Source organism: Carassius auratus, chromosome 11, assembly GCF_003368295.1.
Source record: "Carassius auratus strain Wakin chromosome 11, ASM336829v1, whole genome shotgun sequence".
Taxonomy (NCBI): domain Eukaryota; kingdom Metazoa; phylum Chordata; class Actinopteri; order Cypriniformes; family Cyprinidae; genus Carassius; species Carassius auratus.
This window is the reverse complement of record NC_039253.1, coordinates 1,898,324-1,970,412: the sequence shown is the minus strand read 5'-3', so window position 1 is coordinate 1,970,412 and position 72,089 is coordinate 1,898,324. Positions and strand designations below refer to the sequence as shown.

Here is a 72,089-nt window from a genome sequence, read left to right as displayed (position 1 = left end):
AAAATATAACAAACACGTCTAAAAAACAAACATCTGAAAATACCTTTGCCGTAATGTTAGTTACTGTTACATTTGTGTGCATTGCATAGACAATTGTGTTGTACTTCAAATGTATTATTACAAATTGTAGCTGTATTTTAAATCTGAAATGTAAATCTATATAATCCTAATGGAACAAATCTAGAGTCTACAGTCATATTATCTCTATTAGTTTTATTAAAATTGAGTCCACAAACGAAGGCCAGCGTTTATGAATGAAAAATAACCAAATCTTTTAAAGGTGGGAAGTCAAAATGAAGCAATAGCAGTCTGGTCAAAGACATAATTTAAACCTGGAAATAAACTGAAGTTGGATGAAACTAAACGCTGTTGTTTAAAACGAGTGAGAAAAGTAATTAAAACATGTAGGCTACCTTGATATTACAGTAGAGTTCTGTTTCTCTACAGACATTTAAACACTAGCACATATGCCGGTTTGCAAAACATTTGAATAAATTTGGGTATCGCAAATCATTTGAATCAGTTCAGGAGTTCGGAGCGGAATCGCGAATCATTTGAATCAGTTCGGGAGTTCGGAGCGGGATCGCGAATCATTTGAATAAGTTTGGGGATCGCAAATCATTTGAATCAGTTCGGGAGTTCGGAGCGGGATCGCGAATCATTTGAATAAGTTTGGGGATCGCAAATCATTTGAATCAGTTCGGGAGTTCGGAGCGGGATCGCGAATCATTTGAATTAATTCGGGAGTTCGTAGCGGGTGCGCGAATCATTTGAGTCAGATCGGGAGTTCAAAGCGGGTTCGCGAATCATTTGAGTCAGTTTGGGGATCGCGAATCATTTGAATTAGTTCGGGAGTTCGTAGCGGTTTCGTGAATCATTTGAGTCATTCCGGGAGTTCAAAGCGGGTTCGCGAATCATTTGAGTCAGTTTGGGGTTCGCGAATCATAGTTGTATAGAGATCGCTAATGTGTCGTCATCATGACGTATTCCTAGTGGTGAACGCAAAGCATTTTGGGAATCCTCGGCACAAACATTAGGCGCCATACTTCTTTGCATGGAAGGAAGAACGCAGTGTTCAAGATGTCGTTTACTGCTGTGTTATAAACTGCAATAGTCGTTCTCACGATAGAAGTGGCATAAAGCTTAAGAACGGAATCTTTTTATCGTTTTCCAGCGTGGAAAAATAATACTACGTTACAAGCCATGTTTCAGAGGTGACAAAAAGGCGACGAATGGCATGGATAGCAGCGGTAAGGAGGCCAAGATTACCTTCGATAACACTCCACCACACATGATGGTGTGTTCAAAGCATTTCCACAAAGGTAAGTTACAATTACTCTCTGTAAATTGTTAACCAGCATGAAATGGCTAGAAAATGAGCTTAAGTTACCAATGTACTAAAGCGTAACGTTAATCAGTTTTAAATGTTGTACATCTAGGCTACATTGCAATTTATTTGGTGACTGTGTTTGCAGTCAAACCTGCCTATGAAATGTTGGAGTGTGATCCTGCTTTGATTACAGGAATAAATTATTTTAAAATATATTAAAATAGAAAAGTAATTTTAAATTCTCATAATATTTCACAATATTAATGTTTTTATTATTTTTTTTTATCAAATAAATGCAGCCTTGGTGAGCAGAAGTTGCTTCTTTTAAAAACATTTTAAAATCTTACTGACCCCAAACTTTTGAACGGTAGTGTATGTTGCCCCCTGTGTATAGCTAATCTGGATTCCTTAGAGATAGAGGTTGTGATATGACACAATTTCTTTATATTGTTACTGTCAGACACTACATCTGAGATGGAAGGTCCAGTGAATCCACCTCCATCGCCGGACACTGTCCACACCGGTCATGAGACTGAGCTGAAGACTGTTCTGGATAAAATTGTGGTTGTGTGCTGTGCTTTGACCAATATGTGTCCAAGTATTGGTGTGAAGGCGTCATGTTAGAATTATACACCATGCTAACATATAATATGTAAATGTTTTTTAGTTTTCCAAAAGATTTTGTAATATCTCTTCTCACATGTAATGCCATGTCTGTAAATAAAATACACACAGATTGAATGAAATTCTGCCTCCTTTAGCTGTATTAAGGAAGAATTGTGCAAAATCATTCTTCTTTGGTTGCAAACACAATTACATAACTTAAATAGTAGTAACAACCAACTTAATTTCAGTTTCTTTACATATTTAACATGTAAATACATTAAGATGAATACATTTACATTTATAAAGAGTCCATAGAAATGATGAGAAACTGAAAATGTATGAGGTAGGTTGTGGGTGATAAGTCACAGACACATGACTCTTCTCTGGCTGGTCCCACACAGTCTAAATGAACGGTAGTGTATGTTGACATAGGACCGTTCTGATTATCGCAAGCAAACATGTCATCAAGCTCTTCAGACTGTCTGCAAAAGCAACACAACACAGCCTTTTCACATGCTCTTCTTTTGGGCTGGAGGGTGTTATCTTGACCAGTCGGTCTGATCCGAAAGGATCGAGTCCTTTGATTCTCTTTATTTTCTCATCATATCTCATCTTTGCATTAGGATTTCGTTTTAGGCGGTATGGTCCGACAATGTTTTCTTTAGCTTGCTGCATTTTGTAGGATTATATTCTGTTTTTCACGCAAATTTTTCATTATTTTCATGCCAGAACACTAGCCTGCTATGCCAGACCATGTTAACTGGCCAAACATACCCATAATTCTTTGCGTTCTGATGATGTTGCCGCCCAGTTGGCCCAAGCGTGTTTAGGTGTGATATGTGAACTCGTATTTTTGGTTTTAATGATGTGCCTTTTAACAGTATCAAGTATATTCAAAAACTAAACGAATCGTGCCTAATGTAAAACTTACATGATGAAGTCATACTAGTGCGCGTGTACATTTTGAGTGCGTTCTTTCACTGCATTATTCGGAGTATTCATATGCATTTATGAATGCATGTGAATGATCACAAAATTCAAGATATGGGGGTTAGAAAATGTGTATATATATAATTTTATGTACTTAATATCACATGAAGAGTGCCATTTCAGTTTTTCTCCAAAAATCTGGGTTCGTTCTTGTCATTATAGAACCTTTTTAGCATAAAAGGTTCTTTGGAGTTGAGTAAAGAACCTTATGGGTCTATATAGAACCCTTTTTTTTCTAAGAGTGTAGTATTTAAAAAAATAAAAGATCCAGAATCCGGGATCATTAAATATACAGTGATTCCTTGATGATTTACAGTTTGTTTGTCCATATATATATACACACACACACGCAATGCATGAACATCATTTAATTCAGATTTTAAATGCAATTTTATTGACATTTGTCTTAAAACTTTGCCTCTTTTTTTTTTTCAAAACTTTTCACACAAATCCTTCCAACAATTGCACACACAAAATGCAAAATGTCTCACATCGCTTGCAAAATGAAGCACCACATTCAAAATATAACAAACACGTCTCAAAAGAAAACATTTGAAAATACCTTTGCCATAATGTTAATTACTGTTACATTTGTGTGCATTGCATAGACAATTGTGTTGTGTTTTGCAAAAAAAAAAAATCTTTTATGAAATTATGAAAACTGAGTGGAAGGCTGATAAATAAGTGCATGGTTTTGCAGATTTGGTGTGTAATTCTGTTTGAGTGACAGCTTTCAGAATCTGTAATCTGTAAGTAAAGATTTAATGTGTAAGCATTTGATATAAACTGTAACATCCCAGGATGAAACTAAACGCTGTTGTTTAAAACGAGTGAGAAAAATAATTAAAACATATATTTTGATATTACAGTAGAGTTCTGTTTCTCTACAGACATTTAAACACTGGCACATATGCGGATTTGCGAATCATTTGAGTCAGTTCGGGAGTTCGGAGCGGGATCGCGAATCATTTGAATAAGTTTGGGGATCGCGAATCATTTGAATCAGTTCGGGAGTTCGTAGTGGGTTCGCGAATCATTTGAGTCAGTTCGGGAGTTCAGAGCGGGCTCGTGAATCATTTGAGTCAGTTTGGGGTTCGCGAATCATTTGAATCAGCTCGGAAGTTCGTTGCCGGTACGCGATTCATTCGAGTCATTTCGGGAGTTCAAAGCGGGTTCGCGAATCATTTGAGTCAGTTTGGGGTTCGCGAATCATAGCTGTACATGGATAGGCATTTTTAACTAATTTAGTAGCTAGTTCTAATTACGTTTTCCAAGCGTGTTTAGGTGTGATATGTGAACTCATATTTTGGGTTTTAATGATGTGCCTTTTAACAGTATCAAGTATATTCAAAAACTAAACAAATCGTGCCTAAAAAGTGCGCATCTAGGCTAATGTAAAGTTACATGATGAAGTCATACTAGTGCGCGTGCATTTTGAGTGCTTTCTTTCACTGCATTATTCTGTGTATTCAAATGCATTTATGAATGAATGTGAATGATCACAAAATATATATATATACACAATGCATGAACATGCAGATTTTAAATGCAATTTTATTGAAAAGAAAACCTTTGAAAATACCTTTGCCAAAATGTTAATTACTGTTACATTTGTGTGCATTTCATAGACAATTATGTTGTGTTTTGCACACTCTTAGAAGAAAAGGTTCTATATATTTCGGAGTTTATTTCGGCGGATCATTTGAATCAATTCGAGAGTTCGGAGTTGGTTCACGAATCGTTTGAGTCAGTTCTTTCACAGCATTATTATTATATATGAATGCATGTGAATGATCACAAAATTCAAGATATGGGGGTTAGAAAATGTATATATTTATATAATTTTATGTAGTTAATCAATATCACACAAAGAGTGCCATTTCAGTTTTTCTCCAAAAATCACAATGATTAAAATCTGATGATATTAAGTTACTACAAACAATAATTTAATTGGCGGTGTTATTTGATTTACATTTACATTTATACATTTAGCAGCCGCTTTTATCCAAATAGAGCAAGCTAGTGTTAGAGATATTTACACAAATACACACACACACAATTGTATAATAAATGAAAAGAAAATAGAATACAAAAAGATTAGAAAGGTAGTTAGATGTTCTTTTTTAAAGAATAGAAATAGAATAGTGAGTGTTAAAGTTAGAGGGTCAAATAAAGATTGGAAGAGATGTGTTTTAAACCGATTCTTGAAGGTGGCTAAGGACTCAGCTGCTCGGATTGAGTTGGGCAGGTCATTCCACCAGAAGGGAACATTTAATTTAAAAGTCCGTAAAAGTGACTTTGTGCTTCTTTGGGATGGCACAATCAAGCGACGTTCACTTGCAGAACGCAAGCTTCTAGAGGGCACATAATTCTGAAATAATGAATTTAGGTATATAGGTGCAGAGCCAGTGGTAGTTTTGTAGGCAAACATCAATGCCTTGAATTTTATGCGAACAGCTATTGGAAGCCAGTGCAAATTGATAAACAGAGGTGTGTCGTGTATTCTTTTTGGCTCATTAAAAATGAATCTTGCTGTTGCGTTCTGAATTAATTGTAAAGGTTTGATTGGCTGAAAGAATTGGCTGGAAGACCTGCCAAGAGGGCATTCTGTCCAGCCTGGACAGAACAAGAGCTTGATTTGGATGGGAACTTCAGATTATGAATCATTTGAGTCAGTTCGGGAGTTCAGAGCGGGTTTGCAAATCATTTGAGTCATTTTGGGAGTTCGGAGTATGCTCCGAACTGAATCTTGTGAATCATTTGAACCAGTTTGGGAGTTCGGAGCAGGATCGCGAATCATTTGAGTCAGTTCGGGAGTTCGGAGCGGGTTCGCGAATCATTTGAGTCAGTTTGGGAGTTCAATACGGGATCACAAATCATTTGAGTCAGTTCCGGAGTTCGGAGCGGGTTCGCGAATCATTTGAGTCAGATTGGGGATCGCAAATCATTTGAATCAGTTCGGGAGTTCGGAGAGGGATCGCGAATCATTTGAATCAGTTCGAGAGTTCGGAGCGGGTTCGCGAATCATTTGAATCAGTTCGAGAGATCGGAGCGGGTTCGCGAATCATTTGAGTCAATTAAGGCATGGCGAATCATTTGAATCAGTTCGGGAGTTCGTAGCGGGTTTGCGGGTTAATCAGCTATTGTTATTATTTTTATCTAATTTATTTATTTATTTGTTTGTTTGCTTTAAATGAAAAGTAAACATTAAGTTTATTTTTATAAAAAAAAAAATTACCTGAATCAAATTAGGAAGCTCAGAAGTAAAGCTATTTTTATTTTACTTTATTTTATTTTTAAACCAAATAAGTAAAAAAGAAAATACAATAAAGTTCAGTGTTTTATTATAAGGCTCAATTAATAAATTTTAAGGCTATTCATCTTTTATTTGTTATATATTTTTAGCTATTGTTTTATTTTAAAAACATGTGGAAATGTTATTTTATTTCAATATTTTTTATGCCTTTAGTTTCAGTTTTAGTTAACTATAATAACCCTCTCCTTAGTGTATTTATCATGTCATTTTAAATGTGCATACGTTGGTGGTACCACACATTTTGATGTTATGGAAAGAGAATATCCATCTATTTTCTGAGAAATTCTGCATTCATAATCAACTGGTCATCATGTTTTATCATGTGAGTTGCACTCTCACTATGTTTTTAGCATGGTACTGTGTGGTTGCAGATGCATGATTTGAGGAATCATTCATGTTGCACTAATGCTGCAGGACGACACACACTTTAATGCTTCAGTCTGAGCAGTATCCGATATTAGTCATGCAAAGATTACAAAACAGACAGCTGTAATTTTGGAGAGTGAGTGTTTTTGTCCCTCTCCAGACAAGAAACATTATGTAATTGTGTTGTTGCTTTGGCCTAAAATGATCTGCTGAGTTGTGCTCAGGACGGCCTGCAGTTTCATTCATTGATCTCTAGAGGGAGAAAATCAGTCCACAGCTTCTTACTGATGGTTTGCATTTGCAAACAATAATCTGAGAATTAACACTAGTATAAAATATAGTAAAATAGCATTTATTAATTTGTTTGTTTGTTTGATTTATTTATTTATTTTTGTAGATTTTTATCAACACTGTGATTTATATCTATTTATGTAATTAATAATATTTATAAGTTTTTATATTTATAAGTATATTTGAAAACATTAATAATAAATAAATATATTAAAAGAAATTATAAATAAAAAATAATATTAAGGCTCAGCAAAGGCTCTTCATCTTTGATTTGTGATGTAATTCAAACAAGACAAAGAATAATCTGAGAATTACTCAATCTGTTATTTATTTTATTTGCATGTATTTATTAAGTTGCTTGATATTTATGGATTTAAAAATATATTTGAAAATATTCTCAAAATATTGTCAAGTAAAACTATATTACAATATAATGTGTGTGTGTGTGTGTGTGTGTGTGTGCTAACCTCAAACATGATCCTTTGACACAAATCACCTTTAAATTATGATTTAAAAGTATTACAGATTTATTTAATTGTACTTTACTGATTCCAGTATTAATGACAAAAATTAGTAGTTGTCAAGTAACACAAGGCAGCAATCACTGTAAATAGCAATTAGATGTTATTTATACTAACTGCAAATATCAGTATTTTCTTTAATATCAGTAAATTGTTATAGAGTGTATTTAGATTATTTAAAAATGTTTAGCAAATTTACCTGCACCTCAGTATTATAAAACAGTATATATTTAAAGAATTGGCCACTGATGATTCAAATATGAGTTTTGAGCAGTGTAGAGTAGTGCTTGTTGTTTTTTCGTATCAGACATGGTTTTATGTTTATGCAGCACAATATGCAATGCAACGCGTAAAAACACAGCAAAAGTCATTATAATCAGTAATTATGTCCCCACTGTGTGCAACAAATGCCTGGGTTTTGTAGTGGGTTTTAATGGTTTTGTCACACATCACAGTATGTTAAATGTCTTAACATTTCCATCACACGCTTGAGGTATTCAGCCAATCACAACGCACTGAATAGCTGGCCAATCAGAGCACACCTCGCTTTTCAGATCGATGAGCTTTGTAAAAATCTACGCGTTTGAGAAAGCGGAGCATATAGGACAAACAATATTGTGTATTATATGGAAAATGTTATTAAACATCATAAACGCATTGCATTACACCGAATACACCAAATAATGTTCCCCTTGAAGTTGTCTAATTTGGCACCGTCTCCCTGCTGCACTAGTAGTAGTAAGGCAGTGTATACTTGTCCTTAAAAGAACAATTTTACATGTATTATTTGAGTCCCCTCCAAAGAATTCTCATGAGATATTTTGTTATTATTACCCTAACCCGACTGTTAGTGGAAATCTACGCCCCTGCACTTGTGTAAATAAGTACCTTAACTTGTTTATCATATTGATTTAAATAAGATTATTTTAGAACTGGGGACAGTATATAATAGATGAGTCATTTATTGCTATTGTGTGAATAATATTTAATCATGTAATCAATAAAAAAGTAACTGTAGTCTGATTATGAGGATTTTAAATGTAATAAATCGAATTGTAAGTCCTTGATTTCTGAATCAGATTTTAAATCCAGATTAAATCTAATCCTGTGTTTAAGTGTGAATGGATCAGTAGGATAAATTAATAGAAGATTTTTTTTTTCTCTTTTTTTTGGGTAGTGTATGAAACTACAGAAGTGGCATACAGTTTAAATAAATAAAAAAATTTATCATTATTATTATTACTATTATTACTAAAATTACTATTATATATTTTTGTAAAATTAATTTTTTTACTATATTCATTTAATATTTAATTCTATATACAAATTATTACTTTTTTTATTAAATGAGGCAATACAAAGACATATATCTTACAATTTTGCTGAGTCTGATTGTTTTTTTTTAATAAATTTATTTTTTAATTATTAAAATTAATTTTATTCTATTACTCCTAAAAGTATTAAAATATAGATTTTTATTATTATTAATAATAATAGTAGTAGAAGAAGTAGTGTTTTAATTTAAATGTAATTTATATTAAATTTTTACATGAATAAATTATACATATTAGCCTATATGCACACACATACATACATATAAAATGATTATAATATTTTAAAATGTTTTTAAAAAATATATAAATATACATAAAAAAAAATTACATCCAAATATGTAAATAAAACAAATTAATTTAAATTAAATAAAACCATGCATTACATTAACCTGATCAAATGTGACTTTGATGTCACTTCCTGTGCGGCCTCTCACAGCTTCTTTAAGTAAATCTTTACCATCACATTTCAGCTTCAGCTGCTTTCCTGTGAGCAATTAATCAGATCCATACGTTCATTTAGTCCGGTTTTGCTCCTTATATCCGTCAGTCATGGAGGTCTTGCATTAACATTTTGACCTTTTTTAGGGGAAATCTGCATGTGGTCCGCTCGGCCTACGCCTGTCAAACTCCATACATGTGAGCATGACTGAACTAGACTTGAACAAGAGATCTGAACCCCTCCCAGACACAAAATAAATCATTCAGATATGAAGCGCTCTCATTTAACTGCACTAGGCCACTCCAGAGTTGGGTTGCATCGTTTGGGTGAACGCAAACCTTCACGGTTTTGTGATTGATAAGAATGGATTGGGTTTTCTCGCAGTGGGTTTTTGTGCTCATTACGGGGTCAGAGGGTTATGGAATTATTGCTGTTTGTTTAACCCCTTCACCCCTGTTACAGGCTCTTCGTTACCCTGATTAGTTCACAAGTCGTCAAGCACAAGAGGATCCGAAGAGATGAACACAAAATTCTGTCTCAGTGGGACATATATGCATTTTCTTTCTTAAATGTACAAATGCATCTTAGAGTATTTAAATTTAGTTTTTTTTTTTTTTGTCCATGCACAATTAGTAGCTATAACATTACAATGATAGAGAACAGTAATTAAATACATTATAAAATATATAACTAATTAGTAAAGCCATTATTTGCTGGTTTTTAGGCTTGTTTTTGGACTATATTTGATCTTTTAACATGTACAGTATATTATTTTTAAATGTCTTTTTTATTTATTATATAAAATGAATGTATTATACACATTATATATACAAGGATAAATTAATATTTAAAGTTTAGATTAAGCCCATTTTCTGCCATTGTGTCTGTTTATTTATAAACTTCACTGATGTAATTATTAGAAATATATTAAATATTTAACAGTGTATGTTATATGAAAACACATATTGTAAAATCTAACTTGGAAGTTAATGTTTATGCAACAGGTGTACTTTATGTGCAAATCTGATGTGTAAAAAAACATCTTTACTTTAAATGACAAAGTAAAGCACTTTTATTGAGGATTTCTGAACATTTTACCAATAAAGAACACCAGGCAAAAAAGAAAAGAAAAAAAGATCATATTAATTAAAATTTTATGACTTTGGAGCATGATTAATTCATTTTTGATGATGCAGAGTTTGATCAGCATTTATATTGGAGCACATGAAAGGTTTTGTCACAGTTTGGTAAATTATCATTTACTGCTTATTTTACTATATTTTATACACATAAAGAATCATAATTTATTGTATTTTTTTTTTTTTTTTGGATTTTCAATAAATTAAAAATAATAAAATAATTAAAAAAAATAATTATATATAATTATATATATTAACCTAAAGGACACTGAAAAGAGGCATTATTAGCTGAGAATTAACCCACGCTGGACTGACCACTGTAAAAAAAAAAAAAAACAATTTTATATATATATATATATATATATATATATATATATATATATATATAAAATTGTTTTTTTTTTTTTGTTTTTTTTTACAGCGGTCAGTCCAGCGTGGGTTAATTACAATTACAATTATTAAATATTGTAATTCTGTTATCTATTTAGTTGCTTCTAATGTAATTGCAATATGTGCATAGAAAATATATATATATATAAAACTTAACATCTAATGTTAAAATAATGTAACTTTCTCCCTTCGAATACTTTAATCAGTTCAAGAATAATTTATGCAATTTTCTATGATTTATTTGCAGAATTAAAAGAGCAGTTTCAGTTTCACGCTGGACTGACCGCTGTAAAAAAAAAAAAAAAAAAAAATGTATATATATATAATTTTTTTTTTTTTTTTTTTTTTTTTTTTTTTTTTCAGCGGTCAGTCCAGCGTGGGTTAATTCTCAGCTAATAATGCCTCTTTTCAGTGTCCTTTAGGTTTGAGGGGTTTCACATGTCGAAAACACACCTCATTCCCATGTGGGACAATCCCAGGACGGATATAGAGAATATATTATTTCACTAACAATGTGCTTTTGTGTGTGTTTGTGTGTTTTAGTCTGATATATTTAACTTTCTGAAGAGTTTGCTGCTCCTGTGAATAAGAAAAATCAAGTACTACACAGTTGGGAAGATGTTCTTCAACCTATTTTTAAGTTCTCACCGCTTTACAGAGGGTAAGTTACACCTTTACACCATCTGATGGAAATATATGTTAGCTAGATTTGGTGCAAAAAAAAAGGTATAATTTCTGCATGTAACACTTCAAGTCTTTATGTATATAGTCATATGTGTATAGTATATAGCCATCTATTCATAGCCATATAATGCATAATAAAGGTATTCATAATATATGTTGTAATGCATCATATCTATTCATAAATGTTCAACTGCCTCATATTTGGTTTGTAATGTGTTTTCATTTTCAAAGGTGTAACGATATATAAATAAGTATTAATTATAGTTATTCATGAGATCATACAGTGCATCTCAAGCAGTGTTGTAATTATTAAATATTGTAATTCTGTTATCTATTTAGTTGCTTCTAATGTAATTGCAATATGTGCATAGAAAAAAAAAATATATATAAAACTTAACATCTAATGTTAAAATAATGTAACCTTCTCCCTTCGAATACTTTAGTCAGTTCAAGAATAATTTATGCAATTTTCTATGATTTATTTGCAGAATTAAAAGAGCAGTTTCATGTTTAATCTTGTGTTGTTCAATAGTTGATATGGTTTTTAGAAAGATATATGTGCAATACTTTATAGAAATAGTAATCCAGTCTTATTACACTGTGCACTGTTAATTAGCTAGTAATGAATTACTTTTTACATTTTAACACTGATTACAAGGCATAATTAATGCATTAAAATACTTTTAGAATGCATTATGTATAAATGCTTTAAATAACTTCCTTTTAATTCAGATTGGCATGGTTAGGTGCTGAATATATTTAATGAACTTCACTTAATTGTAATTGCAATGAATAAAAACTGCGTACAGAATGCATGGTCTACGTGACCTGGAAGGATCTCGTTTATTTCACAAAAGCAGATGAGTTTAGGAGGTTTTCATGACGACCTGTGACCTGCGGTTGGGTAAAGTATCTCGTACACTCATCGAAACAACTGTGCTTAATCAACTGTGAGTGCACAGTGTACTTGATATGTTGAATGTTTAACCTGGAAGGTTAACTATAAGAGAGGAAGTTCTGGTGTGTGGAGGGGTCGAGGAGTTCAGGGGAACGTGAAGAGCAGAAAGTGTTGGAGTTAAACAAGCTGACCTCCAGAAAGACAAGGTCTTGGTTCTTCTCTCCACACGTCATGCTTGAATGCCACACAAAATGGCGCTCTGTAGTTAATGGCGTCTGTTTACGTTGTGGATTGTATGTGTACGTCACGTCATAATGCTCTCTGGAAATAAGTATGAATGCTATGCCTCATTGCTTTGCCAAAAAAGAGAAATCGCTCAATTTTGCAACATGAAAGAAATGCATGCATGCAAGCAAAGGTAAAAAAATCTAATAATTGATTGTTTTCCCCATTAAAAGTTTTAGGATTATTATTATTTTTTTTTTTTGTGCAAAGATATATTTTGCATGTTCTTTGTGTTGATTTGTTGAAAAATTCTGCATGCTTTTTTTTTTAGCTGAAGTGGAAGGGAAAATAATTCTAGTATCTTAATGTATTAAATTCTATTAAAAACACTATACATTATACATAGAAATATATATTATTTTCGAAGCACTGATTTTTATTTTGTTTTATAAGAGAATATTTTAGTGTTCTTTAGTATCATATTTTTAATTAACTATTTTATTTTATTGTCCAAATTACGTTTTCATTGGTAGAGCTTATATGTACAGTATCAGTTATATGATGCTATAATGTTTAAGTGGTTGCAGTCAGATTATTTTAACTACATTTAAATAAACAAATTTAGCTGACTTTCAGCAAAATGTGTTAAAATGGAAATAAGTTAAATAATGTGAATGTTATACCTCATTGCTTTGCCAAAACCAGAGAAATCGTTCAATTTAAATAAATAAATAAAAACTTTTATGTTTTCAAGCAGAGGTAAAAATCTAATCATGCATGATGTTTTCCCCATTAAAACAGAAGATTTGTATTGTGCTGTAGCACCTTTTTTATTTTCTGCAAAAGTATATTTTGCATGTTCCCATCATGACATTTTACATTGGAATAAAAGCCTATATTATTACTAAAGCACCATTTAAAAAAAGAGAATATTGTAGTGTTTTTACTATCATATTTTTCAATAATTAACTAATTTATTTAGTCCAAATGCTGTTTGAATTGGTAGCAATATCTGCTAATATTTAAAATAAAAACGTATACATTGTACATGTGAGCTAAAACCTGTAACTATAACATTTTATCTGTATGTTGTTCCACTAAAAAGAAGTATGTTTGACTTTGTGTGACACACAAACACACACACACACACACACACACACACACTCTCTATTTTTGCCACAACATGCCATTTTATCCTTGATTTGAAACTAATAGTTTTGAGTGATCTGTTACTCTTCAAATATTGCATTACATTTATTCAGTAATGTTCGTCTTTGATGTCAAATACTGTAATTGTAAGATTTTTAATACATTTAATTGCATGCACAGTGAATCTTTTTTCTTTTGTCTATGCAGTGATTGTGGATGTATTCTGTCAGTCATGTTTAGACAGCTCTTGTCTGTTTTGTGAAATCATGTCTTTATATCCATATAAACCCCAGAGTTTCAAACTGCAGTTATTCTGCTGACACATTATCATTAGTTCAGGTCTCTGTGTCACATTTTTGTAGATGTTTGATAATTATGTTCATCTGACAGAGTTTAAGGAATTCAGCAGGTGTGTTGATCCCTAAATTACCCATAATGCCCTTTTTTGTGCTTAGAGGAAAGAGCTTTGCAAATCAAGAGCGTGTTTTGTCTCCAGTGACCTGAAAGTGAGCCCCTTAAGACCCTTTCTTTTGTCAAAAGAGCTCTCAGAAGGAGGTAAAACTAATGAATTAACATCTCACGTCCTTTGGGGGTCAGCTGTTTCATATACTAGCCTCCTTATACTGCAGATCATGTGAAATAAATAAACACACACGTATGAACAGGACATGATTTAATCTGAAAACTAAAAAAAAAAAATGTAATAATTCGATGTTTTGTTTATTTTATGACGTGGTGAAATTGATGTGTTACCGTGTCTTCCTTTGGTCAGCTCTTATTAACTTCATAATGCTTCATGTAAATGTAAAATAAAATAATACATCGATGTTTAATCAGTAATTTAAACAGTAAAACTTAGTAAAAAAAGAAACATCTGGTCGTATCGGCTTCCATAGATCAGAAGATTCATAAAACATTCAACAAATAAAGGACTTAAATATGTAAGTCATTAAAATGACAGAAAACAGTTTTGTAAAAAGCGACCAACGCCTCATTTGGCTCTGAATCAAGTTAAAACTTTACTTTTACTTTTTTTTTTTTTTTTTTTTTGTCACTAATTTACTTATAACATATAAATACGTTTTAGTGGATGGCAATAAATACCTACACGAATCTATTATCTCTTAGTTAAAATAAATTATTTTAATACGCCAAAAAAAAAATATTTGGTTGGTGTTGGTTTTTTTTTTTGGTTTTTTTTGTTTGTTTGTTAATAACAGACTTCTTAGAACAAACTATGGCTTTATTTTTGGTCATGCATTGTGTGATATTCAAGTCACTGTAGTAAATAAATTGCAGGAATTGTGAATGGAGCATGAGTCCCTCCCTCTGAACGTCTGTCCGAGCACATTAATGTCTCTCCTGCTCCTCTGAAGGTGTCTGGAGGTTTTGTGGACTTCATATCGTCTGTGCCTCACTGAGAGTTTCACTCCTGCTCGATCCGGGACACGTGGAGCTGAAGTTTGAGGAACATCTGGACAGTAAGTTCAGCATTACTTATATTGGAAATAAATCAGAAAGACTCGTGAACCTATGTAGCTGAATGTTTGCGTAAAGGCTCAGTCATGTCTTAACTATTAGTATAATTATTATTAATTTTTGCACGTGAAAATGAATAAGTTCGTGAAGTGAATATTGTGGTTTGTCTGGATTGGCTCGATTGCGCGTATTACATTTATGTAGATTATAATTGGTGGATATATATATTATTATTATTATTATTACACATTATGCAATGATAATTTTCATTAGAGCGTCACTGATAAAGGCCTAGTTCATGAACACACACACACATATATATATAGTTCATGCACACACACACGTGTGTTGTGTGTGTGTGTGTATGTGCATGTGCATGAACTACACCTATGTGTGTGTGCATGAACTAGACCTATATAGGCATATATATATATGTGTGTGTGTGTGTGTGTTTAAATGAACTGGGCCTATATATCAGTGACTCAATAATAAAAATTAGTATTGCATAATGTTTTGTACGACGAAAATATTCCAGCAGTATGCTATATTTAACATTTCTAGCATGCATAACTTCAATGCATAGCATGCAGGTAAAGGCACTGAGATTAATTTGTGTGCGTGAAGCTAAGTCTTTGATCACAAAAAAAAAGCGGATGTGTGTTGCATGACGAGAAAGGACGCGTTTGCATTCATACAGAAATATTCCAATACTTTATTTCTTTGTTCTGAACGGAAGTTCAGGCATATATACAAGAGCAAAAAAGACAAACTAGTACAAATCTGCACATTAAAAGACTATGACAACTAAATGTGCAGAACTATAAATCACATGTTGGTTAAAAGGGAAATAACTCGCTCTAGAAATCACATTTCTGATTTGCACAGAGAGTTGAAATAATGGATTCAGGATATCAGTATAGCAAATGAATGTGCAGGGATGTTATTTAATAATAATAATAATTAAAAAAAACATTAATGATCTGTCTTTGGTGCTGAATCACCTCCACGCGTAAAACCTATAAATGAAATACTGTTAAAATACTGTTATGTGTGTAAACAAAACCTCGTGTCGTCACAAAACAGCATTTTACGTGACAGTACGTATATAAACTGATCCCACAGAGTTCATTTAAACCAGTGCTTTAATTCAGTAGCTTAGCTTTACTATAGTAAGTCATTACATGACCTCTCTGAACACAGGGCCACACTAACCGATAGGCAAATTCATAAAACATTGCATAAAGATGTATATGTACCATATTTCAGGTTTACACAGCTAATAATAATAATAATAATAATGTTTCATTGTCAGAACGCACACCTGAGAAGGTCCGAGCGCTCAACCCTGATTTGAGATATTAAGGCGCATTCACAGTTTGAGACATTAAAAAAAGGAATTAGTCATACTAAACGAATAATATATGTGCCAAACATCTAATCATAACGGTATCCCACAGTAACAAGGGATAAAAAAAAACATTTCGAATAAATACAAAACAATCATTCACAAAGAAATACCATAAATAATACTTTTTTAGAAAAAAAGAAAGAAAGAAAGAAAACAAACACGCACGGTTATTGCCTTTGGCATAACATCACACTACTTCTACAAAATAAACTTAAATAGATGAAATAAAAAATCCAGACGCACAGTCCTCACACAAAAGGACAGCTTGCACATTTCGTGGCGAGGTTTTCTAGGAAAGTTCCCAGTGGAGAAGGCGCGCAAAGCTCAGCTTAGGAACGAATTGGGCGCGATGCGTTTGTGTTGAGACAGAAGTCCGCTGGAGAGTGGAGCTGTGAAGGACGGTAAGCTAGTTCTTATGGAATCCGTCAGCAGCGGGGACGGAGAGCTGGAGATGCAGTATCCCGGCGCGCTCGGGAGCGGCTGCTGCGCGCCCGGTACGAAGTATCCATTGTGCCCTGAAAGTAATCCGGCGGCGGACGGCGGAGACACACCGTACCCGTTGATACTCCCGCTAGAGGCTCCCAGAATGGGGCGAGACATGTCCCCGTTCCCGAGCGGCTCCACGCCGTGGAGTAACGACCCGTACGCGTGCCCCTGGTTTAGAAATCCGTGCGTGGAGCCGTTATAATGCGAATGGTGCAGGGGTAAAAACGGAGACAGCTGCCAATAAAGCGGGTTGCTCGGGCGTTCACCAAGCCCGAGACCGAGGGGCGCGAAGCGGAGGCCCCTTTTCATCACCAACTTTCCCCGCGAGGTCGCCGAGCGCCGGCGGAGCTTCCCGGTGGTTCCGCCGATAAACACATCATCACTGGAAGGATCCAGCATCCAGTAGTTCCCTTTCCCAGGATCGTCATAATGCCGCGGGACCTTGACGAAACACTTATTGAGACTCAGATTGTGCCGGATGGAGTTCTGCCAGCCCTGCTTGTGCTCCCGGTAATACGGGAAGTTCTTCATGATGAACTCGTAGATGCCGTTGAGCGTGAGCCGCTTCTCTGGACTCTGTCTGATCGCCATCATGATGAGCGCGTTGTAGCTGAACGGAGGTTTGTCGAACTTCTTTCCCTTTTTAGACGGCTGGTCCTCCGCATCAAGAGTCTGCATCAAATTGCAGGAATTGTGAATGGAGCATGAGTCCCTCCCTCTGAACGTCTGTCCGAGCACATTAATGTCTCTCCTGCTCCTCTGAAGGTGTCTGGAGGTTTTGTGGACTTCATATCGTCTGTGCCTCACTGAGAGTTTCACTCCTGCTCGATCCGGGACACGTGGAGCTGAAGTTTGAGGAACATCTGGACAGTAAGTTCAGCATTACTTATATTGGAAATAAATCAGAAAGACTCGTGAACCTATGTAGCTGAATGTTTGCGTAAAGGCTCAGTCATGTCTTAACTATTAGTATAATTATTATTAATTTTTGCACGTGAAAATGAATAAGTTCGTGAAGTGAATATTGTGGTTTGTCTGGATTGGCTCGATTGCGCGTATTACATTTATGTAGATTATAATTGGTGGATATATATATTATTATTATTATTATTACACATTATGCAATGATAATTTTCATTAGAGCGTCACTGATAAAGGCCTAGTTCATGAACACACACACACATATATATATAGTTCATGCACACACACACGTGTGTTGTGTGTGTGTGTGTATGTGCATGTGCATGAACTACACCTATGTGTGTGTGCATGAACTAGACCTATATAGGCATATATATATATGTGTGTGTGTGTGTGTGTTTAAATGAACTGGGCCTATATATCAGTGACTCAATAATAAAAATTAGTATTGCATAATGTTTTGTACGACGAAAATATTCCAGCAGTATGCTATATTTAACATTTCTAGCATGCATAACTTCAATGCATAGCATGCAGGTAAAGGCACTGAGATTAATTTGTGTGCGTGAAGCTAAGTCTTTGATCACAAAAAAAAAGCGGATGTGTGTTGCATGACGAGAAAGGACGCGTTTGCATTCATACAGAAATATTCCAATACTTTATTTCTTTGTTCTGAACGGAAGTTCAGGCATATATACAAGAGCAAAAAAGACAAACTAGTACAAATCTGCACATTAAAAGACTATGACAACTAAATGTGCAGAACTATAAATCACATGTTGGTTAAAAGGGAAATAACTCGCTCTAGAAATCACATTTCTGATTTGCACAGAGAGTTGAAATAATGGATTCAGGATATCAGTATAGCAAATGAATGTGCAGGGATGTTATTTAATAATAATAATAATTAAAAAAAAACATTAATGATCTGTCTTTGGTGCTGAATCACCTCCACGCGTAAAACCTATAAATGAAATACTGTTAAAATACTGTTATGTGTGTAAACAAAACCTCGTGTCGTCACAAAACAGCATTTTACGTGACAGTACGTATATAAACTGATCCCACAGAGTTCATTTAAACCAGTGCTTTAATTCAGTAGCTTAGCTTTACTATAGTAAGTCATTACATGACCTCTCTGAACACAGGGCCACACTAACCGATAGGCAAATTCATAAAACATTGCATAAAGATGTATATGTACCATATTTCAGGTTTACACAGCTAATAATAATAATAATAATAATGTTTCATTGTCAGAACGCACACCTGAGAAGGTCCGAGCGCTCAACCCTGATTTGAGATATTAAGGCGCATTCACAGTTTGAGACATTAAAAAAAGGAATTAGTCATACTAAACGAATAATATATGTGCCAAACATCTAATCATAACGGTATCCCACAGTAACAAGGGATAAAAAAAAACATTTCGAATAAATACAAAACAATCATTCACAAAGAAATACCATAAATAATACTTTTTTAGAAAAAAAGAAAGAAAGAAAGAAAACAAACACGCACGGTTATTGCCTTTGGCATAACATCACACTACTTCTACAAAATAAACTTAAATAGATGAAATAAAAAATCCAGACGCACAGTCCTCACACAAAAGGACAGCTTGCACATTTCGTGGCGAGGTTTTCTAGGAAAGTTCCCAGTGGAGAAGGCGCGCAAAGCTCAGCTTAGGAACGAATTGGGCGCGATGCGTTTGTGTTGAGACAGAAGTCCGCTGGAGAGTGGAGCTGTGAAGGACGGTAAGCTAGTTCTTATGGAATCCGTCAGCAGCGGGGACGGAGAGCTGGAGATGCAGTATCCCGGCGCGCTCGGGAGCGGCTGCTGCGCGCCCGGTACGAAGTATCCATTGTGCCCTGAAAGTAATCCGGCGGCGGACGGCGGAGACACACCGTACCCGTTGATACTCCCGCTAGAGGCTCCCAGAATGGGGCGAGACATGTCCCCGTTCCCGAGCGGCTCCACGCCGTGGAGTAACGACCCGTACGCGTGCCCCTGGTTTAGAAATCCGTGCGTGGAGCCGTTATAATGCGAATGGTGCAGGGGTAAAAACGGAGACAGCTGCCAATAAAGCGGGTTGCTCGGGCGTTCACCAAGCCCGAGACCGAGGGGCGCGAAGCGGAGGCCCCTTTTCATCACCAACTTTCCCCGCGAGGTCGCCGAGCGCCGGCGGAGCTTCCCGGTGGTTCCGCCGATAAACACATCATCACTGGAAGGATCCAGCATCCAGTAGTTCCCTTTCCCAGGATCGTCATAATGCCGCGGGACCTTGACGAAACACTTATTGAGACTCAGATTGTGCCGGATGGAGTTCTGCCAGCCCTGCTTGTGCTCCCGGTAATACGGGAAGTTCTTCATGATGAACTCGTAGATGCCGTTGAGCGTGAGCCGCTTCTCTGGACTCTGTCTGATCGCCATCATGATGAGCGCGTTGTAGCTGAACGGAGGTTTGTCGAACTTCTTTCCCTTTTTAGACGGCTGGTCCTCCGCGTCTCGCAGCGCGGGGTCCATCTCGGACGCTTCCGGGGGTTTGTCCAAATCCGGTGCCGCCGGGCTGCCGCTGCGCACCGCGCCCTCATCGTCAAACTTTGATGGGAGTAACAGACTCTTGATGCTGAACGATGTCGACTTCTGCACCATGGTCGGCTCACTCTGATCTCCCATACCGGACGAGGGACAAACAAAAGCCGTGGTTGAAAACGCAGGAGGTCAGGCGCGCGACGGCGGGGACGCTGCATGCATGACAGGACTTTCAAGACGGAGGACGCGACGCGACGCGAGAAATTGGTGATTAACCAGCGCTCGGTCTTTCCAACTACCTCATCTCAGGGGAGGGAGGAGGAGCTCTTCTCTTGCTGGAAGCTGAACAGTCTCCGCTCACTGCATCATAATGCGCGGAGAGCCCCGTGCGCGCGCGAGTCTGGAGAGTCTCCTGCGCGTCACCGATCACGCAGCCTGAATAGGAGGGACGAATAACGGTGCACACATTACCTGAAACGCACTGAAATAAAGTTTAAATGATCCAGAACTAAAGCATTCGGGGTGTTGATTCAAAGTGCCACTCTCAACGTTTCTTAATAATACTTTGATGGGATTCGGATTAGTTGTGTTTAATAATAGGACCATAAATCGTGCATAATATCCGGTCTGATACAACACATTGTTGTGTATTACAAACAGTGCGGATATATTGATTAGTAAGAATAATGATGAATAATAACGTTGTGCGTAAAAGGGCACAGGCTGAGCCAAGGGCGCCTCTAGTGTCAGCGCGGGTCACAAATCCACTGAAATATTGACAGAGGAGTGCAGAAGTCATGTTGAAACTTTAAAGGTCTAATTTCTGTCGTTTTTAGTCATTGAAATATACTATAAAGCAATGCGCTGCATTCATTCCTCTCAAACAGCGTGTTTGCGCGGTGGGAAATGACCGGTGACCAGCATAACTGTCTAGTCGCTGTTGTTTATTTGTGTTTTTATCAATCATATGAAATTTTGCATCAGAATAATCTTAGTTATGCGTTTAATCTATAATAGCTTTTTTATTTTTAAATGACGCATTTTGCATTCTGAAAAATAAAATGTTTTCCAATTCACACTTTATTATTTGAGAATAAACGAATATCTTTGTTTAATATCATTAATTTATTTATTAATTATCATGCATGTCTTTGTTAAATAAATGCATGATCTCGGAACCTAGAAACATTGTTTTAGTGCATGTCGTTTTCTTGTTTGAAGGCTGTTCGCATCTTTTGCAGCATTTGCCGACTGTGAAATTATTTGATTTGTTAATGCATAAACTGTGTATTTTAGTGATGTACAGATCAATACAACGCTTTATTTTGTTTTATCAAAGAAACATCGAATATGTATAAAACAAAAGGATGAAATAATGAATCCGTTTTTAAGATATTGTGAAATGGATAAAATATGCAAAGCAATATAATACCATTTTAAATGTATTTTTTTATTTAACAACAGTTCACGTTATAATAATCTATGCTTTTTATGTGCATATACATTATTATTTTCTAAATAATGAATATCATCACTCGTGCGACGACACCATAGTATACAACATAGTTACCATAGTTCTTTTATAATTAATTAAAATATATATTTGTTGAATTAATGAAAACTATTTTGCAGCCGAGACAATAATTCATGTCGCGGTTTTATAGCTATTAAAAGCTACTTACTGCCCTCTTTTAAATGGACTTCTTAATAATCAAGCTTTATCGGGTTATAAACAGCTCACGTGTACTCACGTAAATTCATCTGTTTTTATTTATAATGCATTATTACTGTTATAAAAACTAGGCGATTTTTCAGTAATATTGTTGTATAAAATTATAGTTTATTTAGGCTAGATTTCTTCTGATATTTTCAACATAATTAAAGCATTAGTAAGAGACTAAATGATTTCCGCTGTCGAGCTGTTTACAACCGTTTAAGACTTTATTTTTTTATCTTTTTATTTATCAAAGCCGTGCCTTTCCAATAAACAGAGAAAATGCTATGGAAAATAAATAAATGTTACGAGTAAGAAGTAAGAAAACCCAATAGTAGCTATATACGAGCTTATTTTCATTCTCCAGTCTCGTACAAATTGGTCTGTTTTTCAAGCGCTTATTACACCTCGAATATAAACAAATCCATCTTGTAATATGTTAAATAATTATATGATGAGTTACATGACTTTATATATATATATATATATATATATATATATATATATATATATATATATATATATATATATATATATATATATATATGTGTGTGTGTGTGTGTGTGTGTGTGTGTGTGTGTGTGTGTATATATATGTATGTGTGTGTGTGTGTGTGTGTTATTTTTAACAATCAAGCAGAAGGAACATGTTTTGAAGAAGTATGATTTTTTTTTTTTTTTAAATGCATTCACTTCCAAGTATTGCAATGCAGACGGACTTTACAAAATATTTTAAATATTCATTATCATTTGAGGTCATATAAATAGGCCATTCGTGCCAAAATGAGTAATTTGCAGTGAACGTTAATAGTTTCAGAGAGTTATGACCAACATTGTTTACATACATGAAGAACCCCCAAACACAGACAAGCACACACACACACACACACACTTTTGTTTATGTCCATACAAGCGCTTTGTGACTTGTAGGTGGCCCCTAGGCTTCTTTTGAAACTGTTTGCCAAAAAATTTAATGCCAAACCTACACACACACACACACACACACACACACACACACACACACAAGAGCACATGACGTGCAAGGTTCAGTAAAAGGTCACACTACACTAAAAGCACACGGTGATGATGGGGTTTGTCCAGGAAGGGCCTCTATGGGCCTGTCCTGGATTTGAGTCGTTGCTTACTGTTGTGAACCTGCATCCACCAACAGGAGCTTCACGAGGATGAATGGACAACACGCACTGACATCTCTGAGTTTAAACTGACATGTGCATCGCTTTTTTCTTAACGCTTCTCCTTGTGATCAGCAGACTGAACCTGCTAGGTGAGAAGCAGACAATTAAAAATAAATTAAATTAAATTAAATTAAAAATTAAATCTATGCATTTAGCAGACGCTTTTATCCAAAGCGACTTACAGTACATTCAGGCTATCAATTTTTACTTATCGTGTGTTCCCGTTGATAGAAGAAGCAGTAAACCTTTGTGAATCTTGTTTTGAATCAATTATTCGGAACGCGTATCAACCTAAACGGGTCACTTTTATAAATTAGAGGCTTTACTGCAATAAATGTAGTAATGTAAATGTAATATAAAAAAAAAAATCCAAAAAAAAAAATAGTAACAAAACATAGCCTACATGCTACATTAGTTAGGCTATGTTTTAATAATAAAGATGTGGTTAAAAACTACTGAACATTTCATTTAGCACACAAAGTGGGGCATGTTGTCACAAATAATATATGATGCTATCTGCCACAACATATATAGTCATATTGAGCGCTTTGGAAGATTCGAAAAATTGTGAATCTTTTGTTTCGAACCAGTGACCCGCGTGCGTCAAAATTCCAAAGTCACGTGATTTCAATAAAAGATACTGTTGCAACATAAAAGTTTCAAAACGATTCTAAATTTAAATTGTGCGCACTGAACTCGCATCCGTTTTTATAATGTAGACACTTTAATGGCACATTTGTATAATATAAAAAAAAAAAAAAAAAAGTTGATTGTCTCTTATTGGAGATTAGCTAAACCTTCTGTAAACACAGCTCTAAAGTAATGAAACACATTCAAGTTTAATGGTGTTTTATGATTTGTAGAAGGCATTTTCAATAAAACATTTACGACAGGTTTCTAAAAAGTGTTTTTAGTCATATTTGGGCTGATTTTCCCTTTCATTTACACTGTTTGACCAGCAGGTGTCTGTTTTGAGTGAATAAAAAGTAACTGTTCAAACTTTATTTAATAGTTTTATAACTGTTTAACCAAATTAATCAGAAACACAAAACATTTAATGAATCAGCAAATATCATTATTTACTAGGGTGTAGTGATTTTAGACCTGTTTTAAATGTTTTTTATTGGATTGTTTGACTACTCAAAAGAGAATATAGGAAATCATAATTTCCTGCCAGACAAATTTCACATTCATAGAGAAAAATCTGTCTCTAAACCTTTTTTTACTTAAAGATTATCTAGAAAATTAGGCTATGTGGCAACTATTAAAAATTCTGTTCATTCTAGCAGTGAAAACAGCATCCTTTTCATCATATGTGTCCTCTTAAGGCCAAAAAACAAAACAAAAAAAACTGGTTATTATAGACCATAACCACAGATTAATCATGGTTTTTCTACATGCTACAGGGTTATATTACAACACTGTAAAAAATGAATCATGGGTCTTGTAATTTTCATAAAAAAAATGGTGATAATTAAAAATAATGTGTAGATTTCATTAAAGAAATTGTGATTCAGTGTTGTATAGAAAATAATGAGGCCTTTTTACTAATAAAACCAAGAGATGCGTTTTCCTCATTTTGTTTTAGGATACTTAAGCAGTTTTGGTGCTTGAATTAGGGAACTGATTAAACTAAAATAATTAAGGAAAGAAGGCTGCCTATTTATTTTAAGTGAATTAGCTCAATTTTGCAAATTTATTTTAGAGGTGATTGTTAGTTCCCAGCATGCTTTGCATATGGCTATATATGGAGAGTAAATTTTGAAATTAAATGCTATTTTATGTTTTTGAGTGAAGGGAAGCATCTATTAATGTTTAATGTTCATTAACGTTTGACATTTGTAAGAGTTTCTGTAACATCGAAGTTTCCATTGCACAGTGCAATCGTTACCACTGTGCAGAAGAGTAGAGCTTGTGGTTATGGATACTACTCTTCTAAGGTATTAAACCTTGTTTAATGAGCAGTAGCTTTGCTAGTGCTAGTGCAGGACTTTCCAGTATTTATCAAGTATTTTCCTACTTGAGCTGATTGGCTGTATACAGTCTTGTAAATGTATAAAATAACAAAATACAAACAGACCCCATTTAAAATCACAGACTTTTGAGAATAAACTTAAAATAAATGAGCACATTTCCCTAATTATATTAAATTTATTGTGTCATAGATTAATTAATTTAGGAGATTTCACATGATTTATTCAGGTAGATTCCATTAAAAAAATCAAGCCTGAAAAACTACTCAAAAATATTATGTGTAATATTGTTACCATATTTTTTTTAAGTAAATAGCTCATTAGATTTTTTACAGTGAAGTAAACCATTTGTAGTAAAACGGTGCTTTTAAAACATGGTAACTACTCTTTTACTATAATAAAACAATGGTTAATTTAATTAAGTGATTTGTATTTGTCTATTCTTTTTTTCATTGTTTTGTTTTTCTAACTTTTTTTATTAATCTGAATTCCCGACCTGAATCAAATGATTTGAAATCCTGATCTAAAATGTTTGAAATGTGGATCGTGAATCATTTGATTCAGATCGGATCTCGCGCGCGGATCGTGAATCATCTGATATAGATCGCGTTTTTGATGTAGGTCTGGGAATCCTTTGATCAGTGGCGTAGCCAGGGGAGGGGCCATGGGGGCACTGGCCCCTCCTGAAAACTGATTGGCCCCCCAGTGTGCCCCCACATTTCTACTTGTCTGTCACTCACAAATTCAAATTATAATCTTTCAGTTTAGTAAATAACTCATGATTGAGTCGCGATGCTTCTCAACGAGGACTAAGAATAGCGAGCTGCTGTTTTCCAAAAAAAAAAGCACCTATTTTAAATAGCTGATGTTTTTCGATTAGCGAGTTGTTGCAGTGCAAGAAGTGTTTGGTACTAACGTTAACGTCTTTCGGTGTTAGACAGACCAGGTTCGATGACGATGTTATCTCCTAGAGCAGACCAAGATGCTAATCATTATATTTACTATGCTCCTCTGATGCTGAATTTAAAAGGGGTTTACTGCGTTACGATTTCGGCCGAACGAGCCGATAAAGGCAACAACGCAATTTAAAGCAATGGTTTTAAAAAAACTATAATAGCAATTCTAATAAAGTCATTATTGAATCATGCAGTCGATTAGCGACTTTTTTCACTCAAGTGAGGTGACGAAACAAATCGTGTAATGTTTATCTAACGCTCCACACTTAAGACTTTTTTTTTTTTAAAGTCTATATGGGTGAGACACATGCAGAGGTGGGTAGTAACATTTACTTCGTTACATTTACTTGAGTAATTTTTCGGGGTAACTAATACTTTTCGGAGTATATTTAAAAATGGGTACTTTATACTCTTACTTGAGTAAATTTTTGGGGAAAAATCTGTACTTTTACTTCGTTACTGTGAGCGACGCACCTCTCGTTACTTTATCTTAATGCAATAAATGTTATAAATGCTTCAGTTTATTCCAAACGCGCCGTCTACTTTTCTCTGGGCAATGAGCGATGCCCATTCGCGAATGATTCATTCTTTTGAGTCAATTCTGTTCAAAGGCTTGATCAAACCAATTGGCAAACAAGTGAATTGGTTCATGAATCAGTTTGAAGGAGTCGTTTAGTTCCCTGAAGCAACGCGCTGAGCGTCTGAAGCGGTTCACTCAGAGTTGTAACGTTTATCATCAGCAGCGTTGAAAACGGGGCCATGGAACTGCACTGAATTGAAAGCAAATCTGCAAAGGCTATTATTTGCTTGCGATGGAGATCCTTATTAGATGAACGTGTGTGCTGTCTACTGTTTAACAGGTAATAACTTGGGCTACATTCGATTACAGTACACGATACCACTATGACAGTAGTTTGTTGTACGTGTGTGGCTTATAACAGAGGGGAGTCAAGTTGAATGCAGCTTCCAAAAGACAAAAAATAGCCGATTAAGATTTTATTAATTTTAATACAATCACACCGGTGCGAGTACGTTCAGCAAGTCATATCATCAGCTGCTAAATTCAGATCTGTGATCGCTTGCTGGCGCTGAGCCAGAGATAGACGTGTTTTTACAGCGCTGCGCATTATAACCAATCACACACGATTCTTTTGAATGCAATGGCCAATCAGAGGTGTTCCGATGAGTCATCGCTGAAATGCCGGTGCTTCCTTCACTCGCTCGCTGACTGAATACCTCTTTCTGGCGAATTCTCTCGTCAGAAACAACAAAGTGCAGATGTGTGTACGAATCTATAATTAAGATATTGATTTCACAGTGTTAACAGTTTCAGTGATTTTAATGGGAGTTTCTGAGAGTGATTGCAATCTAGACTGTCAGTGAAAATTATCTTTAATAATGTAAATGTTATTTGCTCTCTTTCTGAACAATGAAAGATTAGTAGCAATATTTATATCACATTATATTAAATGTGAATTTAACATTGAAAGTTAAAGTCAGTCGTATTAAAAATATGTTATGGCATGAAACCTATATCTGTTACTTAAGTAAACAGACAGGGTTTTATAATAAATTGGAGTAAAGGCTGATGAAATATATACATTTACACACGCACACATACATTACATACATTTATCTATATATCTAAATAAAAATAGGCTCCGTATATATGACCTAAAGTAACTAGTAACTAACTACTTGAGTAGATTTTTTTATCCGATACTCTTTTACTCTTACTCAAGTAACTATTCAAGACTAGTACTTTTACTTTTACTTGAGTAAATATTTCTAGAATTACTTTTACTTTTACTTGAGTAAAGTTTTTGGGTACTCTACCCACCTCTGGACACATGCAAAAACATCGGTTTTTTTACTGGTCAATTTTGAGATTTTGGCCTGTTTGTCTTCAGTAACATGTCTTCTTTCAGACTTGTGGTGAAAAAAAAGTCCAAAATACACATATAGGTCTTTATTTTTCTACACCTTTAGTCTATTTGCGTCTGTAGATTCCTAATAAATTCAGTTGGCGTTCTAAATCACCATGGTGCTCCGCGATTGCTGTCTGCCCCTGCAAAGCTCTCTCTCCCTCCCTTCACAGAAGTTATTGACAAAACGTCATTTGATGACACCCAGAAACATTCTCAAAAAAATCATACATAATTATTTAATGCATGATTAAATAGCAAAATAAATAACTAATACTAAAACAACACTGGACTAATTAAGCTATTCTAAACTGTTTTATAGGATCCACATATTTTACATGTTAAATTAAAGCTACCTTTTTGAACAAGTAGCTTTCTAACAAAGTATGGATATATGATATTTTTAAATCAATATGCTCAAGATTAATTAGCCTTGACATAAGTAGATTTTGTTTATTCATCAATGCAAATTTACTGCAACTGCTGCTATGCAAATTGAATGGGATGTGGATAATAAACAAAAACATTATGAAATTATATTAAATTTATATTAGTTATATTAATTAATTAATTGTGTATTTATTTCTATGAATTATTAATGTTATTCTGCATTTATATAAATAAGGCTATTATATATATATATTATATAAGGCTATTATAAATAAATTATATTATTATTATTTGTGAGTTGTACACTATTCATACATTGGATTATTTTATTTATTACAGTTTTTCTTTCACTTTTGTAAAGTGAAAAGTTAATACAAATTGTATTTGATTTTTTTTTTATCTAGAGCAGTGAATAACTGCTATTAAAATATAATAGGGTATCACTGTTTATTACTGATTTTAAAGGTTACTGAACTCTTGAAATGATTTGGATATACAGTTCAAACAACACAAGATTGGCCCCTCTGTATTAATCGTGGCCCCTCTTGTGCCCCCCAGTTGAAAAAATCCTAGAATCGCCCCTGCCTTTGATAAAGATCAGAACTTTAGAAAATGGATCATTATATTCGCAAAATGTTTCCCGGACCGCACTGAAATTCCGATCTGAATCAAAAGCTTCACAAAGCTGCTCTGACGTTCCGCTCTGAATCAAATAAATGATTCGATTGGAGCGATAAATGATTCGATTGGAGCGCTTCGGAAACTGTGAATCCGTTTGCAATTCAATGGTTTAACTGATTTGGACTTTCGAAAAAAGCTCAATGTCACCCATCACTATACATGCTTTTTAAAATCATTACAGGCTATGACAAAATTCGAAAATAAATTTCAGATGTGAGTACACACACTAAATGAATCGGAGCGACTCCGGCGTAAATGACTCACTCACTTGAATCGGTTTGTGTGTTCTTCCGCTTTTTGTTTCTTCCGCCGTGTTTAAACGGCTACATGACAAAGTCAGAACTACTGATGGCTTAGCTCAGCTGGTTTTATAGCATTAACTGAAATAATCAAAAAAGTATTTTGTTTGCAAATAAAATGAGCAGCAGCTCCAAATATATGTTAGATGGAAACACTGTGTATTATTTTGATGTAGTTTGTAGTTTATTTCATTATTTTCACCTAAAATTCATTTGAAGCATCCAGTCATCTCATACCATTGAAGTGAGTGTTCAGTTTATGACCTATGTCAGATGCAGCCGAAATTACAACAACAAGGGGTTACACACACATACATTTATTATCTGTTTGATCAAAATTAATGCTTGGGACAATTTAGTCACCGCTGGATATTGGTGGGGACATCCCTAAATTCTACACCCTTGATATGTAAGAGTCCTTTGAATTACAACATTCAAAACACATGACATTTTCCTCAGTTTGACAGTTTTAGTAAAACACAGACCACAGCAATGGCGGCAATAAACAAATACCTAATGAGGCATATAAATCCTTCTAAACACCAAAATGACAAACAATCATGACAGAATCAACAGATTCTGAGGAAATTTGTAAACAATAACTGCGTAATTTATTTATGCTGCAGTGCATTCTGGGAATTCACAAAGCTTCAACAATCAGCAACATTGTTCAATATGAAGCTCTTTGTTCAAACGAATCTGTGATCATTCTGGGGAATAATGTTGGTCTAATTCACATCTCTTTGAAACTAAAGTACGCTGAATTATTTAATGTAGTTTGCAAGAAGCAAATGATTCTAGCATCTACCCGGCAAGTCTTAAATTGAACAAATCCCTCTTTTAAAACACTTGGGGGGAAAACTGTATCTTTCTTTCTTCTTAAATTTTGCATGAAGTGTTTTCGTTTTTCTCTCAAGCAGAGTATTACTCTATTGTGTTTACACCCTGAACTAAGTCATTTACAGTCATGTAGAACTATCATATAGAAAATGATATCACAAATGCTTTGCTTTGATATTTCGTTATGTAACACAATGACATTTCAGTGTGAGTTAAGTGTCTAAATGCTGTTTTTGGAGCAGCTGTATCTTATGTAAGATCCAAACATTGGTAAATCAGACGGTCCTGATGGAGTTGGATGCTCAGCACCCCTCACAAAAACCTGCGGGGCACTTTAGCAGCGGATTTTATAAAGCCTTTTAAAACACAAAGAGATTTGACCAAAACCATTAGAGAGTCAAAACAAGAAACAGTCACAAACAATGACATTAATCCATTCATATATCGTCAGAATAATCACAATTTATTTATTCACAGAAGTTCAGTTAGATTGAGAATGAGAACTTTTTTTTTTACTGTGTTAATCTGATTAAACCTTCCTTTAAACACATCCAAGGTTGTCTACAGTTGAAAAAAAATAATTCATTCATACAATAAATGTGTGTGTCTATATATATATATATATATATATATATATATATATATATATATATATACAAATCCAAAACAGTTTCTTTAATGGTTTAGGTCAGACTTGAATTACTCTGTTGTTGTTATAATTAGTTTTATTTGAAAACAATATTGTGTATGCACTGATTTAGACAGCTAAGTGTGTGTGTGTGTGTGTGTTTGTGTGTGTTTATGTGCTGTACTGTTGTTAGTCGGAGCTCTAGGATTATGGTTTTTCTCTTTAGAGCGTTACTGGCTCAGAACAAATCAACAAATGTGTGTGTGTGTGTGTGTGTGTACCACTGTGATATTGACAATCCAGAGAGGAGCACACTGTTGTGGAGTCTCTAAACTTGTCTTTTTTGTGCTTGTCTTGGCTGTAGCTTACAGATCAAGATGGTTCTTTATGATTAACAAAAGACCCCCGTCTCATCAAGAACTGTTTGATCTGGCTTTGGATTGCTTTATGCATCTTTGGAGACTGAAACAGTTATTAATGTTCAGTGTTTCTCAGCTAAAGTACAAGGTTCCCCTTTAACACCAGACCATTAAATATCTATGATTTATTTTATTTTTGCATTGTTATTTCAGCATTTTTTTGTTGTTGTTGACATTATAGTACATGACAATGGAGTGAAATAATCAGCTTCACCTATACTCATAATGTAGAAACTGAAAGTCATAGTTTAGAATTTTGTTTGACATTTGTAAAATGTTAAATCAGAGCATTTTTATTTATTCCTTGTTTAAATGAGAAGTAGTGGGAATACAATATACTGTAGCTCTAATATATTATACAATATGCATCCTTATATTTATTGCATAGCTTTTTCTGACATTTATTTTTTGATTCAGTATAAAAACAAACATTCCCATAAATGCTAAAACATTTTTTTTTTAAATTTATTTTAAATAAAATATTCTGATTTAATGCAAAAAATAAATAAATAAAATAAAAAACTCTTAAGGTATCAGTGTTGACCTTTGAGGCTGAAATATGTAAAAAAAAAAAAAAAAAAAAAAAAGAAAATAATAATAATAATAAAAAAATAAAGCAATTGCAATAAGATCACAAATCTTTATATTTATTGCATTTATTTCTGACATTTTACTTGATGTACGTGTTTCAGGAAATGTGTTTCAGATGTGATTCAGTAAATGAAACATTCACTAATGCTAAAAACAGCATCAGTGTTGACCTTTGAGATCTTTAAAAGCACAGAAAGTCTAATCCCATCTTTCTGTGATCATCAGACATGTTAAAACACAGTTAAAAACATTTAACCTGTCGTGTGCCGGGTCTAAGGTCTCTGTCAAATCCAAATGTGATTTGTTATTTTTGAAAGGATTTGCCTTTAAAAGAAACTTAAACCCTTGTATGCAAATTACATCTCTAATAAAATGTTTGTGGATTCACAAATCGAAATGTTTTTGAACACACACTGTAACTCTCTAATCTCTGTTTCAATCATAAACATAGATTACAGTGAAAAACTGTGCCAGGGAATATTCAAATCTCATCAGGACGTGAGAGGAAATATTTTTAAAGCTCATTATGTGTGATTGTAATCTGATTATTTTAAATTTATTTTTAATCATTCTTAGAAAGAAACAAAATAATTGTGTTTTTATATCCAAAACGTATTTGGCACTAACTGTTTATTCATAAGGTTATTATTCATATGCAATATTATAATTGTAAAATACCTTTATTCAAATCTCATTGTAATCTGCGTACTGTAAGCACGGGACATATCCAGTTTAGAAAACTCTTGTTTTCTCCTCCAGAGGGCGCTTGTTCGCTTCTCAGGGATTCTTTTGTCTTTATCTTTTACTTTTCATACTTTTAAGGATTGGACTTGGAGTCTAAGGTGTAAATAGAAACCCAGTCCAAACAATCGTAAAAACTCATCATTCTGTATCCACAGCGACTGTGATTCGTCCAACGCGTTAAGCGTTGAGAAAAGTTACAGTGGTCACGTGACAACAGTCTGGCGCTTTAAGAGCGTTGGGTCTCGTTACATTTGCAAGTCGCGTCGCGTTTATTCATGATTATCTGTCATTTAGACGTCTCCTGGACTTCTCTTTGGGTCCCGACCCTTGTAATATTGTTTGCAATGTCTTCAGATGCCGGTGATAAGTATGTTTCTGTTGATTTTGAGGTGTTCGGGAATGTCCAAGGTGCGTATTTGAAACTCGGTGACAATTCTTCACGTCACGCCTCCAAAAATAGACGCGCATTTATTTATATTACAGCACCAAAAAGCTTTTGCACCATTGTGCATGCATATGTATTAATATAATATGTCAATTATTCTTTATTAAAAAGTGTTTATTGTATACAAATAGTCAAACTGCATAAACAGTGAAAAAAAATAAAACAATAAAACACATTTTCTCTTTTTTTCAGGTGTTTGCTTCAGAATGGTGAGAAATGTGGATGATATAAATTAAGTTTTTTTTTTAACAGAGCTTTTTTTTTTTTTTTTTTGCTGGAACACTAGCAAATGGTAATTATATTATTATATTTGATGGTTTTCCAACCTATCTGCTGTATAAGAAGTGATTTATGCAATTACAAGCAGATACTAGATCTTTTAGATGCAAGTTTAGCCTAAGTAGTTGAAATCAGTGAGACATCTGATGTTTGCACTAGCAGTGTAAAAGCTTGAGTCCTAGAAAATGCATGAACTTGTGTGTCAGATGCATCCATTGAATGCAATGAAAGTTGCTTTTTTAAATGCATGCATGTAAATGTAACCTCCTTAGTTTCACCAGTGTTAAGTCATGCATACATATATCTCTCTGAATCTCATTTTTTCATCTGTTTTACTGCAGTATACAGAGGCAGAAGCGCAGAAACTGGGCGTGACGGGCTGGGTGAAGAACACTAGACAGGGCACTGTGGTGGGACAGGTGCAGGGACATCCTGAAAAAGTTAAAGAAATGTGAGTATGCATCTGTTTTTGAATAGTTTTTGACTGTGCAATAAAGTCACTTTTATTAGGATATCCAAATGTTTGCATGGCGCTCTATTAAGTAAAATGTGTACAGTATTTATTGCATGTAAAACCTGAATTGAATTATATTTTAACATGAATTAATTTTTATTAAAACTAAAACTGTTGACTTTTTTTTTTACAAAAAAACTAAATCTAAATAAACTATATATAATATATAGGCCTACAGATAACTCTGGGAAGTCGTGGCCTAATGGTTAGAGGGTTGGACTCCCAATCGAAGGGTTGTGAGTTCTAGTCTCGGGCCGGACGGAATTGTGGGTGGGGGGAGTGCATGAACAGCTCTCTCTCCACCTTCAATACCACGACTTAGGTGCCCTTGAGCAAGGCATCGAACCCCCAACTGCTCCCCGGGCGCCGCAGCATAAATGGCTGCCCACTGCTCCGGGTGTGTGCTCACAGTGTGTGTGTGTGTGTTCACTGCTCTGTGTGTGTGCATTTCGGATGGGTAAAATGCAGAGCACAAATTCTGAGTATGGGTCACCATACTTGGCTGAATGTCACTTCACTTTCACTTTCACTAGAATCTATAAATAAGTAAATGTAATTTAATAAACATTAAATAAATATATAATAAAATACAAAAAAAGAGAAGTTTTAGATGAAAAACTGAAACGAAAAATTTTACTTCAGCAAAGAGTTGAAGTTCATACCAGTTCAGATCCACTAAATCTGTGACGTGCAGTGTCTCTTGTCACCAGCAGATGGCGCCAGTGCTTCAGTGTTGTGTCATGGAACAGTCTAGAAAGGCTGCAGTGCTCACAGTCACAGTGCCAGTGTGAACATGGAAACTCACTCTTCCCTTTGAGAGCGTTGTGCTGTAGCCTGTAATCATATAAGAGCAGGAGCTCCAGCCGAGCGTGTGTGTGTGTGTGTGTGTGTGTTTGGAGCGGGTAGAGGAGCGATGATGTCAGTCGGGCGGGGCGGGGTGGAGCTCAGGGGCCAGGGAATGTATGACATCACAGTCTCAAATGTGAACCAGACATTCATTTGTGTGAGAGCTTATATACTGTATTTCTGCAGCATTAATACTGTTTGCTGTATGCAGATCTTTAGTATGCATAGCACATACAAATATTTGCATGTAGACTGTGCATAAGAGTATATTATGTTGACACAATATTTAGTTAAGAATAACTAAAAGCTGGAATAAAATATAAATATTACAAAAACTTGGCACCTAACTGAAATAGGTTCAACTGGAAACAAATGAAATCTAAAACTGACATAAAAATAAATAAAAAACAAATAGTAATATAAAAATGAATAATCTGATATTCATATTTTATAGTTTTTACTTAAACTAATTTATTAACATTATTTTATTAATATGATCTCTAATCTTTTTATTTTCATACTTAAAAGATTGCAATTAAATTCAATGAAAAGCACTCAAATAAATGACTGGGAATAAATAAAACTAAAACTGAACTAAAACTCAAAAATAAATTAAAACCAAAAAAAATTAAATAAGATAAAGATAATTGTAAAAATTTAATTTCTAAATTTTTTAATAAAATTTAAATGGAAACTGAAAATGCAAAAATGAAAGCCAGTATTGATAAAACTAATTAATAATAAATATGAATACAAATATGAATGAATTATATTATTTTATAATAAATAATTATTATTTAAAAAAAAAGAATTGTATAAAACACAAATACAAATATTAGATGAATAATTTAAAACATTACATAAAATTCTGTTAACTATTAAGTTTAATAATTACTAACTGGAAGAAATAAAAAAATGTAAATAAAATGAAAATGAAAACTAATATTAGACGAACTAATATTAAAATATATTTAAAATTAATTAAATTTCCAAATATAAAACCTGATATGTACAAATGTGAAACTAATCTTTTGTTTCAGATTTCCATAATTATATAGATTATTAGATCATTATAAGATCGATGTCTTTAAGTCAATATCTAATGACATTCCTAAAACAACTTGCTTTTGTAATGTGCCGTTTATCTAAAAGAATGCTAAATGAGAAAAACACTGGAAAGTACTTGATTTTACTTTAACGCATTTTTAAAGTAACAACAAAATCTCTGCTGTGACGACTAGCCCCGGTCTCCTTTATCAGGTCTGTTTCTCATGTGAAGGTTATTGTCTGTGTCTGCTGTTCCTGTAAGACATTTTTAGCTGTGATTCTCTGGTGAAATCGTGTCCCTATTTACTTACAGCCCAGAATCACACATCGCTGTACATGCCATTGCCTGGATACTGTGACGAAGAAGAGCTTTTCTTCCTCTTCCTCAATCCACGAGATGCGAGTGAACAGAAATGTGTTTGCTCATTAAATATTTAAACAGCAGATGGCAGGCCTCCAGGCTCCGCCCCCTTTACTTGTTTTCCTCTCTTTCTCTCAGTGTGTTTGTTTCGTCCGGCTCTCTTCAGGTGTTTGTTAGTCGTGGGTTTGGTTTGGTGGATCTCTAGGGTTGTGGGTGATGTTGATGAGTCTGTAGATCCCAGAGGATCGTCCCCAGACGGCCTCCACCCTCCACCCGAGCTTGAATTATGATTGGAAATCTAGAAATACAGCCAGAGCGTTTCAGCTCCATCCAGATCTTCATCATCTAATGAGGCATAATGCATTTATTGAGAGCATTTTGCAACAGCATTCTCATAATTACTGTGGATCTTCTGCATCACTGTGATTATTGCTCATATTTAGGGTTCATTTCATTTACTGGGGCCATTTGAGGAAACCCCATAATATAATATAATATAATATAATTTAATATAATTTAATATAATATAATATAACATAATATAACATAATATAATATAATATAATATAATATAATATAATAATTTAACAGTAAATATTTAAGTATTTTTTTTGTAATTTATTAATTACAAATTATTAAAATATTTAAGTATTTTTTTGTTATTTATTAATTACAAATTATTAACCATTTAATCAATAATATTATTAAATATAATAAAATATTATTGAGTGTAAAATATTATTGAGTGTAAAATATTTAAGTATTTTTTAATTATTTATTAATTACAAATTATTAACCATTTAATTAATAATATTATTAAATATAGTAAAATATTATTGAGTGTGTGTAATATTATTATTCTTGTTCATTTGTTTCAATATTTATTGATTATATATAATTGTAATATGTGATCCAGTGATACTTATATATATATTTTTTTTCTTAATGTAATTATTATTCATAATGTAATATGAAATAATTATATATATAAATATATATGTATTTGTTTTTATTTAATTTTATTCTAACACAATGGCAGTCACAGGTTGTTATAATATACTGTAATATTACATAATATAATATAATATTTTTTTTCATTGATATGCTAACACAGTTGAAGTCACATGTTGTTATAATAAAATAAAATATATAATATAATATATGTATATTTTTTTCATTGATATTCTAACACAATGGCAGTCACATTGTTATAATATACTGTATATACTGATTATATTATATTATATTATATTATATATTTTTTGATATTTTAACCCAGTGGCAGTCACAGGTTGTAAATAGTTGCTGGTGTTTTGATATCAAACTATCTTGGTGTTGGTGGTGCTGTATTAGAGCGAGTGAGAGCATCCGGCAGATTGTTCGACCGAGGTTGATGTGAATGGTGATCTGTATGAGAAAGTTCTTTCCAATCACAGCGTGTCAATGTTATCTGACTTCCTCACCGGGACAGATGGAAAACTCCTTTCCTTCACAACACAATGAACACTGTACAAAGACTCAAGTGGTTATATATTGTGAATTCAGCTGTGCGGTATTATTTCAGAGAGAGTGAGAGTGTTTCATTCAGAGCATGAGAATAATGGAAAGTTTATTTTCATCTGTGTTTAAGGCAGTCTGTATCACCTATTAAACAAAGAAGAGGTCATATAAAGTATATTAGTCATTATACATTTATTAGTCACTACCCTGTGACCATCATAAACCAATAAAATAACCAAACAATATTACTGAATATAAATATGCCAATAAAACACTTTTAGAACTTTAATATTATATGAGCTGTTATTTTATATAAACTTTGGTCCTAAATGCAGTTTAAACTCCTGATTTGTGTGATTTTCATAATTCTTTAAAAAAAAATTAAATTCTAATGTTGTAATATTTATAAAAGTAAAAAATGCTTATATTTATACATAAATATATATTCAATTAAATATATTCATTTTTAGCAATTTATGAGTAATGCTTTTTAAAGCCATTTTACTAGCAATTTATGAGTGGAAAGAGTTTCAAAGCCTTTTTTACTAAAACTTTATGAATAAAGTATTTTTTCAAAGCCATTTTTACTGTCAATTTAGGGGTAAAGTATTTTGTCAAAGCCATTTCTAATAGCAATTTATGAGTTAAGTATTTTTTCAAAGCCATTTTTACTAAAACTTTATTAGGAAAGTATTTTTTAAAGCCATTTTTACTAGCAATTTATGAGTTAAATATTTTTCTAAGCCATTTTTACTAAAACTTTGAGTAAAGTATTTTTTCAAAGCCATTTTTACTGTCAATTTATGAGTTAAGTATTTCTTCAAAGCCATTTTTACTAGCAATTTATGAGTTAAGTATTTTTTCAAAGCCATTTTTACTAAAACTTTATTAGGAAAGTATTTTTTAAAGCCATTTTTACTAGCAATTTATGGGTAAAGTATTTTTTCAGAGCCATTTTTACTAAAACTTTATGACTAAAGTATTTTTTTAAAGCCATTTTTACTAATACTTTATGAGTGAAGTATTTTTTCAAAGCCATTTTTACTAGCAATTTATGAGTTAAGTATTTTTTCAAAGCCATTTTTACTAAAACTTTATTAGGAAAGTATTTTTTAAAGCCATTTTTACTAGCAATTTATGAGTTAAATATTTTTCTAAGCCATTTTTACTAAAACTTTGAGTAAAGTATTTTTTTCAAAGCCATTTTTACTGTCAATTTATGAGTTAAGTATTTCTTCAAAGCCATTTTTACTAGCAATTTATGAGTTAAGTATTTTTTCAAAGCCATTTTTACTAAAACTTTATTAGGAAAGTATTTTTTAAAGCCATTTTTACTAGCAATTTATGAGTTAAATATTTTTCTAAGCCATTTTTACTAAAACTTTGAGTAAAGTATTTTTTCAAAGCCATTTTTACTAGCAATTTATGAGAAATGTATTTTTTAAAGCCATTTTTACTAGCAATTTATGGGTAAAGTATTTTTTCAGAGCCATTTTTACTAAAACTTTATTAGTAAAGTATTTTTTTAAAGCCATTTTTACTTATACTTCATGAGTGAAGTATTTTTTCAAAGCCATTTTTACTAGCAATTTATGAGTTAAGTATTTTTTCAAAGCCATTTTTACTAAAACTTTATTAGGAAAGTATTTGTTAAAGCCATTTTTACTAGCAATTTATGAGTTAAATATTTTTCTAAGCCATTTTTACTAAAACTTTATTAGGAAAGTATTTTTTAAAGCCATTTTTACTAGCAATTTATGAGTTAAATATTTTTCTAAGCCATTTTTACTAAAAATTTGAGTAAAGTATTTTTTCAAAGCCATTTTTACTAGCAATTTATGAGAAATGTATTTTTTCAAAGCCATTTTTACTAGCAATTTATGACTAAAACTAATTTCAGAGGCATTTCTCAGTGTAGTTTCTCTACCATATAGTTCTCTCTCTCAACTAATTAAAGTGGGATTTGAGCTTTTAAAACGGTAACGTAATGATTTTTCTTGAGAAGTGTCTTTTCCTCTGTCAGGGTTGGATTTCCTCAGTATTGAGTGAACCGCACCCTGACGAAACTCGAGGCTTTTACGTCCAAAACAAACCTCTTGATTTGGCCATAACGACCGATAACCCCAGAGCAACCAGGACCCGTCTGTAATCCGTCATTCCCAGCTCTCAAAACACAATCTGTGCGGCTCTCTTTATCACGGGCCGTTCCTGCGCTGTTGCTGTAGAGATTGTGGCTGTTCTCTTTGACATGTGCTCCTCCTCTTCCTGGCAGGCCCATTATGAGCTGAATATTGGGCAGCCATGCAGATGGTCTGAGCGCTCTCTCTCTTATCCAATATGAGATCAGCCCCTGCTGTGGCCCACAGGGAGAATAATGCATTTACAGCCTCTGAGGAAAACTTCATGAGAGATCCTGCATGTCTGTCCGGCTTCAGTTAGAGTGTGTGTGTGTGTGTGTGTGTGCGTGCATGCGTGTGTGTGTGTGCCGCGCCCTTGTTTTTGAGAAAGAGAAAGAAAATGGAGGTTGTTTGTCCTTCTGATGGAGTTTCTTTAGCATTTCTTATGCCATTCTTTCCTTTATGGAAGACAGAGAAGTTTTCTTACATTAAAAATGAATGGAGATCCAAAATGTATATAAAAGCATAATAAAAATTAGATTTTTAAATGCTTGCGTTGTTCGTTTCCTGAAATTCTTTAACACCTTTTCACCTCTATATTTGGATGGATGTTTTTAATTGGGTTCTGGTGAAAAAAAAAAATATTATTTAGGTTTAGAAGATGTCATGTTTTTTTTAAACTAATTTATGCGTCCATGTTCTTGTCTTTGTGAACATGGTAATTTTGGTTGGTGAATATTATAAGCACACATGTAAATGGAAGAAATGTAAACCTTCATTTGTGAAAAAGTTTCCATTGCAAAAAATAAAACTAAAAGTATAAAGACAGAAAAATATAAATAGACAATTTTACTGTTTAATACTATCCTGATTTGCATCTTTGTTAAAGTGTGTCAATTACACTTAAATATTGTTTTTTGTCATAATGTTCTAAAAAAAAATTCCATAAAAATTATTCATAATGAAGCTGGTATACTACAACAAACAGTAATATATATATTATTATAAAAGTATTATGGTATTATAAAAAAAATATTTTTATAGGCAACATTTCTCATTTTCATTTAGTCTAAGTTAATGTTACTATATAGATAGATAAATAAGAAAACTGCACTGAAATTAAAATGGAAAAATAAAATGAAAAAATATTGCATTGCAAATGTGCAGAATTTGTGAGAAAAATAAGTGTCTTGGCATTATATTTCATATAGTTGACTGTGTTTTGTCTGTCTGTGTGTGATCTACAGGAAGTACTGGCTCAGTAAGGTGGGCAGTCCCAGCTCTCGGATCCACCGTGCTCAGTTCACCAATGAGAAACTAATCACTAAACTGGAGATTCGTGGATTTGGCACTCGCTACTGAAACCCGGCCAGACCGATCGGCACCGGCAAACAACAAGCACAAATATTTGGTAGATAGTTCACATATACACTTTATAAGACTAAATCTTTACCCCATAGTTATAATTTGTTGTTTCTTAGCAAAGGGTTGTAAATATGAATACTTTGTTTGATGCTATGCAATTTAATCAAAGAAAAAGTATGATTTTATCTGATTCATCAATTCAAACTCACTATGAAAGATTATAAAATATAATATATTGTAGTGGATTTTTATCTTAGATTTTTTTATGTTTTTGAAAGGAGTCTTTTCTGCTCACTGACCAAAATTACAGTAAAAATTTCGAAAAACTACTATTAAAAATGACAGTTCTCTATGTGAATATATAGTAAAATGTAATTTATTGAATTTCCAGCATCATTCCTCCAGTCTTCAGTGTCACATGATCCTTCAGATATCATTATAATATGCTGATTTGCTTCTGAAGAAACATTTCTGATTATAATAAAAAAGAAATCAGTACTTTTATTCATCAAGCACTCATTAGATTCTGACAGAATCCAATCAGACATGACAGTAAAGACATTTATAATGTAACAAAAGATTTCTGTTTCAGATAAATGCTGTTCTTTTGAACTTTTTGTTCATTAAAAGAATCCCGAAAAAATAAAACGGATCACAGGTTGCACGGAAATAATCAGAAATGTTTCTTGAGCGGCAAATCAGCATTTTAGAAATATTTCTGAAGATCATGTGACACTGAAGACTGGAGCAATGATGCTGAAAATACAGCTGCACATCACAGAAATAAATTACACTTTAACAGATATTCACAAAGAAACCGGTTATTTTGAAATGTAAAAATATTTTACAATTTTTACTGTATTTTATATCAACTAAATACAGCCTTGGTGAGCAGAAGAGACTTCTATACATCCAGCCATTGGTCAAAAACAGCTATTGTGAAGTAAAGTTTTATGAAACTAATAAACGTCTATTAAAACACTGAACCAGTTGTTTTATTGCAAATTAATAATTTTTACTGCTCATTCAGTGAGTATGAATATTAAGCGTCCTCTGATTCTACAGCATTATCCTCTTTCAGGAGATATTCACTTTACGTATAATCGACCAATCACGGCCTGCGTTACACTCATCACAGTTCTGTTACCATGGAGAACCTGGCCGTCTCACAGAGCTCTGTTAAGGTGGAATCTGTATCAGACATCAGCACATCTCACTTTTGTGCAACATCAGTATCTGCATCCATTAAAACTGTATTTGGAGTGATTATTTAATAATAGTGTCTTTTAGAGATGCGCTTAAATCTCCCAGATTGTCCGTGTTGACCCAGAGACACACATTCAGGTGTCCCCAAGGGTGTCCTTTTTTTCCCAGCATGCATCACTTCAGCAAATCTGCATGTGCAGTGTTTTTTTAGGCTGGAATCCTCTTAGCTGACAGTTGCAAGATTAGATCAGAGGCTTATCAAGGGTTAGTGTGTCTCTGAATAGACGGACGGCTTTCAGACTGAACTGAGAACAGTCTGCTGTGAGCAAGTCTGTGTCTTTGGTATTTAAAGAGAGCAGGGGAAAATGATCTGGAATCAGTATGAAATCACAATATCTATTAGATAAAGAGCCCGGATCTGGGCCTCTGATGGAATGTGACGGACTCTTTGTTTGGGATCCGTCCTAAATGAGACACACAGACTAACAAGACTTTGGGAACGATATGAAAATCATCTGAAAATGTGCTCAGCTTCAGGTCATCCAAGATGTAGATGAGTTTGTTTCTTCATCAGGTTTGGAGAAATGTAGCATTGCATCAGCGTCTCATCAATGGATGCTCTGCAGTGAATGGGTGCCGTCACAATGAGAGTTTGAAAAAACATCACAATAATCCACAGCCACGCAGCTTTTGTCTTCTCCAGATGTTAACTGATTGACTGGAGTGGCTGTGGATTATTGTGATGTTTTTATCAAACTCTCATTGTGACGGCACCCATTCACTGCAGAGCATCCATTGATGAGACACTGATGCAATGCTACATTTCTACAAATCTGATGAAGAAAAAAACTCATCTGCATCTCTGATGGCCTGAGGGTGAGTAAAGTTTCAGCAAATGTTCATTTTAAGTGACACTAAAAGTATCTGAATGTTGTTGGTTTAGTTATTGAACCATTAGTGGAGCGTTCGATTGTGATGGTCACTCACTGCTCTAATGGACTCAGGGTTTGATCGATTGGATCAGGATTTCCTGATGGTCCTCGTCTGTAAGCGTGTTTATCTGAGGTCTTTATCATGTTTAACTTCACCTGCAAAACTAATATATATATATAAATACACACATTGCAATTTAAGTCCTGGATAAATGTGCCTGTGTTTTTGTTTCTCTTTATCTCTCTATTTAATGAGTGTTTAACTACATTGCATGTCAGATTGAAGCAAGGAGCCAATAACAGACAGGAAGCAGTGAAAGAACACAGGAAACCGGTTTGTTTTCAGCTTTCCACTGAAGTTTTATTCTCGGTAGTGGAAGAATTGTGATTCTGGAGCACACATGTTCTCTCTTCAGGTCTGGTAACTGTAAAAGCACACAAGTCATGCAAACAGTGCCTTTAAGTTCAACAAAAACAGATCTGCTTAATACATGCTTTTTTTCTGCATAAGAAGTTCTGTACTGGTTTTGTTTCAAAAGTTTGGATTTTATTATATTATTTTATTTTTATTTGGCAAATGATGCATTTAGTTGATCATTTAGAATGTTTTAGGAGATTTCTATTTTAAAGGGGGGTGAAATGCTATTTCATGCATACTGAGTTTTTTACACTGTTAAAGAGTTGGATTCCCATGCTAAACATGGACAAAGTTTCAAAAATTAAGTTGTACATTTGAAGGAGTATTTCTGTTCCCAAAATACTTCTGGTTTGTCACAAGTTTCGGAAAGTTTTTTTCGAGTATGGCTCTGTGTGACGTTAGATGGAGCGGAATTTCCTTATATGGGTCCTGAGGCACTTCTGCCGGAAGAGCGCGCGCTCCCGTATAGCAGAGCACTGAGAGCACAACAGACTTCACTGATCAGAGCGAGAGCGTCGCGAAATGTCACAAAAGAAGTGTGTTTTTGGTTGCCAGGGCAAGACAACCCCGCACAGATTACCAAAGAAAAAACAACATTAAGGGAACAGTGGATGGAGTTTATTTTTACAGAGCATCAACGGAGTTGTTCAAGTGTTTTTGTTTGCTCCCTGCATTTCGAAGATGCTTGTTTTACAAACAAGGGCCAGTTTGACGACGGATTTGCGTATCGTTTATTTCTTAAGGATAATGCAGTCCCAACGAAAAAGGGTCACGATCGTGTGTTGGAACCGCAGGCGGTGAGTAAAACTGCTTCAAATATCTCTGCCTCCTTGTTAGTGCGTCCGCCTCCCATCGGAGACCCGGGTTCGAGCCCCGCTCGGAGCGAGTCGTTGCTGCTGCTGCTCTCGTTCAGTTTCAGCCTCGGGATCTGATTCTGGATCATAAATAAACGGCTGAATCTGACTGTTAGCCATGGTTTGTTTGGGATGATGGTTTTTTCCTCAAGGTAATGTCACAGCTTCCAAACGCTTTTAACGCAAAAGCCTACTCGCGCTCGTGATTCTTTAGCTCCGCCCACACGTCACGCCTCCAGCCGCTCGTGTTTTTCCGGGAAAAATCGGTACCGACTATCTTTCTCTTATGAATATAATAAAACTAAAGACTTTTTGGAGTTATGAAGGATGCAGTACTACTCTATAGGTACTCAAGATTAACAGGATATTGAGTGAAAACGAGCATTTCACCCCCCCCCCCCCCCCTTAAATAAATGCTGTTCTTTACATCCATGTATCCTGAAAATAAAATGTTTTATTATTTCCGCAAAAGTATTGTGCTGCACAACTGTTTTCTACATTGATAATAATCAGAAATGTTTCTTGAGCAGCAAATCATCATATTTTCATGATTTGTGAAGATCATGTGACACTGAAGACTGGAGGAATGATGCTGAAAATACAGCTGTGCATTACAGAAATAAATTACATTTTATAATGTATTCACATAGAAATCAGTTATTTTAAATTGTAATAATATTTCATATTTTTACTGCATTTTTTAATCACAAAAATCCTGCATTTTCTCAAAACAAACAGTTTTTTGGAAAACAATGCAAAGGCAACACTTCTAAAAAAACATGGCATGCAATGATACTTTTATGTTACCAAGAAGTTGACCACAGACTTTCTGTCTTATATGAACAGATTAGATCTGATTTCTGTTGTGTCGTGTTGTTTTTCTAATGCATTATCGTGTTTTATAGTAGCAGCTCTTTTGAGTGGGTGTCAGATTTCATATGGTCACTGTTGCACGGTCAAGCTGAAGCCTCTTCAATCAATCTAACATTTTCCTGTACGTATGGTATTTTATTTGGGTTTTTACATTTTATAATTATTTAAATTTAGCTAAAAAGACAATAGTTATGGAGGACTAGGAGTGACACTGTTTGTCCTTCAATTTACCATTCTGTCTGCTGTAAAATACTTAATGATTAAAGAATATCTCTTTTCCATATATGAAAACAGAGCAGTTCCAAAAACACAATTAAAGCACCACAAGTATCATAAAAATAATCTATAACCCACAGAGTGTGCACTTAAATTATGTGACATATTTTTACGGTTTATATAATATTAATCTATAAAAAGTGCAAGTGTTGTTATTGTGAAATAAAAATACAACTATTAAAAATATATTTTGGTAATTGAAATAAGTAAAGCAAATATTAGATATTATTAGAAATGATGCCTTTGCAACTAACTAAAAATAAACTACTTTACTTACAAATGAATAAATAAATAGAAATAGAAAAAATGTATACAATGGCACAAACTAAAAAAAAAAAAAAAAAAGCGAAAACTTTGAAAACCAAAATGTTAAACTAAAACATAATAATAAAAGATAATTAGAATTTTGAATATACTATGATAGTATATAAATAATACTAAAATAGTAATAACTCATATCCGAGAAGTGCAGATATGAATATATGAAAAACATTTCTGTACATTATATCTAACTGTAAAATTGTTGGTAACACTTTAGTATAGGGTCCAATTCACACTAATAACTACTTGCTTATTAGCATGTCTATTATTAACATATTGGCTGTTTATTAGTGTTTATAAACTACATATAATGCATGACATCCATAATCCTACCCAATACCCTAAACTTAACAACTACCTTATAAACTATTAATAAGCAGCAAATAAAGGGTTAATTGAGGCAAAAGTCATAGTTAATGGTTAGTTAATAGTGAGAATTGGACCCTGAAATAAAGTGTGACCAAATTGTTTCACTTTTAGAGCCACAGTCTTTAAAAAGGATTGTGGGATACGTCAACGTTTTGTTCACGTGGTCAGTTCTTTCAGTTTTACTCATGTCTTCAATAACAAAAATACTGAAAGCAAACACATGTGAGCACACGCTGCTCCAGATTATTAATCTGCTGGTTTTGTCATGCCACTATCTCATGTTTTAGATGCATAAATCAAGTGACAGCACTGTTAAAGTTATTCACACTCAGTGTTTTACAGCTAACATACTCTCGCAAATGAACGACAGCGAAGCTTCACTGATATGTGAAATGACTTCACGCTGTAAAGGAATGAATCATTTCAGTGAACAGTCCGTCAGGACGATGCATCTGCTAACTTTCACAGATGCACGCACCCCTCTTTTCTCTCACTGCGAGGCTGAACTGACTCTTGGCAGGCCTTGAACTGTAAGTCGAAGCGTTTGCAACAGCTGCATTCATTCCTCAACACACATGTGCTGGACTTTTTCCCTACGTGAAAGGAATATTTCAGCCAGAAATGAAAATTGGATGAAAGATGTGCTCACGCTCAGGTCATCCAAGTTCGTTTCTTCATCAGATTTGGAGAAATGTAGCATTATGGATGCTCTGCAGTGAATGGGTGCCGTCAGAATGAGAGTCTAAACAGCTGATAAAATAATCCACGGCACTCCAGTCCATCAGTGAACATCTGGAGAAGACAAAAGCTGTGTGTTTGTGAGAAACAAATCTTTCATAAAGATGCTTTTAACTGCAAACTGGCTAAAATACAAGTCTATAATCCATAATAACGCTTCCTCCAGTGAAAAAAAAAGTATTCTCGTCTGAATCAGGAGACCGGTTTACAAGCCAGAACATCTTTAAGTTGAATTTGGATGTTAGAGACAACAAGAGATGAAGGAAGCGTTATAATGGATAATGGACTCATTTTTTTGTAAAAAAAAAAAAACTTTCATTCTGACGGCACCCATTCACTGCAGAGCATCCATTGCTGAGACACTGATGCAATGCTACATTTCTACAAATCTGGACGAGGCGTTATTATGGATTATAGACTTTTATTTACTAGTATTTTTATTTACTAGTATTTATACTAGTACTTTATCAAGTTTGCAGTAAAAAGCATCTTTATGAAAGATTTGTTTCTCACAAACACACAGCTTTTGTCTTCTCCAGATGTGAACTGATGGACTGGAGTGCCGTGGATTATTTTATCAGCTGTTTAGACTCTCATTCTGACGGCACCCATTCACTGCAATGCTACATTTCTCCAAATCTGATGAAGAAACAAACTCACATTTTCAGCACATTTACATTTCTGGCTGGACTATTCCTTTAAAGCAGGAGTTCTGATCTCATTGCAGTGCTGTTTGTGCACCATTGCTTTAAATCTCTCTCTCTCAGCGTCACAAAGGGTTCGTGTGGAGAGACGGGAGGCGACGGGGCCCGGGACATTCCAGAGCACAGAGGGGTCACGTTTGCCCTCGGCAGGGACCGCAGACCTGTTGAACTGCTCTCAGCTGGCCTTGCTTTCAGCTCAACAGATGTGGGAGAGAAAAGAGGCCCGTCCCAGCAGAGAGACCCCAGAGACCAGCGTTCCCAGAGACAGAGGGGAATCCCTTTCGTTACTAAGAGAACATGTCCAGATCATACTTCACCTCAAAATCAAAAGAAAAAAATGTTGCACAACAAAAAAGACGATTATTTTCATGAAGCTTCTATAACCTACCCCAAATTCTCATTACAGTTATGTCAAAATAATGTATATATATATATATATATTATTTGTAATAGTAGATATTATTGATATATTATATATAGGATACACAAACTAAGCAGAGCTTAATTTGTATTGCTCATGTTACTGTATGTACAGAAAGTTTCATATTTGCACTTTTCAGAGTTATTTAGTATTGTATGCATACTAATAACTTCGTAAATTAAAATATATTCTTATTTTGAATTAGCTTTTGTTTTATATTTTAAGTCTCCATTTAAATTTTAAATATTTTTTTTTTTAGTAATTTAGTTGTGATTTTGTCAGTTTATTATTAGTTTTAATTATATTTCTATTTTGATTTAGTTTATTTTAGTTTAGTTTTAGTAATTTTGTTTTGGTTATTCAAATTTTATTATTATTTATTTCATATTTCTATTTAGCTTTAGTTTATTTCAGTTACAATAATTTAATTGTGATTTGCTCTTTTTTTACATACTATTAATGTAATAATATTTTTAATTAGCCTTCATTTTTATATTTTAAGTTTCCATTTAAATTTGTTATTTTAGTAATTATATTGTGATTTTATAATGTTATTTTTATTATATTTAGCTTTATATTATTTTTAGAGTAATTTTGTTGTGATTATCTAATTTTATTAGTTTTTTTATTTAGATTATCTTTATTTATTTCATTTTAATTTAAGTAATTTTGTTGTGATTTTCTCCGTTTATATTTTTTATTGTTATATTTAGCTTGATTTTATTTCCGTTTTAGTTTGAGTAATTTTAGTACTTCAACTTAACCTTATTTTAAATATTTGCCAAGACAGCATTTCTTATTTTAGTTTAATTTGTTTAGGTTCAGTTAAGTTAATGTTACGCTTTTCATCTAAAATTTATATTAATTTTTTTTATATATATTAATAGTACATATTATTTATATTTTCATTTACATATGCTTCATCATCTTTAGGATTGTATCATATCATTTGTATCTCCAGTAGTTGATTTAGCTAAATGTTTTGTTGAATTAAAAAATTTAAGAATTAAAGTAGTATGATTCAATGAAATCTCAGCTAATACATTGATACACACAAGCATATAATCCCTAACCAGGATGACATAGACGCAAAACAAGAAGTGAAAACAGCTGATGTTGATGAGCTTGTTGTCCTTGTTGGCAGAGACAGATAATTTCCAGACCCACCCAAGAGGAAGTCCATTCCTATTCTTTATGTATGAAAGGCCTTCTCTTTGAATTATGAATATCGCTGAAGTCATGTATATAACACTGTAGCATTGCATTTAAAAATGGCCAGCCTCTTCCCCCAAAATTATTTTAGGCTGGAGAAGCAGGTTTTGTTTTAAAGTGCATCGTATTTCATTCAATACTACATCAAAGCACAGACTCATACGCATCACAGATGTCTGGCCTAAACGCTGTATATCCACTGACCTTAGAACAGCCCATAGTGAGTCAGTGGTTCATTTGAGTCGATTCATCTGAACTGATTCATGATGCTTTTGCAAGTCACAGAGTAAAACAAATCTGTAAATTAGAAACAAAACAACGTCTGACACATTATTGGTAGGTATTTTGTCTGAAATAAAATATCGTGATAATTTATATCAAAAGTAAGCCTACATTGTACGTGTCGAGCAAACGTGTATGTGTAAGAATTCAAAAGAATCAGTAAATTTAGTTATTTTGGACCGGTTCGAACATGTTTTGAACTTCTTAAGTTCTCATCGGACGTACAGTAAACATCAATCATGCTAGAAACGAATCAGTGAATCGTTTCACACAAAGAGCGATTCACTAAAAGAATCAAACTTCTCCACGGCTCCAATGGTAAAAGTGGCAAGTTTAAAACCAAAGGACCCCTCTATAGTATTTTATTAAAGGTACAGGTTGTAGGACCTGCCACGAGAGGGCGCACTATCAAAACAATAACAATCGCGTGGTTTAATGACGCTAAGAAGAAGCGTGGAATGATGGGATGTGTTGTCTTCTATTCTGACGGCCAACAATCAGACGGAAAGATAAATCATGGATTTAACGCGAGTTCAACGATTTGCGCGAGTAGATTACATACAAAGTCAATGCAAAGACGCGATCAGACGATGGATCAGACGCGTCCTCGCGCAGATCTAGAGATTCAATGCCTGGCGTTTGGCGTATATGCCCCATAACACTAATATTGTTGATCGTTATAATATCATACATTTTCTGTAAATATAAGAAACAAAACAACTCACATGTGGAGTACAACACAAGCAAGATCAGCATCTCTTTCTAGTTGAAGTTTGTCGCGAAACTACTTCCGCATTTGTCCACGAAACTGTTGTCATGTGGTTTTACGTCAGTAAAGGCGGTTACAAAGGGGAACTGACGTCATTGACAGGCGACTGCACTGCCCCTTGTCACTGTTTAGAATGGGAATTTTCTCATGATTTACAAGTAGTTGAAAACATTAGAAATATTGCTAGTAATCAGCTGGACAAAATATATAACACTAGCCTAGTGGTTTTTGGATATTTAACTGCAAATATCTTACAAATTGTACCTTTAACGCGCCTCGATGCGAGAAACGAATTGGTGAATCGGTTCACACAAATAGCGAATCGATTCACTTAACGAATCAAACTTCTCCCCGCTACTATGGTAAAAGTGGCAAGTTCAAAACCAAAGGAACCCGCTATAGTATTTCATTAACGCGCCTTGACTCAAGAAACGAATCAATGAATCGGTTCACACAAATAGCGAACCGATTCACTTAACGAATCAAACTTCTCCCCGCTACTACGACAAAGGCCACGCAGTCTCGCAGTAGTAGAGCGCGCAGATTCCCCGCCCCGTGTCTCGGTGCAGCAGCTGACGGGGAGGGAGGCAGTGCGCATCGGTCACTCCCAGCGCAGTGTGTCCAGCCTCTCTCTCGCTCTCTGCGCGCTGCGGACTCCGAACGCGGTGAAGTTTAGCACGTATTCTTTTATCGGTAAGTACAAACAAACCTTTAATTTTACCTTCAGTTCTTTTATTAAGAACGCACAGGCTGAAACGCGCTCGCTTAGGCCCGTTTGCCGCAATAATAACAGAGATTTTCTCATGGATACGTGGGTGGTGATAGACTCCAAATGAGAGGAGTTTGCGTCAATCATATAAATCCAGGAGCATTTAATGCTGATCCAGATTTAGAGCATTGATGCATAATCATTATTAGTTATTACAGTGTAGTATGTTATTATAACGATTGAGGTTTGATGTGGTTATATGAATCATGTGGATAACGGTACAGTAGAATATGGATGCAAACAGGCGTGGTCAGATCCCGAGGCTGGAGTTTTGCCTTATTAAAAGCGCAGACGTGCATTTGCATGACCAGGGGTTACTGTAATGAGTAATCTTACTGTATGGATGTGATTTAGCAGTTTGTGATGCGCTAACTCGTCATCTAATGTGTAAACCTGGCGCGTTACTCACAGTGACCTGAAATGGATGTTGATCCGGTGCCCATCATCTCACTGCGGTACTCCAAAGAGTCGCGTCGCGTCCGTGTGCGTATGATAATCGAAGGCTATTCGTTACATTTCTGCAGTTGTGGAGTTAAATTGTGGTAATCGCTTGAGATGTGGTAAACATCGCACTAAATAAATAACGCACATGTGCGGGGTTACGCACTCGCCACATTAGCGCTTAATAGAAACCATGAGACGAGTGAAATCGGACATGATGTCATAATGGCACGCATGTAATGCTCCGCAAGTGTTTGTGATGTCATAAAGCCACGCGCATGACGCATAACATCGGAACGCTATACTAGCGTACCGTGCAGCTGTTCTTTAATAGTATGCACGAAGAGAGCATGTTTCAAATGCGTTGTTGCATGACTTCATTGCATTGCCATGACTCAACAAGTGGCATCCACTTATCATTGTATCCTCTATTTTGCACTGTAATCCAATTTATATGTCTTATAAACATAAAGGTTGAGTCAAGAAAACGTTAAATGGCAGAGAAAATGGATAGTGGATTTAATTGCGGCTCTATTTTGATGGGTTTTGAATTTCACATGCTGTTTGCATTTATGCATTTAGCTGATGCAACTTGTCAAAGAGCCAGCAATATTCAGCAGTTTTATTAGACAACTAGTTAAGGAAGGAAGCTATAGAATAGGCGAAATGCAGAGGATGTTATTGCTATTGCTATTGTATGCTATTGCAAACACAGGCTGAATGCCCTCCGAGCGCCACGCAGGCCCCATAGTTATTCTGTCTCTCCCAGCAATGTTCATTAGAGATGGTGAAGAGTGCATTGTGTGTTCTGACAGCAGGGTCTTTCATTGGTTTAATAGCTGGAAGCAGGAGGGGATTTAGAGGTGTTAAAGAAGACCTGAAACTCGCAAATTCACTGAATTTTAAAGCAGCTCCAGATGTTTTTGTTGAACACCCCAGAGTGACTCTGATACACTAGAGCCACACCTACTATATATCATGACCACGTTTAGTCTCTGGTGACGCTTGCACCTGGATATCAAATCTTGGGGACTTTCTTTGCAGTTTTTATGCATATGCACTAATAAAAATAGAAATTGAGTTTCAAAGTAATGTCATGAAAGAACCATTTTTGGTTCCCCAAAGAACCATTTTCAAATAGCCCTTTTCCACTATAAAGAACCTTTTTTGGTTTCATGGATGTTAAAGGTTCTTCATAGAACCCTCAATGCCAGTAAAGAACCATTATTTTTAAGAGTGCTGGCATATGCATTATTCTCAAAATCTTATAAAATGAGCACGCTGTTCCTTTAAATAACTTTTTGTCTTTGGATCTATAGATTCACTGGTGTGAATGAGATCTGGTGTAAAACTATTTGTCTCTGCCGTCTGATAACTCATGAAGCGTTCTTCACACTGGTGTGAAATGGCCTTTCATTTGATGCTTCATTCAGCACCATGTTGCTTTTTGCTCTTCGGAAGACAAATTTATTTTTCATTTCTTCTCTAATTAATATTTACCCCTTCCCATCAAGATTTGGCATACGATTGAGTTAGTTTTATTAGTAAAAGCTTTGGTTCTGGTTGGGCTCTTGGCAGGTTTTCGAGTGTTGTGGCATTTAAGAGCTTGGCACAGAAAATGCACTCTGCATTGGGTTTTTTTCTCTCTCTCGCTCTTGATGCATCAGCTTTATGCACAGACCTATTTGCTCAAGAAGATGTCTTCAGCTTGCTTTACAACTATAGCATTGCAGTATGGCCTTAAACAGAATGAGCTGATAAAAACATCACAAGTAATCCACAGCAATCCAGTCCATCAGTCAACATCTGGAGAAGACAAACGCTGTGTGTTTGTAAGAAACAAATCCATCAAGACGTTTAACCACAAACCATCGGTTCCAGCTGAAATAATATCCTTAATATTGCTTTCTCCAGTAAAATAGTGGTCTGGTCTGAATCAGGAGAGAAATCTGCACAGATCAAGCAGTGTGTACAAGCCAAAACAGATCTAAACCGAGATGTGGCTGGATTTTGATGTGAGGAACAACTGGAGGAAGCGTTATTATGGATTATGCACTCGTATTTTGGCTGAAAACAACTGATTAAAGTTAAATGCGTCTTAATGAGCGATTCGTTTCTTACAAACAAGCAGCTTTTGGTCTTCTCTAGATGTTAACTGATGGACTGGAGTGCTGTGGTTTGTTGTGATGTCTTTATCAGCTGTTTGGACTCTCATTCTGACAGCACCCATTCATTTCTCCAAATCTGATGAAGAAATAAACTTATCTACATCTTGGATGACCTGAGAGTGAATGCATTTAATTTTCATTTCTGGGTGAAATACTCCTTGAACGTTTGCATGCATGTTAATGTTTCTGGCGTATTTGAGTAATGAAACCTTGCTTTGCAACCCATGTATCTGGTTTAAATTGGCTCCAGCTTATTTTAGTTAGTGCATTGAAGTTTGATTGATTGTTTAGCATCAGTACGATCTTATCATTAAACGTGTTCATATGTTCTTGCATTAATCAAATCCCAAGCTCTTTCCTGCACTGTCGGTTCATCGCAGCCAAAATAAGCAGTAGAATTCACAGACTCTCCTGTCGATATTTCCATCGGTGCGCCTGTCCAATAACAACATCACAGTTTCCCTCCAACACTTCCCAACAAAATGGAGCTTCCTCTCAAGAGCAGCGAAGCGTGCAGCGACACAATATCCTGTGTTTTTTATATAAAGGGATACCTGTTGTACGGCGAGGGTGGGTTCATTCACAGCACAGGTGGTGTTACAGTAGGACAGGTGGTGGGGGTTCGGTGTTTACTGTCAGGGACGCTCTGTGTGTTAAAGAGGGGAGGAGCGCTCGAGGTTCGGTGGGACCAGCTGTCATGACGGTGGACAACAGGTGAGGGACACACGGTCCCTATGGGTGGCCCCTAAGAGAGAACTGTTTGTGTTAGGACCGGTGTTAAAGTTTCAAATTATTTTTTTACAAATTCAGCTTTTTTAGCCTTTTTTGAGACTATTTGATATAGATTTTAGATTTTGTATCTGCTAAAATTTTTATTTTGTTTTGCATAATAAAATCTCAATGTTCAATGCAAAACAGAAAACAGAAAAAACTTTATTAGAAATAATCAAAGCATGATTTTTCCATGCTGTTTTTACAAATCAAACATGCAAAGAAAAAAAAATTCTATAAAGCATTTTAAAATCATTACATATCAAAATTCCATAATATATTGTAAATTTTCCATCTGACCTTATTTAAATGTATTTAAGCTGAACCAGTTAATCTCGTTTCTGAACCATTTTGAAAATGAATCAGACTATTAAATGCTATAACATTTGAAATTCTTGAAAGTTTACATTTAATTAAAAAAGATTTTTCATTCAAATAATCATAATTGTTGAAAAATAAATGCTACATTGTAAATGCACAAGTAAAACGCAATTAAAAAACTGGAAATAATCAAAACAACGATTTTCACAAATTGAATAAATGGAAAAAATGTATAATGTATTTTTATTAAAAAAGCACTTTAAAATTATTGTGGCATTCAACATGCTGATTCATTTTAATTAAAAATGTGTATGTAAAGTAACTTTTTCGCAAATGCAGGGCTTTTTTATGATGTTGAAAGTGTAATAGCGACAAATCTCGTATTTTCTGTTTAACAGATTATCGAAAACAGAAAAAATGTTGGGCGGCGACTTGCTTCTATGTATCAGTTGTTTATTGGATGTTGAAATGTGGGTGTGGCACTCAAAAATGGAGGCGGGACTAAATGCGATCTTAAAGGGGCAGAGTTTAAACTAACAAAAAAATTTAGAAGTCTCTCATTTCACTGAAAAATCCAGTTTGATTGAACATTGCGAGGCCATATCTACATCATGCATTTAGAAAACAGATAACGAGCACATGCCTGAAACACCCCCTCCTTCGGGAACGGCTCATGTCTTCTCTGTGTTTCTACAGCTGCCACTCCTCGGGCTGCCTGGAATTTAATTTACGCTCTTATTTTTGGGTCTGAGAGCGTCTAACCCAGCGTCTAAGCCATTTGTCTGCCCGGTTGCTTTAGTACTAACTGCTTAGAGCCCCTTGGTGACCTCAAAGGAAGCAAAACTAATTGCAACGTCCAGTTGTGTCTCAGAGTCTGGGCTGAATGTTGCATTATTGCATTTTCAGAAGTGTTTTGTGCGCACAGTTTGACAAAGGCGTGCGTCAGAACATTCTGTACAGGCTTAGATCACATCTTTATTTAGGATAATTTCCATAACATTCTGTTAAATGCTCAGATTTCGCTTGAATTAGATATCCACGGCTCAACAAATCAAAGAAAGCAGCTGCATCAGATCAATGGAGTAAATAAAAGGCATTGGCTGAGGAACTGTTTCCTGTATGAGCGTATATGTTGGTGTGGATCTGAACTCGGAGCGAACAGAGATTGAATTAGAGGAAATGTGGAAAGTCCTGTGGGACTGGGTGAGGTCTGCAGTGCGGGACGTCTCCTCTTTTCTCCTGATTTCAGCTCCTCCTCTCCTCTTTGGTTATTTGATCCCTTCGCTCTCTGCGTCTGCTGATGTGTTGCAGGATCATGAGATGATTAGAGAAGTACGAAGCTTTTAGAAGACATTAGAAGAAGCCTCTTGAAAAGACTTCTTCCTGGTGGAAAAAAATATTTTTTCATGAAGTATTATGTTTTACATTTAAATTTTTATATTTACAGTGGTATAGTACATTTATTTATGTTTGATGTTTTTTTTTTATTTTTATTTTTTATAATTCTATATAATTAATCATTTTGATTTTGGGAAAATTTAAAAAGAAAAATTCGATTTGATTATTAAATTCCATTTATATACTCTACATCATTTTTTTCCCCACTCTTAAAAATAAAGGTGCTTTACGATGTCATAGAAGAACCTTTTTGTCCATCTGAAGAACATCTGAAGTTCTTTGTGGCGAAAGAAGGTTCTTCAGATTATAAAAAGGTAAAAAAGAGATAGTTCTTTAAATAATCTTTGACTGAATAGTTTTTTTTGTGGAACCAAAGATGGTTCTTCTATGGCATCACTGTGACAAACCTTGTAATCACCTTTATTTTTAAGAGTGTATGAGTGTTTGCATTAATCAGGTTTAAACCTTGAAAATTAAATGTTTAAATATCAGATTTCCAGTAGTGCTGGGCAACAATTAATCGCAGCCAAAATAAAGGTTTTAGTGTTCATTACTTTTAAGTAATTAATGTTTTGGTGAATTGGTGGCAAATTTATATGCTTTTATGCATTTATATAATGAATCAAATCATACAAATGCGTACAAAATCAGCAACTCGTAAAATAGTTTGGATTGGTGAAACTCGAAAGATACAGTGTTGTCTAATTTGTGAGTGAATCGTTCATTTGATTCGACAACACAGTTGAATCGGTTCAAGATTCAAAATCATTAGTCAACCAGAGTTGGAACCTTAATGAATGATTTTTGCAAACACTAATCATCGAGCTCACTGTGAAACACGCCTGTTTTTCCTGTAGGGTCTCCGGCCGAAGCTTTCGCTGATTTGTCTCTGGCAGTTTCCAGCTGCACAGTTTAGGCCAGCGTCCAGTTATTGATCCGTCCTCTGTTTTTCCATGATCCGTTCTCCCGTTCAAGCTCAAGGTTGAACAGCTGTGCTGTTGTGGGTCACGACCCGACCTGCACCTTAATCAAATCCTGATCCTGGAGATCCTGAGGGATAAAGCAGGGCTGGAGAGAAGCGGGTGAGACTACAGTACAGCGTGTCCCTGATTTAACCAGGGCTGTAATCCATATGGCATAGAGCTGTCAGTCAGGGCTGTGAAAATAGGCTGGTCGATAGATACTGATGGGAGTGTTTATATGCCAGGAACTCGCATATGTTTGTATGTTATCTTGAGTTGCCCTTGATGCTTTTAAACAACCCTTCAGCTCTTTGCCAAAGTGCCAAATGCACTTATTAATGCAGTTTAGCTTCTGAAAAGCTTGAAAAGTTTATGCGTAATGCAGTACACTGGCATCTTTGTGTTTTCCATTATCATTTTCTGAGAAATTAAGCACATACTTGTTTCTAAAAGGGAATTTTCATAATGATACAATAAAAGAAACAACTGTTTCCCATGAGAATGTTTCAGTCATCGCTTCTGAAAATAGCCAGTTTTTCTTAAGAACTATAAAGAACCTTTGGTGTTTCCATGAATGTTAAAGGCCTTTATTTTTTAAAAGTGCAAAGACACGCTAAAAGTCTGTGGTTAATCAGTATTTATTTATTATAAACGGAGAGAGAAATGTATGAAACTTGTTTGTTAGACATAAGGAATGAGTGTAAACATAACTTGTTTGCTCACAAATAAACTCCACAGAGTGCTACCTTTTATTTTGGGGCCCTTGAATCAGTATTATTTTTCTCAAAATTCAGTGCTTTTTTCTGTATTCTGTGTTTTATGATAAAAATTTAGCATAAAAATAGTCAAAAAAGAAATTCATACAACTTTAACAATACCACAATAAATTTACTGCAAAACATTGTGTTTTTTTGTCAAATAAAATGCTGCACAACAGAACTATACATATCAAAACATTGATTATTATTATTTTTTAATGATATTCCTTAAACAAACAAACAAATAAAACTTTGAAACGTACAATTGGTAAACCAATGTAGCTAATATATTTCATTTTTATTTATTTTTTCAAGTTAAACTTGACTTTTATTTTGGCGCGCTAATATATTCCGGTCGTAATTTCTTCGTCAATCCGGACTTTTATTTTGGCGGGTTATCGTGACGATCTTTCAGTTTGTATTTGAAATCGACGGCAGTTTTTCTCAAATGAAACGGTAAAAGCTGGTGAAATCGTTCTCATAGCAGCAGTATATATGAAGTTTATGTGTTCATGTCCTCATATTTAGATGGAAGATGCCAAAATTGCGTAAGTATCATGTGTGTTTAAGTTTGTGTAGTAAACAAAACCACGCCATTTACTCGCGCCTTCATTTCTGCTGCGTCATCGACTGTTTAGATTTAATCCACATTGAGTTTATTGTTATTGACATAAATATCACCCAGCTCTATCGATAATGAATCCCTTCAGTGTTGTGATAAAGAGTTTTGTCACTTTGAGGTTTGTTATCACACAAAAACAGATGATAAAAGCAGATCAATCACAGCTGTTCTCACAGACACGTAATGCATTTGTGTTTCTCTCAGTCCTAACTTCTGGCCCAATCCCAGAATACATTGCGGCTCCTCCCTGGTGATCTCATCGCTGTGAGTCCAGCATAGATGTGCAGAAACATCAGGGCAAAAACTTATGCTTATTTATTATGTTTTAGCTCTTTTTTTTTTTAATAAGCTTAGTCCATATTTAAGTATTTTAAAGTATGATGTTATAATACAATTAAGAAAAAATAAAATAAAAAAATAAAGTTGGCACTCCACAGCTCCAAAAGTAGAAAAGTTAAAATACAAATGCAATACAAATGCAATACAAATGAAAAAAATATGATTTTGTAGTTTGTAATGAGATCTTGCCTTTTATTCTTAGGAGAAATATATTTCTAAATAAATATAGAGGTATATTTGTATAATTTCAAATATTATTATTATATATATATATATATATATATTTATATATATTATATATAAACATTTTGTTTTCTTTTTGTTTGCATACAGTTAAGTATACACTGAAAAAAATATTAATTGAGTGGTTGCGATTATTTTATTTGAGCTTCATTTAAATACATTTTGCTGAAAGTTAGTCAACTAAATTTATTTAAATAGCTAAAATAACTTGATTGCAACAACTCACCTTAAAAAAATCAGATTGTCAATGTTTTCAGTTTATAGTGCAATAATATTAAATAATTGAGCTTTTGTATTTATTTATTTATTTGTTCATTCATGCAGAAACATAATGACAAAAGTATTTTTATTAAATAATTTCTGTACGTTTGAAATAACATTTTAAATTTACACTTGTAAGTTGTATTTATTTATTTATTTAAAAACATTTTGTTTATGTTTTGCCATGCCGACTTCTAGTAAAAGTATGAAGCGAGAAAATTACACTGAATAGCATATATGATAAAACAAGAAATGAATCAGTTTGTGGAGGAATCTTGCCTTTTTATCAGCAGAAATGAAAAGAAAAGAAAACCTGAAAAATGCAATCACTATTAAGTTCCAAAATATTAAATAAAAATATTAATTAATTCATTCCTGTGAGGAAATTAATCTCAAAATTTGTGCATATCTCAAAATGCATCAGTGTCAGGAACTGGATGGCTGTAATGTTTGCAAAACCCATCAATCCATGGTTTAGGTGTTTATTTACTGTCATTCTGAAGCTCATCTTGTGAATGGCATGTTAACAGAAGCACAGCTATTAGCTGGAAGAAGTCCCTGTAGAATGCAGATTAAAGCATGTTTCTATCTGCCTCCGTTTGGAGGTTTTTATCCTTCAAAATGAGACGTGAAGGAACCGACAGCGCAGAGCATTAGACAGAGGCTTTCAAGGTCACGATGCTAATGTGTAATCCAGATTCTCTCTCTCTCTCTCTCTCTCTCTCTCTCTCTCTCACTTTCCCTCATTGATGCATCCTCTGTGTTGCAGTTGTATTTTCACAGCTGAGTATCGCAGCAGAATATGTTAGACCGTGAATGAGTTAAAGGTGTTTATTCCAGCATGAATGATTCCTCAAATCATGTTGAGACTGAATCTTCACATCTGTCTGAGTCGAGGGCCTGGAAAACATGAGGTCATCTGAAACACTGGACGCTCGCTGGCCGCGCTCCACTGATCTCATGCTTTTCCCATAGTCCCCGTGCATGACTGAAACAGGAAGTGTCTCTAAATGCTGTTGATTAAAGTGTCCTGGATATTTCCATCACTGATTTTTAAAAAGAAGCAACAGGACAGCGTGTTAAAGTTGTCGAAAAATACATTTCAAAATATTATGGCCTAAATTTAAGATTTATGTATTAATTGCATGCTAAATGTCCATGCATTTGGGGTATGCATTTTAAACACAAACTATTAAACTTATTGTGACATTCATACAATTATGAAAAAAATAAAATCATTGCATAGTTTATTTTTTAATTATTTGCATCCATTTGATTTTATTTAAATGCAAAATGCATTTACAAAATGTATAGATATAATAATATGAAATTCTATTAATTGTATAAAATGTATAATGTTTGATATTTAATTTTATGATTATTTAAAATATTTACATTTTATAATTTGCATAAAAATATAAAACATTAGTTTAGTTAGCGATTTAATTATTAAAAAATATATTTAACATTTTTCTTTGTTTCATAATATTATACATTTTCGAAAAAAAGTATAATGTTTTATAATTTGTGTAATTCAAATGGAAATGAATTTTAAATTTAATCCAAATATATAACTCACAAATATATACCTAAATATATTTTCCAGTGCACACTGTTGGACTGTTTTGTCTCCAGTGTTTGAAGAAAACTCAACGATGTCTGAAACTGCTCAGATTTGATTGTCCTGTAGTTGGTGGAGTCACGGCTGTGATTTGGGAGGGTTTCCAGCACATTCACTATCGATTCTGAAGCCTGATCAGATGGCCGGGTCACGTTGTTCTAGAAATGCGAGAAACAAATCAATATGATGTAAAAGCTTAATGAAATCTCACAGTCCTTGTGCCATCAGATAGTTCATCCTTCAGTGGAAAACCTGCATCATCATCATCATCATCATCATCATCATCATCCTTCGTCAGTGCAGAAACTCTGTCTTTGTTTCTCATTTTACTGTAAAGCATTTTATTGGCATGATGCAGTATGCATTCATTGTACTAAAGCATTTGCAGGTGTGCTGCATACAATGAGAAACTAATAGAAACTAACAATGGGGGAATGGGTAATATGAACAGATAAAATAAGAGAAGTAGTGCATAGGAAAAAATTAAGTATTATAGTATTTTGAAAAAAAAAAATCCATGAATAATTATAGGTATTTATAAGTGTGTTTAATTATAGTTATTTAATTATAAGTGTGTGTGTGTGTATGTATATGTGTATATATATATATATATATATATATATATATATATATATATATATATATAAATAATTCACTTTGTTATCAGTTGTATTCTTTTTTTGGAAGATATAATAATATAAAATTCTGTAAATTGTACAAATTGATTGTTTAATATTTTTTGTTATGGTTATTATTTATTATGATATAAATTTGCATATAAATATAATAGTTTAGTTTGTAATGCAATAGTCTTTTAAAATTTGTATTTTAAACAATTTACATATTTTTTTATGTTATAATCTAAAATTTGACAAATGAGAAAAAAATTATAATGTTTGAAATTTAATGAATAACTCAGATATTATATTTTATTTCAGTGTAAGTATATGTCATCTTTTTTGAATCATCTAAAAGTAATTTATTAGTCCTCTTTGATTTAGGATTTTTCTGTCGGCTGCTGTTTGTTGAGTGTGTGACCCAGACTCTCTTCAGCTGGAGGCTGTGTGTGACAAACACAGATCTAGAGGAGAGCGAGTGTAGATGCTGTGTGTGAGTGTAATGACATCCAGAGCTCCACGCACAACGGGATGTGTTCAATTCCCTCTGTCTGCCTGCCAGAGCCCAGGGTGTGGTGTCCTGCAAGCATGTCCAGTATTATATCGCAGGTTATGTAAGATTAATCAACAGTGTAAATATGCCATGATTTCAGTGCTCTTTTTATTTGGCCTCTAAGTTTCCAGTCATTAGATCATTTCTGCAGGCGCTGTGATGTTTTAACAGTGGTTCTGATTTAAACTTAAGTAGCAAAAAAAAAAAAAAAATGTTTCTGTTTTCATGCATTTACAAAAATGCATTTTCATTCAATAATGATCATAATTAAATATTGATCTTTGTTTTCACTTTGTAAATCCAGTGCGGAAAAGGCTTTTTTTCCCAACAGAATAATGTAATATTTTACATGTTGATCTGTTAAAAGCTCATTTTCTCTGGGTTTTGGTTACAGTAGCATATCAAAAGAAAAGAAAATAAGACTTTGTTTTTACATTTAATACTCCCTGATTCAAATTGTTCCAAAGCAAGCAAATAAATCAATTTACAAAATGTCCATTTCATTGTATTTCTTTTTAAATATGTGCAAAATATGTGTAATCATATATAAATGTATGCAAAATATAATTTCTTTTAAATTTGGCACAAAAATACTTTAATAAATAAATAAAATTAAAACATTTAATAATATATAATAGTGTCATTAAAAATAACATTTCAGAAATGATGCCAAAATGTGCATGTATTTCATTTATTGTATGCTATTTTATTTATTAAATGGCATTAAAATATATAATTTTTCAGTACAATTAATTATGCAAATAAATATGTATACATTTAGTTTTTCTGTATTTCTTAGAAATTTATTTATTTTGATATATGTCCAAAATCTAAAATATAATGCACAAATGCATGCAACATATTTCTTTCTCTCAGTCTTATTCTTTGCTTAGTTTGGCCTAAGCGTGTTGTCGAAGGGTTTTGTGTACAGAAGCTCGATTCATAGAGCTATTTTAGGTTTGCCGGGAAACCTTTGGTCTCTGGTTTAGATTGAAGTCACAATGAACTCTTTTTCTGGCTCTTTGCAGACACTTTCCAGAGTCTGTGGGCTTCAGGAAGTGATGTCATAATGGAGCTCATTCTCTGTGACATTCAGAGCTAATGGTGTCTGCAGAGATCTGACAGAAGACAGACGAGCGTTTGGATCTCGCTGTCCCTGTGTCTCTCACACACACAAACACCCGCTGCTGCTGAATATGAGCGCAGTGAAAATAACCCAACACTAATCCATCAATATACAAGAGAAACAGAATCACTAGGTGACATGCAGTAAGAGAACAGAGCTAAACACAATGTGAAGAATTTCACCTTATAAGAATTTGGTATCTATCTATTTCTATATATTTATATCTATTTTCTAAAAAAAAATATATATATATATATATTTCTTCTTTTTTCTTTCTTTGTTTATTTTTATGTATTTAAATTTTTTAGTTGTCATTTATTTTAATTACACATATTATTTATTTATTTACATTAATTTATTATTTATTTTTCCATTTTTAAGTATTCTAATTAAAAAAAAAAAAATAAATATTGCTGTATTGATTTTAATTTGATTAATACATTGATTTAATTATTCTTTCCTTTACAGCAGTGAGACTTTGGAGGTATTAACATTTTCAAAAAATAGTTTCTTGTTGTTAGAGGTAGTACATATCTGTGTATTTATTCATGGCAGGAAATGTTTGAGTCTGAGCTCAGTTTGAGGCACAGTTGAGATCTCTTCATGAAGCATGAGATATTAGGTGTCTGTTTAGTCTCTTTACTCTCTTATAGGAACAACTGTGCTCTTCCTGTGCTCGATAGCATCTGATTTCTTCACATTCTCCTGACGTCTCACATCTGTTAGCCATATATCATGCTAGCTGCATGCATTTCACAAAGAACTAAACAAGATATAATAATAAGATCTTTTGGCCCGGTGCCTCTGTAAACTGACTTCTGGCAACGCTGCAAATGTGAATTTGTCCTGAAACTCAAGCAGAACCGCATCTGATCTGCTGAGTGTTTGAAGAAACATGATTTATGTTCTATTAATTAAATGGACATTTATTTATAGGAGAGATGCATGGGAGATACAATCTAGTCTGCATGTGAAAAGAACCAGAAAAACGACTGGCCACCATCAAAATAAGAGAAATAATTAATAACATTCTAGTATTTCTACTCTTCTAAAGTTTAAAAGTTGGTAACTAAATATGCATATGCATTATATTTCATTCACATGTACTTTCCTTCACTTTATAGCAAATGTTGTTCTAGATAGAATATAAACTGTAACAACTTCAAAGTTACAAATGTTACAATTTGTACATAAAACTACGAAATTATATTTTCCAAATTTTTATAACCCCAAAAACTATACCCTTGAACATAAATAAACAAATAAATAAACATAATTATATTAACATGTAAAAAAAAGTGATAATATTAAATATCACTTTTTGATTTGTATTTTTTAAATATTAAATAATCTATTTTTAAAGAGAATTTTTATTGCAGTGAGGAAAAATGATAGATAGATAGATAGACGTGCAAATAATTACTTCTTAATAAATTCTCCGGTTCAGATGTACTTCAGCTCACTGAAATGAGCTTTCCTCTGAATGTTTTTTTGGTTGTTTAACTCCACACACAAACTCTAATGATGTTTTCCCAGAAGCGGGAAGAGTCCGGTCTGGCATGTCAGTCATGGGAACTTCCTAACCCTCTCTAAAGTGCCCAGCTTCCCTCTTGATCTCCAGGGAATCGTCCTTATTTTCCTCCAGCTGGCCTCCACAGGGAAAGACGAGGCTGTACTCGCGCAATCACACAAGAATAATACTCACATTTATTTTGGTGCATAAATCCTGAAAAATACCTGGTTTCTCCTCATGTGATCCGCGTGGGAACGTGTCTGTCTGGCAGAGCGATGGCGTAATGATGGAACGACTACAAACACTTGCTCAGGATTGAATTGTGTCCTCTTTAGCAGTTGGTGAAGGCTTTAACATCTGTTTTGTGTGTTTGTCGTGTTGACGTCACACACTCCGCTAATGGACTGTGGTTTTGCAGGTGTGTGATGTGTAAATGCACACTCACAATGTATTGTATGTAACGTATGCGTGTCCTCTGTAGGGCTGTTTTTAGTGGTTTAAAAAAAAATATTAGATAATGTCAAATCGTACATAGTTATAACAACAATTAGGATATAATAACAGATGATATTTATCACACACCCGTACTTCCTGGTGGTTAGCTGACCATGATATCACTGTGCTTGATTGGCTAACCAAAACTTTTCTAATTTACATGTAATGAATCTAGTATATATGAAAGTTTCACTTTCTGAAATGTTACAAATAGTGGTCAACCGATATTGTGTTTTACACAGCCGATGCAGATGCCGATATCTTGGAAAATAAAATTATTTTATTTAATATTTAAGACATTTTTAATCATTTGAAAATGGATAAAAAAATACATGTGTAAAATAAACTTTAAACGACAAAGTATTTTTCACAAATAAACAAATATTTAATAAAAATACAATTAGACACTTAGTATTCTGGGAAGTTTGTGTGTGCGTTGGGAATAACCTTTTTTTTTTTTAAACCAAGGTAAAACTCATTCTACACACAGCACACAGAAAATGACATGAATATGACTTTGAACAAAAACATGAAGCGCTACATAATTTGAAATCACAAGTTTAACGTTTTTTTTTTTAAGTCACGAGTACACGCGATCATGCAGGATACACATGCACACTTCATAAGATCTCACTGCTGGATTTGACTAAGTTTGCAAGGTTTTTGAAATAAGATGTTCATTAGTCATTCAATATTTGTTTAAACTATATAAATGCATATTTGCTGAATGCTGACCGCAAACGATAAAGTATAATGTTTGCCTTTTTTTCATGATGTTCTATATTCACCTTTTTTTTTAATTTTTTTTTTTATACTCTTTATTTGGCATTTTTCTTAATTACAACACAGCATACAAGGACAAAGAACAAGGGGCACTATAAATTATATAACAGCAAAATAAAATAAAGTATTAAAATTGTTCCGCTTCTTTATATGCAAACCATTTGACCAGCGCTTATTATATACATGTCCTTTGATATGTAGAAAGTATATCATCTTCTCCATTGAGTGTATCTCCTCCACTATTTCTTTCCACTGTTCAGTCCGAGGTGGGTCAATCTTTAACCAAGACCGAGTGATAGCTTTTTTACATGCAATCATTAGGATTTTAAAAAGATAAGTGTCTTCTTTTTGGACAAATGTTTGCCTTTTTATTACTAACAATATAAAAGGAGTCGTTGTAATATTTTTTTGTATACATTTTAATTCCTTTGTTTAACGATTATATTTAATTATTAGACCTACTTCTGTCCGTGGTCTACTGTGTTCAGGCACTGCCGTCAAAATAAAAGTCCCGCCTCGAACGCATTGGCCAAACAGATAAACTTATCGGCCGATGTCGATATTCGAAAAATGCCGATATATCGGTCAACCACTAGTTACAAACAAACTTTTTCACAATATTCAAATTTGTGAAATGCACCTCTGTGTGTGCTCATGTGTATATATATGTATATATTATGTTATAATGAACTGATGATATTTTGGTGTCATGAAAACCTGTTGTGTAGTTCTGGTTGTTGAACAGACCCAGTTTCTTCAGCACTGTCTTGCTCTGTTTGATAGCCAGTATTTTCTTTGCTGCACAGATACAGAACAGATGGAGCTTCGCATTCGCTCTCGGCGCTTTCTGTTCAGCGTTGGCCGCGTTGTTCCTTAGCAACCTTATAATCTACAGATGAAACATAGCTTTAGCATTTACTAAAGTATGATCACTGAGATACTGCTTAAATACTGTTAGGGTTTTTTTTTTTATTCTGAATGAGTGTTTATTTTCTGATTTATTTTTATTATTATGTCTTTTTGTAAGTACATTTTTTTTAATATGTTGTAATATATAGTTTGTCTTAATATGTAATATTAATATATAGTAATATAGTTTAAATATGTAAAATATTTGTATAATTTATTTGTGGGCTGTATCAGGGTGTGTGTATGTGTGTGTGAGAGCGCGCTTGTGCTGTATTGCTGTGTGTGTGTGTTTCTGTGTGTGCTTGTGCTGTATTGGTGTTTGTGTGTGTGTGTGTGTGTTTGCTTGTGCTGTATCGGTGTGTGTGTGTTTCTGTGTGTGTGTTTCTGTGTGTGTGTGTGCTTGTGCTGTATTGGTGTGTGTGTGTGCGTGCACGTGTGTGTGTGTGCTTGTGCTGTATCGGTGTGTGTGTGTGTTTCTGTGTGTGTGTTTCTGTGTGTGTGTGTGCTTGTGCTGTATTGGTGTGTGTGTGTGCTTGTGCTGTATCGGTGTGTGTGTGTGTGCTTGTGCTGTATTGGTGTGTGTGTGTGTGTGTGTGCTTGTGCTGTATTGGTGTGTGTGTGTGTGTGTGTGTGTGTGTTTGTGTGTGTGCTTGTGCTGTATTGGTGTGTGTGTGTGTGTGTGTGTGTTTCTGTGTGTGTGTGCTTGTGCTGTATTGGTGTGTGTGTGTCTGTGTGTGTGTGTGTGTGTGCGCGCGTGTGTGTGTGCGCGTGCTGTATTGGTGTGTGTGAGTGAGTGTGTGTGCTTGTGCTGTATCGGTGTGTGTGTGTGTGTATGGGCTGATACGGTGGTGTAGTGTGTGTGTGTGTGTGTGTGCTTGTGCTGTATTGGTGTGTGTGTATGTGTGTGTGTGTGTGTGTGTGTGCTTGTGCTGTATTGGTGTGTGTGTGTGTGTGTTTCTGTGTGTGTGTGCTTGTGCTGTATTGGTGTGTGTGTGTGCGTGTGTGTGTGTGCTTGTGCTGTATTGGTGTGTGTGTGTGTGAGTGAGTGTGTGTGCTTGTGCTGTATCGGTGTGTGTCTGTGTGTGTGTGCATGGGCTGATACGGTGCTGTATCGGTGTGTGTGTGTGTGTGTGTGTGTGTGTGTGTGTGGGCTGTATCAGGGTGGAGGGCTCCAGCAGAATGAAGGATTCGTCCCACACTCGTTCATCAGCGGGGCAGTGTAATGTCAGTGTAACCTAGGCAACGTATTGAGTAGCAGATCTCAGTACTGTCCCACGCACAAATATCTCCATGGTAACCACACGTTCCACAAAAATACCATAGTCACTATAATTATTACAGCTTTAGATGAAGAAAGGATCCCTGCTTCTGCTGCTCAAGCTAATGCTTTCTCCAGAACATGTACCAATCTGATTTTTATTCATGTCAAATCATTAAATGAACACAGGTCTTTTAAAACACATATTTTTAGGTTTTCTTCCCTTCATTTTACATGTTTTTAAATGTTTAATAAGCTGTAAGAATAACAATTGTCTGAGATTGGCAGTATAATGGTAATCAGAGTTTCTGCCAAAATAGCACATACTCATATACTCATCAATTATTATTCGTTTGAATTAAGAAACAAATTTGCTATTGCTCCTAAAAAAAAAAAAAAAAATCTAAAATAGTGACATGCAATAGTCTATTTGTTAGTCATGTAACAAATGTGTTTATTTTATTTGTTTTGTTAGACCTTAAAATATGCAAAAATACCTTAAAATATGCAACAACAGAAATAAGCATTGTTTATTATTTTGCATTAGTATTCGGATGTTTTGCATTGTGCATTATTAATTTTGTGCATTTTTTCGTGCATCGCATAACTTTTCGTCCCAATTAATGATTTTATTCCCTAAATCTAGGTCATTTCTATAACACAAATTATTCATCATGGTAGAATTTTTAGTACTCTGTTTTCATTACTGTGTTATATAAATATGAAAGCATGATTTATAAGGACTTGATATATGCAAAAGTATAAGTTTTTTGTACTTGAATTGGAATGATAATATCACAATCCTGAATGTCCTAAAATATGCAGAATTTTTTATTTTATACATGAATGAGAATAAAAAATAATGTAACAGTCCAGTAAATCAATCAATGTTAAGATTTTATTATTTTATAGGTCCTAAAATGTTTTTTTTTTTAATATACATTAATAAGAATATTAATACTAAATATAAAAAATATATATTTTAGAAGAATATTATGAATAGGAATTGCATGTAATTTATATTATTTAATTTTGATAGGAAGGGGTGGAAAAAGCAAAGAAAGTTTAAGTACATATAATATGCCAAAATATATATTATTATTTATTCTTATTATTTTATTTAGAGAATAAAAGTAAATAATTATTTATAAGGTTAAGGTCCCAAAATATATAAAAAAAAAAAAAAAATTCCCCCCTTGAGTTGGCTTGTAAATATGAGCTGGACATTGCTTACAGAGCTTCACCCCGTTGAACTCTACCCCACGTGCTGGATCTTAGCGTGATCGTAAATCCACATTGATCAGATACTCGTGTTTTTATAGCCACCATCTGGGTCACACAAGCCAAAGCCTTTATGACATCTCCTCAGACGTTCACCCTTCAGATCCGCTCTGTTGAAATCTCTATAAGAACAAAGAGGCCGGTCTTTGTTTTCGTGTGCTGCTGCCCCCTGCTGGAGGTCACATGCCTCGTCCTCCTGCGACCAACAATTTCCAAGTTTCTCTCAATCCGATGATTGCTATTATGCATCTCCCATCATGATTCCTGGCTCGAGTGGGTCACAGAAACACAAGACTGTCATATCGAACGCCCGTTTGTTGGCTGCGATCGCGATGCATCTCTCGGGGTCGTTTATTCCCGTGAAGCGCTTACATGAAACTATTTGGCTCCAGTTGAAGTTTCCTGATTCATCCTCGTTCATAATAGCTAGCTAACTGTGTTTCTCAGAGGGGTTTCAGTCGTTTCCATCTCATGGGGAGTGCACACAAATGAAAGTGCAACACGGGTCATTTATGAAGGCCGCAGTGTTCATGCGAATCCCAGCACTCATTTCCTGAAGATGATCGGATGAGAGGAAACACTAAACACGGCTGTAACTAATGAGTTCACTGCTGATCGTCACATATTGGTTTTAACACACCATCGATCCGGGATGTGAAGCTCGGGGCTGGCTTCTTGAAAAGCTTTTAAAGCTTTTATAAAAATGTATATAAAGCTCATCCGCTAATAGAAAAGAAGCAAGTGCAAGGTGTGTGACCTTGTAGACGAGATGCGCCAGAAAAATGCCAAGAATTGATCTTTTACAAAAATCTAATAAAATCAGTTTAAGCTTTAACCCTTACAACAATTTACTTTTCTACCAGTAAAAATTATATCATAATATTATATAATTATTATAGAGCATTATCTAAAATTATTCTTTTATTTTATAATTAATTATAATAAAAACAGTTGGTTTAATTATTATAAAAAATGAATTGTAGATAATACAAATAATTATTTATTTATTAATCACTATATGAATGTTTAGCTATTGATTATACATTTCGGTTAGTAAGATAAAAGTGTAATGAAATTTAGTTAATTGAAAATTGCTTTATTTGAACTTAAAAAAATGTATACATTTATTCAGCAAGGATGCATTACATTTATAAAAATGTGACTATTCACACTTTGACTGTTTCTATTCATCAAAATAATCTTGAAAACAATAATAATTATGTTTTCCAACAAAAATATTAAGCAACTCAATGTTCCTTGAGCAGTAAATCATCATATTCAAGTGATTTCTGAAGATCATGTGACACTGAAGACTGGAGGAATGATGCTGAAAATTCAGCTGCGCATCACAGAAATAAATTATATTTGATTTTATATCCGCATAGAAAACTGTCATTTGGAATTGTAATAATATTTCACAATTTTTACTGTATTTCTGGTCAAATAAATGCAGCCTTGGTGTACAGAAGAGACTTTTAGACTTAAAATCCTATCGACCCCAAACTTCTTGGTAAAGTATGTTGATTTAACCAGAAGAAGGCCACACCTCAGAAATGGGTCATGTGACATTTCAACCAATCAGCTTTTAAATAGAGGTTTTAAACGATGGCATGTGCTCTCATTAGATCAGCAGTTTGTGCAGATTGTTCGGTCGAAGCGGTCTGATATAAGATCCTCATGTTGTTTACCAGCTAATCGAATCTGTGGAGAGAAATGGAGGGAGAAGTAGACAGTAATGGTCTTTCAGAGCTGATAACAGCAGAGCCGTACATCAGAAAGATAATGATTATGACTATAACCTAGTAAAGCTGCCTTCGAAGGGAACATCTTACCTGAAAAACAACCTCTTAACTTTGTAATTAAGCTAGATCTATTACAGCTAGCTGAATGAACGAAGGTGTGCATTTTGGCATTTGATTTACAACAGTTTGCTTACATTGCATAACATTTCTTTTCACTCACAGATTGCAGCATTGATCGCTTTAACCAATGAAGTGTTTGTGTTGAGTTTATGAACACGATAACTCATCAGAGGCATCTGATTTGTCACCGTTTATGAATTTAACTTATGCACGAAATTGGGATTAGCGTTTAGCAAATAAAGCACCATTTCAATCCAGTGAGTTTAAGAGAACAAAACCGTCACTTCCTGATTAAGTTGCGCTAAAT

General features: G+C 34.2%; 4 protein-coding genes across 6 annotated transcripts in view; 2 read left to right on the top strand and 2 right to left on the bottom strand.

Moving 5' to 3' along the window:
• Nucleotides 1–16,885: 16,885 nt before the first annotated feature.
• LOC113110551 (forkhead box protein G1-like) lies at nt 16,886–18,007 on the bottom strand. The gene is made up of 2 exons (XM_026274683.1): nt 17,992–18,007; nt 16,886–17,914 (listed from the first exon to the last, which is right to left on the bottom strand). The coding sequence occupies exons 1-2, from the start codon at nt 18,005–18,007 to the stop codon at nt 16,890–16,892; spliced, it is 1,041 nt and encodes a 346-aa protein (XP_026130468.1). The 3' UTR covers nt 16,886–16,889.
• A 1,641-nt stretch (nt 18,008–19,648) lies between these two features.
• On the bottom strand, nt 19,649–20,859 carry LOC113110719 (forkhead box protein G1-like). The gene has a single exon (XM_026274873.1). It carries the CDS (start codon nt 20,649–20,651, stop codon nt 19,653–19,655), a length of 999 nt encoding a protein of 332 aa, XP_026130658.1. The 5' UTR covers nt 20,652–20,859; the 3' UTR covers nt 19,649–19,652.
• Nucleotides 20,860–33,092: 12,233 nt separating this feature from the next.
• LOC113110728 (acylphosphatase-2-like) lies at nt 33,093–42,314 on the top strand. 2 transcript variants are annotated; one of them, XM_026274883.1, is made up of 4 exons: nt 33,093–33,270; nt 33,500–33,516; nt 33,928–34,037; nt 41,219–42,314. In XM_026274883.1, exons 1-4 carry the CDS (start codon nt 33,138–33,140, stop codon nt 41,331–41,333), a joined length of 375 nt encoding a protein of 124 aa, XP_026130668.1. In that variant the 5' UTR covers nt 33,093–33,137; the 3' UTR covers nt 41,334–42,314. The 2 variants fall into 2 exon arrangements, with proteins under 2 accessions (XP_026130668.1, XP_026130669.1); XM_026274884.1 differs by lacking the exon at nt 41,219–42,314 and adding an exon at nt 36,307–36,554.
• An 8,944-nt stretch (nt 42,315–51,258) lies between these two features.
• Nucleotides 51,259–72,089, top strand: part of LOC113110710 (spectrin beta chain, non-erythrocytic 1-like) — a 93,988-nt gene continuing 73,157 nt past the window's right edge. For both annotated transcript variants that reach the window (XM_026274859.1, XM_026274858.1), the window contains exon 1: nt 51,259–51,404. The gene's annotated coding sequence lies outside the window, so the exon portion shown is untranslated. The remainder of the gene's footprint in view (nt 51,405–72,089) is intronic.

Excerpts from the sequence above, each read along its gene's own strand:
- LOC113110719 (XM_026274873.1), bottom strand. The coding sequence starts at position 20,651 with ATGGGAGATCAGAGTGAGCCGACCATGGTGCAGAAGTCGACATCGTTC.
- LOC113110728 (XM_026274883.1), top strand. The coding sequence starts at position 33,138 with ATGATTATCTGTCATTTAGACGTCTCCTGGACTTCTCTTTGGGTCCCG. Across the intron at positions 34,038-41,218 it reads CCTGAAAAAGTTAAAGAAAT|GAAGTACTGGCTCAGTAAGG; the intron begins GTGAGTATGCAT and ends TGTGATCTACAG.